Source organism: Helianthus annuus, chromosome 14, assembly GCF_002127325.2.
Source record: "Helianthus annuus cultivar XRQ/B chromosome 14, HanXRQr2.0-SUNRISE, whole genome shotgun sequence".
NCBI lineage: Eukaryota > Viridiplantae > Streptophyta > Magnoliopsida > Asterales > Asteraceae > Helianthus > Helianthus annuus.
The window spans coordinates 165,438,019-165,510,107 of record NC_035446.2 but is presented as its reverse complement, the minus strand read 5'-3'; the positions used below and the strand labels follow the sequence as shown (position 1 = coordinate 165,510,107).

Genomic DNA, 72,089 nt, shown 5'->3' with positions numbered 1-72,089 from the left:
CCTGATTACAACCCGGAGGAGATACCTAGGGTACCTGCACCAGATCCCCTAGACCCAAACAACTACGACCCCTGGTGGGACGATGTTAGGGACTATGTGCAACAAAACCCAATACAGGAAAATGTGCCAATACCCAACTTAGGAGCTTACCCAGGAAATCACATAACTTCTTGATTAGAAAACATAGTTTTAGACGTGATATATGTAAAAACGTATGGAAACCACTCGGATCCGGGTCGTTCTTCATGGGATGACATCACTCTTGAAGTTCATAAGAACTCCATGGTGACATCACCCTAAAATGCCCAAAATCCAGAGATTTCATGGTTAAAAGTAGAGATTCTAAAGGTAGAAAGGTGGAGGAGTGCATATAGATCAAAGAAGTACAAGATTTGAGTTGAAAACTTACAAGAATCGCGAGAAATCGAGAGATAAAGGGGTTGGAACGTCTGGTCGAGCAGCCAAAGTCACAGCAAGAGTGCTTGAGGTGACTGAGGGGTATTTATAGGCAAAGAGGAAGGAAAAGGAGGGCAAGTTGGCCTAGATCGGACGGCTCGTTCGATCGGCCGGCCTGTCCGGATCGGACGGCCTATCCGATCGGTCGACCCAGCCGTTCGGCCGGCCTGTCCGATCGGCTGGCCCAGCCGTTCGGCTGGCCCATCCGTCCGGAGGCTTCCCGATCCTCTTTTTTGGTGCGTTATGATAGTTTTGGTCCACATTTCCATATATTTAGATCATTATTCATTTATTTATTATAATTAATCATAAAAAGGGTCATATATACGTATCTATATATTCAATATTTGGTGCGATGATCGAGTTACGTGTGCCTTCGAGTGCGTTCTTCGATGTAATGTGCCACAAGGATTATCGGGGCACTACTTGCTCGTATTGCCATCATCGTCACGATGGCTGGAGGCATGGTACTCACCCGAAAGTCCTTGTTAGCGTTGATTGTTTACGTTTCGACACCTCACGGCTATCGAGGAGGGCCGAATAGGTCCTCACTCAACATCATCGTGAGTGTTATTATTTACGAAAAATAGCTTGTAATAGCGATAGAATATGCGTAATTATTCGATTATACTGCGATATAGCGATGTACCTGATATTGATACATTATGATCCGAATCTCTGGTGCTAGGCGTAACGAGTATAGTGAGTAGTAACAACGCACAAAAGTGCGGGTTGTTACAAAACGGATAGAAAGTTATGAAGGTTTTCGTACTAAAAACGGAAAGCAAACAAAATCTGCTGATCAGACCATAAGCTACGGTCCTGGACCGTAGCCTACGGTCCAGAAGTTCTGGTTGAAGTAATATAGTGAACCGTAAGCTAAGGTCTGTGAACCGTAGCCTACGGTCGACTTCCAAACAAAAATTTTATTTTGTTTATTGGATGATTTTGAGCTTTCGGGTCCGTTTAGACGGGTTCTAGGGTCTCATATACTAACGTTTGTGATAAATTTACAGTGTAGGTATGTTTAAACTTAGGATGGGTGATGATCAAGCGACGAACATGAACCGAATACCACTTTTTGAAGCTTCCACGTTTATCTGACTTTGTAGTAAACAATGTTCATGTTGTAAACACTTATTTTATCGTTTTCAGATATTGAAACTGGATGTTAGTTAACTAAGATACTATCGCCATGAAACCTTATCATGTTGTATAACTTTAGAAATTATGCATTTCTTATAAAATGCGTATTTTATGGAAAATTATTAAACAAATGAGACGGGTGTTACACTTTAGTATTCAAATCATTTCTAGGAAATGTTTGGATATGCTGAACATAAACTTCAATAGTTCTATTAGTTTCAGCATATTTAATCAGCTTCAACACATCAGAATCAGTACCCAAAGATCTTAATCCTGATTCTAGCATCTCTCCTGGTACCCTAAAGTTGTATATCACTACATCTTCCTCTGAATAACCTAACTCTTGCATCATATCATTGACTATAATAACAGAAAACAGATCGGGATTCACCTTGTCAATGTGGTTGACTTTGCCCCTTTTGTAATGAAACTCTGGTACATCATCAAATTCACCACCATGGTGAAATTCCAAGGTGAAGTAGCTTGGAAATTTGGCTGAAACAAAGAGAAAAAAAAATGATTGATTTATCAAAAACAGTAAAACCTTAAACCCTAGCTTAGAAGCAATTCTCAGATGATGATGAATAGAACATACCATATGTAATGTCGGGATTGAAATTTGCGTTTTCACCTCTGATACACCAATTATCTGGCTCCAAATCACTAGACGATTGGGCCATTGCTGATTCTTCACCTATTCGTTGAAAGTAGGGTTTTTTTCTTCTTTGTGTAAATAGGTTTTATGAAGAAGGTATGTTATAAAAGGCTTATATATTATATCTAGAAGATAATTTACAAGTTACCCCCTTATAATTGAGAAATTTTAAAAATACCCTATAATAAGGTATAAAGTAACTTGGTTAAGTATTTTGATGAAAATGGTAACAAGTTACAAACACAGGGGCAAAATGGTACAAAAACTTCATTTTGGACGAAAATGGCAAATGTGCCCAAACCTCATGGACGATTTTGGCAATTAACTCTTTGATTTATTATTTGGTTGTTGTATTTTACTACTTATATCTAATGTTTAAGGATAACAATGTTTTTATTTTTTATCTTCAAGTTAAATATACAGTCGTTTTTATTTGCTTGCATTCTTTTGTGTTCGAGACTAGTTTTCATGAACACCTGAATTTCATTAACGAACACAAACATAAACTTATGTTCGGTATGCATTCGCGAACATGCTAATTTTTTTAACAAAACGAACATAAACATGGCCTTGTTCATGTTCGTTCGGTTCGTTTACAACCCTATGGATGAACAAAATTTCAGAAATGCTTCTCAATCACAAAAGTTCAATGGAAAATTAGAGTTTATACCAAATTAAGAGATTTGAAATTCGCTATACTTTGTTCTTGTGATTTCATATTCTATTATTGGTCCGACAATAGAATGGCGAAAATTCCATGACACACAGATCGAAAATGACAAATTGAGCATGCCTTTGCATCTTGCCCTAACAACTAAATAATCCTTTTCATTGTCTTTCAACACCTCAATCTCTAATACTACGCGAAGATTTCGGTATCCATAAAGGTAGTCTCTCAAAATCAAGATTTGGATGATGATTCAATGGCAGTTTGTGTTTTAAACGGGACAGATATGCTTGCGGAAAACCAAAGACCCTTGAGATAGTTACATGTTAGGGTTCTTTCCAACGACGCCAGCCAATTTGCATGTTGCCAGAGAAACGTAATGACATTAAAGAGTCGCAAGGGGCTAACGGTGATTGTAGTTTTTAAACTTTACAAAAATAGCTGGGTTCTAGTCATGTAGTAGACAAAAATATAGAGTAGAATTACGATTTGTGAATATATGTTAGTTGTTGTAAAAGAACTAAATAAATAAAATTTAATTGCATAAATGTTGTAACAAAGATAATTGTAAAAGAACTAAATAAATAAAATTTAATTGCATAAATGTTGTAACAAAGATAATTGCAATGGTAAATAAGTAATTTGACATAAACTCCAATCTGTCTTTATCTTAAAGTCGTGACTATGGTTAAAATCGTAAAAGTTATTTTTGTAGATAACTCTTAAAACTAATTAATATTGGAAATTAGGTTAATTCGTATTATAGGGTGAAGATACAATAAAAAGTTTATTTAGCAAAGAAAGCTAGTAAGTTATCTTGACCATCCATCTAGTTAATCAAGGGCTAAGATTAAATGATGGAAATTAAAGGGAAGAAAAGAGACGCGTTGATGAAACAATGGTTAACCGGGCAGGGTTAACTCACTGGTCTCGTCAAGAAGGGTTAATCCCTTCCTCTCGAGGATCGCTGGCTGGATCACCGATGGGTTGATCTCCTGCAAAAGGAAACAAGCCGTGACTCGTAACAAGGAGGATGGGGTGGGGGGTGCTCCTTGTTACCACTCTCCGGCGTGAGAATCAGTAGTTTGCTTGGGAAGAAAAGTAAGATAGTAGTAGTAGTGAGAGAGTTGTGAAGAGATACCTCAAACCTGGTTTGGGGTTGGTATTTATAGCCGAGGAGTGAAGGAGGAGGTGGATGGATAGACTGACGGCATGCTGCACCTTTGCAGGTGTGTCAGACATGTCGGCCGTTGAGACGACGCCACGTCAGTCTGTCGCTTCCGTAGACCTGATAGGTGACTGCCATTGGTTCCACTTGCACTGTGGTGTCAGTCCCACTTGTTGAGCGTATAGGATGCGGTGCTAGCCGCATCGCTGTCTGTGGTAACATCTGATGTTATCGCGTCTCTTGCTAGTGATCAATAAATACGCGAGATGCGGTGCTGGCCGCATCGTCGCCTGTGGTGACTGTTGCTGTTATCCAGCTTCCTTGTATTGATAGAAGTGTTCACTGGACGCGGTGCGGGGCCGCATCGCTGTGAATACTTCCGTTTTCATACACCAGATGTGATGCTATGTCGCATCACTCTATCGTTCTCATGTTCCATGTAAGTCCTCCTTCGTTACTAGATAGATTGGATTCATCCCTTGTGTCGATGCGTTCTCGCATGGGCACAAGTAGGTTGTTAACTGGTGGGGGTTTTGATAAGGGTAATGGTCACTCGCGGTCGATGCTGACGCGGGATCTGGGACCATACCCCTTCAAGTCCCCCCAGTCTAGTGTTGCTGCCACATACAAGTTGTATGTGGGAGGAGTACTGGACTATGGTGTTTAGAAGGTAGTTTGGAGTCTGGAGAAGATCCTAGACCATGTGGATGGTCGTTTCTGTTTGTAAATCAAGCTGGAGGTTTGGAAGGGTCATTTGACGCCTCTTCCAAACCGGTGAAAATGTTTCGTCTGATGCGAAATTCTCAGCCTTTGGCTGGTTGCCACCTGTTGGTGTGCCGAACCAACTGGAGGAATTAGTTGGAGGAAGTGTACAAACTTCGAACCAATCTTTGAGATGTGGTTGAAGGTGTGCACAAACTTCGACCCAACCTTTGAAGTGGTGAATGAAGAAGAGAGCATGTTGTTCCCATGATTGGATATCTAATGATGATTCCGTTCGTGGGGTGTTCATGTTCTTCCCATTAGCTCTCAAGTAACCGCACGTCTTTTGCGGTTACCTCGTTGCTTGACATTGTTGGCCATGGTTGTGGGAGCAACGTTGGGTACTTGCGTCATTGTTGGCCATGTTTGGTCGAACAATGTGATTCTGGATAACTATCAAAATAAACATGATCATAGGCATGGTAATGCCCATCATTGTTTATTCTATCCAACGTACAAGTAGGGTAACAAAGTCATAAGCAGACTTGTTACCGCTTGTTCGACCGCTTGTTGTTCGACAAGGGCTCGTGTGATTATTGTGGATTTCGTCCGCATCTCTTCCTTAGGCACCTTCCTTCCCGCTCCAATACCGAGGGGTTTTCCTTGGAGTAGTTTCGTCCCTCGATGTGGAGTTAGTTGTGGCTCTACCGTAGCAACCATTTCCGGAAGCTATGGTTATGTCCGCAGTGACTCATGAGTGTCTGCGGTTTTGCATTCCCATATTCGCTCGAAATGGGTGTGTTGCTCGGATGTGGCTCTTGAAGGCTCAGGAGTCAGGGTTGCTGATGTGCGCGCGCGTACATTCCCTTCCTTCTTCAAGTTAAAGAAGGTGTTCATATACCCTCTGCGGTTGTGAACCGGACAGGAGGGATTTGAAGCTTGAAGAGAATGAAAGCAATGCGGTTTACCTGTTTCTGAGATGCGGTTCAGTCCAAAGAACAACGCTGGTTCTGAGTATCTGACACACCTGAACGGGCTCGTGTGTGTCATTTCCGCATATTCCACGTGTGCTCGCGGGTAGTGCGGAAAGGTATTATACCCCCTTATAGTGTGAAGACATATATTTTGCCTATTTTTAGGGGTATGTAAAAAAAACGATATGCGGTATGGGTTATGGTGCGGGAACCAGAGAAACCGCATACCGCTTGCAATTGGATAAGGTAGTCGCTTTTTGTTGCATACGTGGCTGATCTCACGTGTGAGTTGGTGGAAGTTGGTGAGATCTTCCTGGCATGTGCTGAAATGAAAGGACGTTTGCACTGCCCGAGGCATTAAATGCACTGTAGCAAAGAGTGTAAACGTCTCTTATGTCAGGCGCGTGGGCGGCCACGCGCGCGTGATAACCATCAGCGAAAACGGCGCTTGACACGTGGTGTCGCGCAATTCGTTCTTTTTGAACGTGATGATTCGTTTTCTCCCTCCGCATTAATTGCGATGGGTATATAAGGGGAAACCGTTCGTGGTTTCCCCTCACTTGTTTCGAAATTTCAAAAATTTGCCGGTGAGAGAACATTTCTTTGTCTTCTCCGACGATATTTGTTGAACTTCCAGTGAGGTTGAGTTTAGGTTTTCTACTCACTTTCTTTCGTTTCTTCAACATTTTCTGATGGCTGAACCATCAAGTCCACACAATGTGGAGGGTGAAAACCCTGAACAGCCGGTAGTAGCGGCTGATGAAGACGAAGATGATGACGTTGATGTTCCCGGTGGTGGGTTACCGGTTTTGAAGTGGTCAAAGGGTGGTTTTAAACTCCTGATGACCACTGTACAGATGGCCGACGAGTGGGATGCTACTTACCCACAAGAGGGGGATACCGGTGCCGATGCTCCGGCCGGTTATATAACTTTGTGGGCTGATTTTTTCAACGACGGCAACCTTAGGTTGCCGGTGACGGTGTTCGTTGCGGAGGTGTTGGAGTATTATCATCTCCATATCTCCCAACTTAGTCCCTTTGGAATGTTCCGAATCAGGAACTTTGAATATACATTCCGTGCCCATGGCTTGCCCATCACTGTTGAAAATTTACGGCGATTCTACCAGTTGACGGTGAACACTGGTTTTTTCTCGTTTACTCAACGGCATGGGAGCTTGAAGTTGATGACGCCTCCCAAGGGTGTGACAGGCTGGAAGAAGAAATTATTCTATGTTAAAGCCTGTGCGGTTTATGCCAGCATGTCTTTCAGGAACGTCAACGTTGGAGTTTCTGATGAAGATATTTCTGTTGCCACCGCAAAGACTGTGGATTGGTTCTCTAGGCTGCGGCCTATTGAACTCAAGAAGTTGGATAACAATCATTTGTGGGTGTTGCGGATGATGCTTACTAGACCGGATAGGAAGGCAAGGCCCGTTTTGCGGGAAAAGAGTGGTGGTAAGTTTGTTACTCTTTGTTGTTTTCCTTACTTCCTAATCCTTGTAGTAACCTGCATGCATGTGTTGTATCAGTGGATGCGGTTGGCTTGTGGAGAATGTTCGAGCCCGATTTTGAGGGCCGGGTTGAGCTTATTGCGGTTGAGCTGAAGAAAGGCTTCAACCTAGAAATTCTTAGCAACTTCCGCGTGTCGTCGCGTGCAGTGCTGGATGCCCCGGTGCCGGGAGACGCGAGAGGTAGTTCGTAAGTTGCATCTGTTTTTCCAGTTTATCTTTTTGACTGGTTTTCTTGATTGTTTCAATGCAGGTATCCTTGCGTATTTGGGGAAGTTTGAGAAGCGCATCCTCAAAAAGCATGCGGAGAAAAAACCGGTGAAGAAAACCGTGCGGGGTCGTGGCAAGGGGAGGGCTGAAGGCTCAGTTGCCCCTTCTTCAGTGTCTGAAGCCGCAGGTACCTATCGATCTTGTTATCGCGGATATACCGATTACGTGGTAGTATCTGACACCCTTGAGGGTTTGGGTGTTATAGGTAGTGGTGCGGCTGCGGGTGGAACTGTTGTGGGTCCCCCCGTTGTTGGTGAGAAAAGAGGACCAGAGCAGAAGGCTGCTGTGGTGGTGAACTAAAGCGTCGGAGACTGCAGACCAAAAGGGCTGCTCCGGCGCAAAAGAAACCTGCGGTTGTTACTGGTAAGTATGTCTTTTGTCATTGTTTTGCATGTACAATATGTTGGATTAACAATTGTTGCTCTTTGTGTTGCAGAATCCCAAGGTGCAGGTTATTCTTTCTTTGAATTCCCTACGTCTCCCCTGCGTACCGCTGCTGCGGGTGCGGGTGTACCGAAGGAGACTGTTGTGCCCAAGGAGCCTGCGGCCCATTTTGTTGGGCCGGTTCGCGATCCCACCGTGGAGAAGACGGTGGAAACGACTGCTGACCAGATATTCGACACTGTGGATTCCTCTGACAATCTAATCTCTCCTAATGAGAGTGATGGATTGGACTTGAGGTTTTCAGATGCTGGTAAGCAGAAGTCTGATGCTGAGGTGCGGCAGCAGGATGCTGAGCCGTAGAAGTCTCCTGCTGGTGAGAAGGGTACCGGTTCGTCTGCCGGTGGTGCGGGTTATGATGGGCCTCCAATTCAGCCTGGGGAGTCTGAATTGGAGTATTATTACCGCACCTATACCCAGGGTCGAAGTACTGTTTATCACCGACCCCCCTGGACTGTTATCCAAGGGGATGATATTTCCAACGACCCTTCTGCGTGTAGGGAGATTCTGGGTGGTTTGGGTACCCCCTTTGAAGTGGAACGTGCCCGTGCCGCCCCCCGTGAGTTGCGCATCAATCAACTCTCCACCTTGCTAGTAGGAAGTTCCATAGTGGCTAACGCCATTTTGGAAGACTACAAGGTGTTAGGCCGCAGAGAGGATGAAGCTGCTCGCTTGCGGGCCGAAGCGGAAGAGTTGGTCAAGGCTGCTCGTGCGGGTGCGGAGCAGCTTGAGAAGGATAGAGATGCTTTTGAGAAGCAGAAGCAGACCTCGGAGTGGGCTGCCACTGCTCAGCTGAAACAGGTTCGTACTCTTGCCAAACTTCTTTCTGATGAACGCAAGAATTGGAATGAAAAGTATTCCAATGAGCGCAAGAAGTGGAATGAATCTTGGGCGAAGCAGAATGACAATCTGTTTCGTGCTCGTCAGGAGTTGACGAATGCCAAGGCAGCGAACGTTGCCTTGGGCAAGGAGAAAGCTGCAGCTGAGGCAATTGCGGTTAAAGCGCAACAAGCAGAGGCCCTGGCTGTTAAAGCGCTGGAAGAGGCCAAGGAAACGGGGGCCCGTACTGCGAAGGACCTGGAGGAGGCCAAAGAGAGGGAGAGCCGTTCTTCCAAGGCTCTTGAAGAGGCGAATGCTGAGCGCATTCGTTTGGATAAAGTTGTTGCCAGCCTGCAGGTATGACTTGGTACCTTTGTTTTATATTTCCCTGCTTTTTGAGAATGTTTACTGAGTAAACTGTTTCCTGCTTTTTGACAGGCTGAGGTTCAGACCCGGGAGGTCGCGGTTACTGACCTCACAGCCCGCATGACTGCGGCGGAGGAGCGGGCCAGTGTTGCCGTTGAGGCCAGAGATGCTCTGACCTCTTCGTTTAACCAACTGGAGGCTGACCGTGAATGGATGCGGATGCATGGTATCGCGTGTGTAAGTATCCCTTGCCTTTATATTTGCTTGGATTAGTATCCGAGACTTATCCTTTGTTTACTGCAGATTGTTCAGGCTATCATGGACGCGCCTGAGACCGCAGCTGGTTTGGACTTGGTCAAGCAGCGTGCTCGTAACGCTGGTTTTAAATCTGGTTATAACCGCTGCATTTCCCATATGAACATCATGTCTGTAGGCGGTGTTATCGAAGAGCGATCCGGCTTTCGGGACGTGGATACCGAAGGTCGCCTGAACGCGGCCGTAGCCTCCTTTTATGATACGTCCCTCTCTTGTGTGGAGAAGTTGGACGACTGCTTAGAGGCTGCGGATTACGTTGACCAGCTGCGGATGCTGTATGCTGATGCCGAAGAGGAGGATCCCGCTGGTGGTGCTGGAGATGACGCGGGTACCAGCGGTACGAAATAGGGTTTAGGTTGGCAAGTGTGCCCCCTTTTTGTTTTCCTCTTGTATATACTAGGAACTTTATGTAAATCCATTAAGCATCGCGTGGGTGCTTGAATTTTTTGAATATAAAGTTTTTTGTTCAGTTTGTACAAGTGTTTTTAATTCTTGTATGTTTGAACGTATGTATGCGGAGCTTTACCCATTTGTGAATGGGGTCCAGTATACTCCATACTTTTGTCGTATGAGTACGCGTCAATTCTGTTATTTACCCCGTTAGGGTTTTAGAATTGTGTAAGCTTTGTAAAAGCTTATATATCCGGAACTCTACCCATTTGTGAATGGGGTCAAGTATGCTCCATACCTTTGTCGTATGAGTACGCGTCAATTCCATTGTTTACCCCGTTAGGGTTTTAGAATTGTGTAAGCTTTGTAAAAGCTTATATATCCGGAACTCTACCCATTTGTGAATGGGGTCAAGTATACTCCATACCTTTGTCGTATGAGTACGCGTCAATTCCATTGTTTGCCTTTTTGGGCTCAGGAATTGTGTTAAGTGTTAACAAACTTGTTTATCCGGCCGGATAAATATGCAAGTCTTTTTGCCTTTTGCTGGCCTATTACAATATTTGTGTGTGGTTACCACTTTGTATGGGTATCGCGAATGTAGATTTTGCCAATCTGTTTTTGGGATACCGCAAAGTGGAACACGCATTTGTAATAGTAGTAACAAACAATAATGTATAAAATTGCTTATTTATTTATTTGCCAATGGCCTGCGGCCCGATATATTACATAGAAAGTGTAGGAATATGGCTTACATATAACAGCGTCGAAGCTGTTGTGCGTTCCATGTTCGTGCGATAGGTTCGCCTTCTAACGTTTGTAATTTTTATGCGCCTTTCCCTAAGACCTCTTTGATGAGGTAGGGTCCTTCCCACTTGGGGGCAAGTTTGCCTGGGCGCTCAGCATTAGATGCTTCGTTGTCGCGTAGGACGTAGTCTCCTGGATTGAAAGTACAAACGCGTACGCGCGTGTTGTAGTATTTTTCAAGTTTGGATTTATATTTGGCCTCGTTGATGGCCGCGTTTTCGCGCCTTTCTTCCAAGAGGTCCAAATCGATCCTGCGTTCTGTGATGTTGTCTAGTTTTTCAATAGCCAACATTCTAGGAGAGGGGAGACCTACTTCCGCGGGGATCACCGCTTCTGAACCGTAGACTAGGCTGAAGGGTGTTTCCCCATTGCTTGTTTTTGGGCTAGTACGGTGAGCCCATAAGATACTTGGGAGTTCATCGACCCAGCCACGCCTGGCTGTTCCCAACCTTGCCTTGATGCCCTCGACTAGGCTTTTGTTGATACTCTCAACTTGGCCGTTTCCTTGCGGATGTGCCACGGATGAGAATATGTGTTCAACGTGTAGTTCTTTTAGCCATTTTTGAAATTCGTCAGCAGCAAAGTTGGTGCCATTATCGGTGACAATGCACATTGGTAAACCGAAACGGCAGATGATGTGTTCCCAAATGAATTTTCTTGTTATCATAGCAGTGGTTGAGGCGAGCGATTTTGCTTATACCCATTTTGTGAAGTAATCAACCGCTACTATGATAAATTTGACCGCACCCGGAGCGTCGGGGAAGGGTCCCACAACGTCAATTGCCCATTTCTGAAAGGGCCATGCGGTTGTGACGGGGACTAAGTTGTTCTTTGGCCGCAAAGTTTTTGGAGCATGACGTTGACAGTCGATACATTTGCGCAGCTCTTTGACGGCGTCCAGGTGCATACCGGGCCAGTAATACCCGGCATTCATGATTTTGGCCACTACCATGCGTGGTCCAGCGTGTATGCCACATATGCCCTCGTGTATCTCTCGGATGAGGTATGTGGCATCCTGGGGGTTGACGCATCGTAGTAGTGGTCCTAGGTATGATTTGCGGTATAGGATACCGTCTCCCATTTGATAATGGCACGCTTTGTATTGTAGCTTGCGTGCCTCTGACTTGCTTTTGGGAGTCACACCTGATTGCAGATATGCGATGATAGGTGTCATCCATGATGTTGTACCGTATTGAATGACGTTGACTTGGCGCAGGGGTACCGAAGGATTTTGCAGAATTTCGATGCGTATCTCCTTTGCCAAGTGCTGGAAGCTGGTGGATGCAAGTTTTGATAGTGCATCCGCAAACTTGTTTTCACTTCGATTAATATGTCGGATATTGAACGAAGCGAATTTGGATGTTAGTTGCAGGGCTTGCTCGAGGTAGAGGATCATGATATCCCCCTTTGCGGCATAGTCGCGGCGTATTTGTCCTGCAACCAACAAAGAGTCGACGTGTGCTTCCAGATGCTACACGCCGAGTTTGACTGCTAAACGTAGTCCGGCCAGTAGGGCTTCATATTCGGCCTCGTTATTTGTGCTTTTGAAATCGAGGCGGATGGCATATGTAAGCTCTTGGCCATCAGGGCTGACGAGTCACAGACCTGCGCCCGCACCTTCCTCGTTGGAGGCACCGTCGGTAAATAGTGCCCAAGTTTCTGAGGAAGATGGCGTTGGTGCATGGTTTTGTGTTTGTTCGCATTCTTGGATGCGATTCACCGATACTTCGGCAGCGAAATCAGGTAAGATTTGGCCTTTTATCGCGGGGCGCGGTTTGTAGATCAACGTGTGCGCGCCCAGCTCTATTGCCCATTTTGCTAATCTCCCAGAAATGTCAAGTTTGGATAGGATCGGGCCGATCCTGTAATTGGTTAGCACTGTGATAACGTGATTTGCGAAGTAGCGTCGCAACCGTCTTGAGGCGTGCACCAATGCTAGCACCAATTTTTCCATTATTGAGTACCTTGTTTCTGGGTCGTTGAGCATCTTGCTGATATAATAGATGGGTGTTTGAACCCCCTCCCGCTCCACTATCAATACCGCACCTACCGCGTTGTCCGCGGCAGATAGGTATAATATGAGTGGCTCCTCTTTGCGTGGTGCGGTTAAGGTTGGGAGTTGTATCAAACACTCCTTCATTTCCCGGAAGGCGTTTTCGGCCTCTGCGGTCCACTAGAATTGTTCTTTCTTTAAACAGTTCCGCAGGGTTTTGATGAAAGGATAAGACTTAGCTGCATGGTTGGCTAAGAATCTGTTGAGTGCCGCTAGCCTGCCGGCTAGTCGTTGCATATCATTCATCGATGAAGGCGATGGCATGCGCTCGATCGCCTAAACTTTCTCCGGGTTTACCTTGAATCCATCTTTTGTCACGATGAACCCAAGGAATTTGCCTTCTTCCATTCCAAACGAGCATTTCCCTAGATTGAGCTTTATATTAACGCTTCGCAGAGTCTGGAATGTTCTTTCAATGTCTGTGAGCATGGTATCTTCCTCCATGCTCATGACGACTAGGTCGTCCATGTAGATTTCGACACTTTTGCTTATTTGGCCGCGGAAAGTGTCGTTCATCAGCTTTTGATAGGTTGCGCCCGCGTTGCGCAACCCAAACGGCATTTTTGTATAACAGTAATTCCCGGTGGGAGTGCGGAATGCCGTTTTGTCTTCATCCTCGATCGCCATTTGGACCTGATGGTACCTTTTGTAGCAATCGAGGAAACACTTCCATCTGAATGGTGCGAGATTATCGACCTTTTCGTCGATTTCCGGAAGTGTGTAACAATCCTTGGGGCAGGCTTTGTTAAGGTCTTTGTAATCGACGCACATGCGCCAGCCCCCGGATGGTTTTTCTACCATAACTGGGTTGGATAACCAAGTCTGGTATTTGACTACCCGCAGGATGCCTGCGGAGAGCAGTTCTTCGACTTGCTCTTGCATCGCCTGATTTTTAGCGGACCTAAGGTGGCGTTGGCCTTGGATCACCGGCTTGATACCTGGTGAGGTATTCAAGTGGTGTTGCGCAATATCACGCGGGACCCCTGTCATGTCTGCGGGTGTCCATGCGAAAATGTCCTGGTTCCCGAAGAGAAGCTGCTTCAGGTGCGCTCTTGTGGTCGGGGACAAGGCGTGACCCAATGTAACCTTTTGTTCTGGTTATCTCGCGTTGAGAACCCATTTCTCTGGTTGGTCGTTGGGGGTAGGCCTTGCGACCTTGGTCGGACGTAGTTCGTCCGTCCTCATGACGTCTTTTCGTGCGTAGATTATCGCGACCCCCGATTCGGTTGAAAACCGACCGCAGAGTGGGGGACGGATGTAATCATATTGAAATCGCCTTGAGATTCTCTCCCAAGGAGTACGTCATATATGGAGGTGTGAGGTAAAAGCATGAAGTTTACCTCTTCTATTCTTGTGTGTCTGCCGCTGGTAAGATGCACAGGAAAAGTGATCTGACTTAGGGGAAAGACAGTTTCCCCTACGAACCCGGCCAATGGGTAATCTACTGCTTGCAACCGATCTTTGTCCTCCTGGTCGAACTGGTTGAAGCATTGATCGTAGATTATGTCAGAAGTACTGCCCGGGTCGATGAATAGACGCTCGGTGCAGTAATGTGCCAATTGGCCTGTAATAACGACGGCGCGCCTGTCGCGCGGTCCGCCTCGGACTTTTGGAAAGACGACTTGCTCATCTTTCCAGTCATTGTCCGGCCTTCTGGCCGCTTTGCGCGGCCTACCTTTGCCTCCGTTAATCATGTGCGTGGAAGCCACGTACATGGTTCTCTTTCCGGAGGAGGTACCTTCGCCATGAGGGGTGATGCGCTTGGTGGGTTTTTGCCCACCTGGCAAAAGGTGTTGCAGTTTCCCCTCTTTTAAGGCCCGCTCAATCTCCAGCCGGAGACTGATGCAGTTATTGGTGGTGTGGCCCGAGTCCTTGTGATACTCACAATAGAGTGTGAGGTCCTGATTTTTCTTGGACTTCATTGGTTGGGCCGGTCGCAAGAATTGCGGGTCCGCAAGAAGGACCTCGCTTGGCGACATGTTGATCTCGGTCCAGTTACGGTCCCGAGAATCTTTTTTTGGTGCCCGGTTGTCCCGTTGAGGGCTGCGTTTCCTCGGGTCAAACGGGTTGGTCCGCGGGACGTATGGTTTGGAAATATCGCTACTCCCTACGTCCCGGTTGCGTTTATTGTTACGCTTGGACCCGTGGTTGGAAGTTTCGGCCTGGGGTTCTGCCTTTGTCACATGCGGTTCGAGGGACCGCTGTGTCTGGGCATATGTCTTGACTGCGGTCATGACATCTTCCCATTTTTTAGGCAGGACTTCTTTGCCGGAGATGGTCATAACCATCTGCCTATCTTTCACGGCCCTGATGAAATGGTTCCGTGCCATTTGATCTGCCACGTCGCCTATTTCCAGGCACTCCTTATTGTATCGGACAACGAATGCTTCTAGGGATCCTCCCGGTCTGCTGCAGGTGTCATGTGAATCCCCACAATATGTACGGTCGTCCGGGTCGGTACGACCATACCCTTCGGTGTATGGTTGTGGGCCCAACCGGCTCTGAATTCCAGAGCCATGTCGGGATGCAGACCGTCGTCTGTCCTCAACATAAGGACCTAGGCGGGTATGCACTGGTCCCCTGGTGTGGGACTCGTATGCGGAATCATCCTCGTTGATTGTGTGGACCGAACAGTAAGATCATCCGCGGTCCTCACGTCTGCTTTTCGAAGCTGGACGTGAACGCGCCCTGCCTTCGTATTGTAAAATACGATCGGCAGGGGTGTGCGGTGCTGGGGTTGGCCCAGCTTGTATGTGCGCTTCCGCACAAGCGCGGTTATATGTTGCGGCCAGCAGGGTGGCCTGTTGGTCATACCAGATGTGGGGGTCCATGTTCGGGGGGATCACAGATGCGTACTGTGATAAGTCATGCCCGAACGTTAGGGATGGACCCCTTTGCGTTGATGTGCCGATATGGCCCGGATTCGGTTCCGGTGGGGTACTCCCCACATTTCCTGTGTTGGTGGGGAGTGGATTATCCCCTGTAGTATTGTTTTGGTGATCAGTCATGATTTTGAGAGAGGACAAAGGATGATCGAAAAAGTGCTAAGAGTAGCGGTGGGCGCCAATGATGAAACAATGGTTAACCGGGCAGGGTTAACTCACTGGTCTCGTCAAGAAGGGTTAATCCCTTCCTCTCGAGGATCGCTGGCTGGATCACCGGTGGGTTGATCTCCTGCACAAGGAAACAAGCCGTGACTCGTAACAAGGAGGATGGGGTGGGGGTGCTCCTTGTTACCACTCTCCGGCGTGAGAATCAGTAGTTTGCTTGTGAAGCAAAGTAAGATAGTAGTAGTAGTGAGAGAGTTGTGAAGAGATACCTCAAACCTGGTTTGGGGTTGTTATTTATAGCCGAGGAGTGAAGGAGGAGGTGGATGGATAGACTGACGGCATGCTGCACCTTTGCAGGTGTGTCAGACATGTCGGCCGTTGAGACGACGCCACGTCAGTCTGTCGCTTCCGTAGACCTGACAGGTGACTGCCATTGGTTCCACTTGCACTGTGGTGTCAGTCCCACTTGTTGAGCGTATAGGATGCGGTGCTAGCCGCATCACTGTCTGCGGTAACATCTGATGTTATCGCGTCTCTTGCTAGTTATCAATAAATACGCGAGATGCGGTGCTGGCCGCATCGTCGCCTGTGGTGACTGTTGCTGTTATCCAGCTTCCTTGTATTGATAGAAGTGTTCACTGGACGCGGTGCGGGGCCACATCGCTGTGAATACTTCCGTTTTCATACACCAGATGTGATGCTATGTCGCATCACTCTACCGTTCTCATGTTCCATGTAAGTCCTCCTTCGTTACTAGATAGATTGGATTCATCCCTTGTGTCGATGCGTTCTCGCATGGGCACAAGTAGGTTGTTAACTGGTGGGGGTTTTGATAAGGGTAATGGTCACTCGCGGTCGATGCTGACGCGGGATCTGGGACCATACCCCTTCACGCGTGAGTTTGTTTAGGGGCATTCTAATAAATCCAAGGCAATAGTTTCTCTCTACTCCAATTCTCCCACCCCCCCATTTTTTAAACGTTAATAACTCTTTCATACGACATTATTTTTTTATAAAAATTGCACCAAAAAAACGAGCGTTTTTTTATCTTTAAAACGAGTATACTATTGCTATATTTTCGAAAAAAAATTTGAAAACAGTTGCGTAAAACGCAATGGAAAAAACCCAGTTGCGTAAAACGCAATGGAAAAAAACCTAAAAAATAATATTTTTCTAAAACGCAATGCATCAAAAATACAAAGAAATGTCTTATTTGTAAAAGGCAATGGCCAGAAAACACACAGGAATGTATTATTTCTAAAACGCAATAGCATAAAAACTCAAAAGAAAGTGTAGTTTCTAAAACGCAATGGACTGAAAACACATAAAAATGTGTTTTACCTAAAAACGCAATGCACCAAAAACACAAACACATGTCTTATTTCTAAAACGCAATGGCCAGAAAACACTTAAAATGTCTGTTTTCTAAAACGCAATGGACTGAAAACACATAAAAATGTGTTTTACCTAAAACGCAATGCACCAAAAACACAAAAAAAATGTCTTATTTATAAAACGCAATGGCCAGAAAACACTTAAAAATGTCTCATTTCTAAAACGCAATGGCCTAAAAAAAACAAAAGAAAGTGTTCTCTGTAAAATGCAATTGACTGAAAACACCTAAAAATGTGTTTTACCTAAAACGCAATGACTAAAAACACTTCAAAAATGTGTTTTTCTAAAACGCAATGACCAGAAAACGCATAAAAACGTCTTAGTTTTAAAACGCAATGGCATAAAAACACTAAAGAAAATGTTCTCTCTAAAACGTATTGAACCAGGACAATAGTTGTCTGTGAATTGTCTGAACCAGGAATGCAGTTCTAAAACGCAATGGCATTAATTTTTCTCATGCATTTTTATTAAAGCATATTTAATCAACCCCAGCTAGGGGCTCTGCCCCTTGGACCCCGCCAGGGTTGCCGCCCCCGAACCCCCGCCAAGATCGTAAAACGCAATGACTAAATCAAACACCCAGATCGTGAAAATGAAATTAAAGAATTTCTTACATGGATCGAAGCCGATTTCTTCATCGATTGACGAAATTTGAATGATAGAAACACTTATCAGCGATTGAATCGAACGGATCGAGTGATTATCTTCAAAATCACAGGAAAAACGAGATTTTGAATGAAATTAAACTGGGTTTTCTTCAAAAAAAGTCTGAAGAACACGTTGATCGGGTGTTTGAATCATTGATTGATGACGAAAATCGCACTATAATGTAGTGATTATTGATATAGTAAATGAAGAAATGGTTGGAGATGGTGGGTTTTGAAGTAACTGAGGAGAAGAAAAAAGAAGAAAGGATGGGATTGACTAAAACAACATTTCTTTTTATTTTAAAATTTGCCACATGTCATAATCCTATTACTTCTATCCATCTGGCCAAAATAAACTTCCTATTTGATCCTCACTCTCGTATTATATTAATCAACTATAGCATACTCACAATTGTAGCTTTAACCATAGCGTTTATGTCCGATATTTCAAGAATTGTTTGCTCAAATGAATAATACATGATATAACATTAAAACCAACTGTTTTTTATTTTAATATTTATTCATAAGGATGACTTTTGTTAACACTATTTTATAAATTTGCCACATACTGACAAATAATATAAGAAGTTAAGAGCCCATCCATAATTCTCTGTAAATTACTATGTCTTGTCTTATTTTTTAAGATGAAACTTATAAAAATGAAAATAAGGAAAACAAAACAGAATAAATATAAGGGCTGGCAGAGCGCTACGTGATGGTCCGTGGTGGTTGGTGACCACACATGGAACACCGCCGCCACTGAAGGTGACCACGCGTGGTGGTCATAATTCGTGAAGAAGATGCATGTTGCCGTTGGAAGGAGGGGTTGGAGAGGAACCAAGTTCGATGATGAGTGATGGGCACCCCCACTAAAATTCATCACTAGTGATGGAACCAAGTTTGATGACGTGACAGAACATGATTGGGTGTGGTAAGTGATGAAAAATGGAGCACCCCCACCACCCCATAAGAACTCATCCATATTAACCAAGAATATTACTAACATCAAATCATGAATTATATGATGCTAAAGCTTTTAATTAGTATCCACCGTAACTTTAGGAATTTTAGATGATGGTTATCCATCACATGCGAGGCATGATGGGTTTTAAAGTGTATAGCCAAGTCGCGAGACTAAATTCGTGATGAAATAATGAAAGCATAACCTCCATAAATACTCATACCAAATTCCAAAAGGACACATTTTTTTGTTTACAACATAAAAGAAAAACAAATAAACCACAATCAAGTAATCCAAAAGGACAGACTTTTTTGTTTACAACATTAACAAAAACAAAAAATAAATAAACCACAATCAAGTAATTATGGGTTTTCATGTTTAGTTTCAGACAATTAGATTTTAAATTTAATATTTCGTGGGTGATAACAACAAAAGTCTTATTACAGGATTATACAATTAATTAACTAATAAAAATATATTCGTTGAGAAAAAAAAGACAATTAAGAAGCATGAAGAAAGACAAGTCACTGACAAAATCAGAAATGATTCAAAACCAAACTTTGGCTCTCTTTTATTAATTTGAATAAAAGAGACAACTTTTCCAAACATTCCACATCCCGAAATACAATTCTAACCCTTTTTCACCAAAAAACAACAAACAAACGCTTCCTTCCAGTTCCATTCAAACAAAAACATTATTTATTCTTTTACTAACTCCCCCTTACACTTTTCCTTTCACACAAAACCACCCCCCAACAAAAGTTCATTTCAAATACCCACCTCGGATCCCCTTTATTTAATTTTTTAACCCTATAATATAATAGTAATAATAGCACTACTCTTCCTACATCTACCACTGTTGAAATTGAAATCGAAATCCCTACTTATCTGTTGTACCTTCTATCTACCTTTCACTTTTTGGGGAAACAAACGACATCGTTTAACCTTGATTCGAGAAAATGGACTCAATATGTCCATTCCTGAGGCAGGACCACTTCAGGTACACTCTCATGGCTGCTGCTTCGACGTTGTTGGGCTAACATCACGGCCCTTTGTCTCTGGGCCATTATCATTTCTGCTAGCTCATCACATTTTACGTTGGTGTGGTGTTGAGCCACTGCTGGAGCTTCATTTTGTCGGAGAAACACGCCGTTCATGTTTGCTTGAGCTTTTTTGACTATTGGGTCATGATTTTTGTTCATAGACTGAGCCAACACTCTACCTGCCGGATTAGCAGCCGAACAAACTGTTGAAAAAACAATAAAATAATATTATTAATTAATATTAATATTGATGTTGAACAGGGAAAAAGTCAATCTAAAATAATGGATGTAAACTGTTGAAATGGATTTTTAAATTAATAATGACAAGAATTTAAAATTCGAAAGGCAAAACGCCAAAACTTTGATATTTTGGTTCTAGATTCAAATTTTGAAATATTTTCTTTACTGAAACTGAAAAAATTTTTAAGTTAAAAAAGGGGGAAACGAAATAAAGTAAAAATACCTTGGTTTTTCTTCGTTTCAGGAGGGGCATTACTGTAATTGCGAGGCAGAAACACGCCGGTACCGGCACAACCCTTTTTAACAGCGGGGATACTACGGCCGTTAGATCCGACGGGTACGGGTTTCAACCCGAATTCGTTACCGGGTTGTTGACGCCTTTCAACTGGATACGGAGGCCATGCAGGCTGACCAACACCTACCGGTCTGCCGGAAACAAACCGAGGGGCGGCGGGGTAGTTAGGGCCGCCGGAAAATCTGTCGCGAAGCTGTTGTTGCCGGAAGAACATTTGTTGTTTTTCATTGAACATCGTACAGTTTCGGTTAAGATGAGAGAGAGGAGGTCCGACAGGACGTGGGGCTCCGAGTAGACTTCTGGAACCATAAACGGCGTGATTGACGGCGTTCATTTTCATCCTGGCGACTTGACCCGCAGCAGCGTAGATGAGTTCCAAAGCGTCGTTATCCGGTTGACCAAACGGCGTCGTTGGAGACGAACGAACGTGCGTAGGCCCACAAGCATTCCAGTTCAGAGTAGATTCCGGCGAAACAGAGAAAACCCTCTTCTTCTAACAAAATAATATAAAGACACACCACAGTCAGAAACTTCTTCTAACAAAATAATATAATATACAGACACACCACCACAGTCAGAAAACATAAAGTTTGAAAAAATACCTGAATAGTATAAGGTACTTTGAGGCGCTCTTGGAGAGAAACAGAGCGAGTGAAGCGGTGAGTTAACCCGGGGATGACGTCATCGTCGTCGCTCTCAGACTCGGTGGAAGAAGAGGAGGCGAAGTCGTAAGGGGGGTGGTGGGTGATGTCGCCGGAGAGAAAGTCCGACGGGAGCCAAGAGGCGAGGTCGGCGAGAGTGTCAGACATATGGGAAATGGGGGAACCTGAGTGAGTGAGTGATGGGTGGAGAGGATGGAAGGATATTATAATAAAGAAGGGGGAAATGTGATTAAGAGAGTGGAGGGAATGTTCATGAGACAGCTTTGCTTTTATTCAAGGTTTCCAGGGTTTCTTTCTTTTCTTCTATATAAAAACAAATTTTATTATATTAAAGTTTAATAATAAATAAATATTATTAGTTATTAATATTTTAATATTTTTTTTTGAAAGGTTATTAATATTTTAATATGATAATGAAATCATGGATTTGAATCTAAAATCATTATGTTGTGGAAAAGATTCCGAAACAAAGCCTCTATATCAACTTTAACCGTCTTTTGTTGCTAATTTGTTGCTTGCTAATTTGTTTCATATCCCGTGATTAATTAAATATTTAACAGTAACGAAACCTATTTGAACCGGATTTATAATATAATTATATTATAATATAATATAATTATAATATAATTTACTATGTTACATTTAGAATGAGGTGGAATAGTTTTCGTCATAGTTATTAAAGGCGTTAGGCGCACTCAAGGCGCATAGGTCTTGCCTGCGGCCTAGGCTTAAAGCGCAAAAAAAGTGAGGGCCTGAGAAAAATAAAGCACATAATGAAAAATAAATTAAAATATATTATATATTAGAAAAATAATACTATTCTTTAAATAAAATAACCAAAATCTCTTATATAACACTTTATATCACCTATTTAGTACAAAGAGTTTTTAATTATTAGTGTATTAGTTTAGAAAAGTAGTTTTCCTTAGATAAAAGAAGAAATCTGGCTAGAATCTTATCGGAATTTAGAGAATTTGGCCGGAAACTCTCCGGAATCTAGGAATCTCGCCGGAATGTGCGCCCTGGAGAATTAAAGCGCAATTTCTTTGACTTAAAGCGCGACTGACTCGCCTCGCCTGAAATATGGGCCTAGGCGCAAGAGGCGATTACTTTTAACAACTATGGTTTTCGTTTCTTATTGGTTAAGACAGGGCCTGCTAATGGCATCACTAATGTGGGGGAATAGTGTTAGGCTGATGTCTAACACTCTTCTATTGGTTTGGGTATTTAGTATTTAATACAGTTTAAAATTACGAATTTGCCTATGTTCAATGGTACTATATGCCGCTAGTTAAAAATTAGGGTATTGTCATCGTTTTAAATTTTTTTATGGGAAAATAGTGCAAGATTGCTGCATGACACTCCTCCATTAGCCTGGGTATTTTACGATTTTATCACAGTTCAAAATTACGAATTTGCCTCTCTTCAAAATTATGATGTTGCCCTTGGTTCAAAATTACAGTATATCATCACTTTAACTTTTGGCAAATTGCTACTTTACCCAAATCAAAAAATACAATTTTGCCTTCAGTTCAAAATTACAATATAGCTATAGAATTGTTTTGCTTTAATTTATTGACTCGATTTACTTTTTTTCGTCTCAAAGAGCTGTCTAACACGCGCTCATTATGTCACACCCCAACCGATGGAGGAAATATCGGAATGAGACGAATACGAGATTGCAAGAGACTTCATAACGATTAATTGTGACAATATTTAAATAATTCAATTTCATTGATGCTAAAAAGGACAAGTACATTGTTTCGGAAATAAACGTACACCAAGTCTCAAATAATAAAACGAAAAGAAATGGAATACATGTTTAAATGTATGTGTGTTTCTAATCCACCCTAAATAGTGTTCTTTATCAACATCAACTAGTTTCCTACAGCATGTATTAAAATAATGATCAACAAAAGTTGACGAGTATATAAATTTAATTACATAGCATAATAGTGAATAAAGTTGTCTCATACATTGTTACCAGCATACTAGCATGTGTTAACTATAAGTGAAACCAAAGTGTACCACAATCGTGCATACTATTGTCGCCGAAATGACAATTTGTAAAATAGTTTACTTAACAATATTACAAGAATATGGGCGGTGCGTCAATCCTATATCACTATAATTATTAAGGTATGCTTGCAAAGTTAATGATTATATAGAACACAAGTATAACATAGCATGTGATTAAAAAGGACAATACAAGTATCATGTTATTAATTGATAGAGCATGCGTGTAAACAAGTTTAATCGTGATTCGTGATTTTTTGTATATGTGTACATGTTGCATTCAAAGTACATAAAACGGAAAGTGGGATCGAGTATACTCACGGTTTTAGGTATAAATCTCGTGTGCGTGAGTGATGCATTGAGAGTATGTAAGTTATAAAAACATAAGTGAAAGCAGAATTTTATCTTTACTTTGGACCTCAAATATGGTTAGGTTTAACTGTAGCTTGCCATAGTAAATTTGTAAAAACCATCCTAAAGGTTATCCAAGTGGAATGAAAGAATAAAACATGAAGAAATAGGAAGAGATGAGCTAAAACTCACTTAGAAGGCTTGAAACTTTCTGCCAAGTCTTGTAGATTAGAGAGAAAAATATGAAGATTTGAGAGTCATTTAAGCGTTGCAGAGTAGGTTGGGCATCGACAATCAATGTAACAAGTGCGATTTCTTTCTCTTCGGTCCAATGCATCATGTTTCTTTCTCTTCGGTCCAATGCATCATGTTTACCTTCGGTTTTTTCTTCTTTTTTTGTGTGGGTGTGGGTGAAGAAGATTGGGAGAATATGGCTTGGGGTTGGGTATTTATAGGTATAAAACATAATTTTTATTTTTAAAAAGTTTGGTTTGGCATAGTGGCTACCCCAAACCGTTCAAAAAAAAACTGATTGTTTGGCCTGACCACCCAATGGTCCAATTTCTTTAGCCATCCAGAACCTGCCACGTCAAACCCAACCCCCCCCCCGGGCCCCACGACAAGCAGAATAGCCACACCAAGCGGACAACGCCAAATCCAATGCCGAGTCGGGGTGATGTAGCCGACGTTAAACTCCCTTTCAAGTCTCATCCAACACCCCATACCCAATAATTTTACGGAATCAAAAATTATGGTAAACTGTTTGGAGTAAGAAAAAACAAACACTAAATACAGGCATTAAACTGTTTGGGGTAAGAAAAAAACAAAAACAAACACTAAATACAGGCATTAAATTACAATGATTTGATACTTGGTCGTACGTTTCCCGATTATCAAAAATTTTAGTTGGGGTCAATAGTATAAAGCTGAATCATTATACAATCTTATTGTGATAGAAATTAGAAAATGTAAATTTAAAATGCTTTTTCTATGACCAATTTTAAACCCATGGACAAATGGAAATTATGTAATTCTGAAAATAAATATGTTTTTGTTTAATCATGTTAAATTGCTAATCAGATGGTGATATAGTGATAAGAGAGAGGCCTAATGTTTCAAGCGACCCATATTGAATTCTTGTCCACACCATTTAGTTTCAGCATCACAGGATAATGAAGGAAAACTAGGCGAATAGACGACGATTATTAACAAATTAAAGGATAATAATTACAAATCTGACTCAGTTTTATAGAAAAAAATTGTTAGGACACAAATCTTTTCAACCGCCACAAATAACATGAAATCTCGTAAACCTAAATTTATGAGTTTAATGACACAACTGTAATCATGTTGAAAAGGTTTGAATTATACTCATGGTTTTATAGGGCTATTAAGGGTATACGGTGTTGAGTTGGTAAAGATGGTCGTCACCGATCGGTGACCACCCCCACATTTGTTTACCGTTCAATATTACCGATTTTCGGGGAGAAATCGGTGAAGGTTCACCGACTCGGTTAAGGGAGGAAAGGTGAGAGAGAGGTGTGTGGCGGGGTCCATGTCATCTCAATCAATCACACATTTTTCATTTTTTAAGACCATTGGTATGGTGGGGCTTGGGTTGGGCATTGGTTAACAGGTGGACTTTCAAAACTCAAGGCTTCAACTCACTTTTGAATGGGGTATGGTGGGAGTGGCTTGGCTGGCGTGGCCAAGCCACATCACCTTTTATATATATATACATATATATATATATATATATATATAATTGCGCTAAAATAAGAACCATCTCGAGTTGTAAGAACCGCGAGAACCACACCATCCGGGTCGCCGTTTACCATGATTTTTTTTTCCAAGACCTGTATGTAGACCTGGGCCTCCCCCGCTTTCAGTTAAGGCCAGAAAGAATTATCTTACCTTTCTCTTCTGTCAGTTCCTTTCTTTGAAAACCAAGGATGAAGCTAGAATGTGGAGTACGGACTTATCATGCTTCCCAATTCCACTAGCATAAAAGAGTTTATTCAACTCCTGAGAGATTCTATAGTTCCTGAGCTACCCCAATTTGATGAGAATGAGGGAAGAAGTCCTTAAACACAGCCGTAAAAAAAAAAAAAAATTTAAACGCCGCGGCCGAGTGGGTAGTTTTTTACACCACAAGTTTGGTGTAAAAAGAAAGAAAAAAGAAAAAAATAATAAAAACACCAAACTTGTGGTGTAAAAAACTACCCCCTCGGCCGCGGCGTTTAAATTTTTTTTTTTACGGCTGTGTTTATAATACACACATCTAGTTGTAAAAAAAATCATGGTAAACGGCGACCCAGATGGTGTGGTTCTCGCGGTTCTTACAACTCGGGGTGGTTCTTATTTCAGCAGCCCCCTATATATATACATATATATATATATATATATATATATATATATATATATATATATATATATATATATATATATATATAACCAAAAACTACTAAACATACAACATTATTATTAAAATAAACATACAAATTAATTATCAAAATAAAAACCTATCATTCTTCGTCGTCTTCGTTGGTTTCGAACCCAGGAATTGTTGAAACATGTTCCACCAAATCAGCTTGAAGGTTCTGATGTATATCCCTTGACTTTATTAAAAATTCATTTGCCGTTTTATCTTCGTCTGTTACGTTACCTGGTTGGGGGTCATCATCATAGTAGGTTACGACCGCTCTACCTTCATCCTCCAAAATCATGTTGTGAATAATGATACATGTGTACATCACATTTCCAATTTGATCCTTTTCCATAGTCGACAAGGCATTGCCAATATTTGCCACCTTTTCTTCAAAACACCGAATGCTCGCTCGACGTCTTTACGTGCAGCCATCTGGACCCTGTTAAACTTTAATCTCTTTGGATCTGAGGTACCGTGTCTTGTGAAGGATTTTACGAAAACCCCCCACTCTGGGTAAATCCCATCAACTAGGTAGTACCCGTACACGTACTCAACCCCGTTTATAAAGAAAGTTCATTTGGGTCCTATACCATTTACCCGATCCTTGAAAAGAGGTGAGTGGTTTATGATGGTAATATCATTATGTGAACCTGGCATACCGAAGAAAGCATGTCATATCCAAAGATATTGGGACGCAACCGCTTCAAGCATGATGGTTGGCACCCCGTGAAATCCACTAGTGTGAGCGCCTTGCCATTGGGTAGGACAAAGTTCCCAAGGCCATTTCATACAATCTAAACTACCTAGCATCCCGGATAGCCCATGATAATCTGCGTGATGTTCCAATATTTGTTGCATGTCATTGAAGGATGGCTTTCTCAAATATCTTTTCCTATAAAGTTCTAGAATACACGAACAAAAGTTGTGAAGAGTTTCTTTAGCTACACGTGCAGACATTTTTAAATAGTCATCCATAATGTCCGAACTATAGCCGTACGCTAACTGCCTAAGTACGGTCGTGACCTTTTGCCACGTACTAAATCCTAATTGCCCGGTTACATCAGGTTTTTGTTGGAAATAAACATATTTCTCCTCAAGATCTCTAGATATCCTTAAAAATAAGTTTCTACTCATACAAAAACGACGCCTAAACATTTTTTCATCATACTTAGGTTCCGCTGAGAAGTGATCGCTTACCAACAAATCGTTAGCGGTGTGTCGTTCACGAGCGATGTACCTTCTCCTCCGTTTAGGTTGTTGAGTCTCTTCCTCATCGTCTTCGTCTTCCACGATAGCTTTCACCACCGCCGCGATCGTTTGTAGAAATATTTCCGCACCATCGTCAGATGATGATGACGATTCACTATAACTTGAAGAACTCATGACAATATTGTGTTTTATGTGTTTGATATTGTGTGAGAAAGATGTTAAATGTGGTAACTGGTAAGTAATTATAAAGGAATTTTTTTTTAATATAGACCCCAACGGCTACTTTGAAAGGGCCATTCACAACCCGCCATGTCAGCTTGTTCCCCCGCCCCACGCCCGGCTTGAAAGCCAAGCCCCAAGGGCCACGCCCCAACCCAAGCCCACCTGGGATGGTGGCTTGGGCGTTTTCCCCCAACCCACGCCCCAACCCAAGCCCCATACCCCATGGCCTAAACAGTTTACCTAAACCCCATTAGGTAAACCACCGCCAACATTTTTTAGCATTAGGTAAATAATTGACATGGCGCTATGTGATTGAGTGATTTGGGAGTTTACCTATTCAAAGTGTGTAACCACTCCCTACACCCTAATGGATTGGATATTGATCCATATCCAATCCGATCCATTTAAATCATTTGTTAGATCACAAAAATATCCATTAGTTAATCCAATAGGTCGATCCATTTATCCCATTAATTATATGGATCGATCCACTATCCATCCGAGTCGATCCATTACTAATTAGAAAAAAATTAGGAATAACACCCGCGCGCGGTGCGGCGCAGGTACATTGTAAACATCGAATCAATTAGTACAAACGTTATGCGATACGTTAACCATATGAAAACACGTGTTTCAACGTATCCAAGTGAACTCTATGTAACTTATATAAGCATTGCGATTGGATCAAAGCGTAAAGTAAATCGAGTTTATAATGTACAATCATAACGTATTATATGTGACCCGACTCGTATATAAAACATGTAACGGATATAAAAGAAAAAACTAACACGTGTATGTGACCCAAATCGTACATAGGAAACGTAACGGGTATAAACAAAAAAAATTGACACGTAAAATCAAAAGGGATTAATTAGAGCTTTTGAAAAAAGAAAAAGATGAAACCATAATTTAACTCCACTCGGTTCGAAACAAAATTCCGAAACATCCATAATATAAGCACGAAAACATATTATATTTAATCTGACTCGTTTCCCAAAAAAAGTTTACGTTGAATCGCAGACCAACTCTAATTTATAGCAAAAGGTACATTAAAATATGCACGTAAAATGGTTTTTTTAAAGAAAATATATGATATTTGAGCTAACTCGTTTTCGAAAAAAAATTTACGTTAAAACGTAGAGCAAATCAAATTTATACCGACGCGTACATAAAAATATGCACGTAAATAATTTGTTTTTAAGTAAAGAAAGTATAGGGTAAACTCGAAACAAATTATTAGTAAAAAACTTAATATATTAAAGACCTCCGTAAAACCGTTCCAAGTAGCACCAATGCCACACCACTGCCAACGACCACCAACATTAGAAAAGGTCGCAAAAATGTTGAACCACACACGCTCGTTGTGGCTTGTTAATGCGAAGAAATTAGACTAAAACGTAGAAACGTAGAAAAAAAATAACTAAATCGATTTACGACCCGCATGTTGCTACGAATCTATCAAACAGGAAAAATTGACGCGTTGTTACGGGCCTGTCAAACGAGAAAGCACAGATGAAAAAAATGTTGAACCCCACATGCACGTTGCGGCGTGTTAACACACAAAATTTAAAACGAAACGTAAAACGAAAAACTTGCGAAAGATGAAAATTATGGGGTTAGGAAGCTGAAAATAATGTTGGGGTTAAATTGTAAAAGATGAAAAGTTTTGGGTTAAAGTTAAAAAATTCAAAGGGGTTAAAATGTAAAACATAAAACCTTGAAGTTCAAAATGAAAAATGCCAAATTTTTATTTGAAAAACTCACAAAGCATAAATTACGACAAGAGAAAGCAATAACTATTCCATATATAAAGAAGCAACTTTTTAATACATCATGAGTTGTACATTTTGCTTTGGACATTTTTCAAAAAAAAATCATTGATTTTTTAGTTTTAACCCAAAGGTTTTTACCTTTTGCAATTTTAACCCCTACATAATTTGTTTTTTTAACTTTAACCAAAAACTTTTCATTATTTGCAATTTAACTTCACAATTTTTGCCACTTATACTTTTCATCTTTCGTAAATTTTCGTTTTACGTATAGTTCTAAATTTTTCGAGTTAATATGACGCAACGTGCATGTGTGGTTCAACGTTGTTACCTCTATTTTCCCATGTTTGACAGGTTCGTCGCAACAGCATACCCTAGGTCGAGTCAGTGTTGGTGGTCGATGACGGTTGTGTGACATTAGTACTATTTAACACTGTTTTACGCCCCGTCGCAACGCGGGGTGTGCTTTTGGGGGTTTTCATAGAAAAAATGGTTATGCATATGGTTGTCGTAAGTTGGCTTTCGGGGTTTTCCAAAAATTAAATTGATTTTTTTTTACTTTTCAGTCAAAGGTATTATAAATTACTTTTAACCCAAAACTATTTGTTTTATTACTTCTAACTCAAAACTTTTTATCTTTTACAATCTATCCTCCTAACTTTTTTACTTTCAACTTTGGTCCTTTTTAGTTTTCATTTTCCGCAAATTTTTCGCTTTATGCTTGTTCTAAATTTTTTTACTTAACACATCGCAACGTGCGTCTTTAGTTTAACGTTTTTAAGTTTCGTTCCAAATTTTGCGAGTTAACACGATGCAACGTGCGTGTGTGGGTCAGCGTTTTTACATCGTCTATTTTTTCCTCGTTTGACAGGTTTAACATAATGTGCAGGTCCTAGAGTGACTTAGTTATAACTAAAGATTCCCCGCGGCAATGCGGCGGGTCGCAATCCTAGTTGGTTGCTAATTTATAGGTTGGAAATAGTAGAATAAGGAAAATAATTTTAAATGAATGGATCGCTATCCGAATCGATCCATATTAAAAAAATATTAAAAAACTCAAAAAAATCTATAAATAACAAAAATGAAAATAATAAAATTCTAAAATTAAAAAATTTTAAAAATTCTATAAAATAAATTCAAATAACAAAAAAATAAAAAAGAATCTAAAACATCGAAAAAAATTAAAATTAAAAAATTAAAAAAAATATAAAAATTAAAAACTCGAAAGAAATATAAAATAAATTCTAAAAAATCAAAAAAATAAAAAAAATTATAAAATTGAAAAAAATTATAAAAAGAATAAAAATAAAAACTTCTAAAATCTAAAAATATCTAAAAAATCTAAACTTTCAAAAAAAAATCTAAAAATCATAAAACATTTAAAGATTCTAAAAATTAAAAAAACAAAAAAAAAATATAAAAAATCCAACAATTCTATAAAGTTCAAAAAATAACTATTTTTAATTTTAAATATATTTTTTGATTGTTTAGTATATTTTAGTTTTTCAGAATTTCTTTTGATTTTTTTTATTTTTTTAATATATTGATTTTTAACAATTTTTTTGATATTTTTGATATTTTGATTTTTTATAGTTTTTTAGTTTTTATAAAATTTTTATAATTTATTTTTTTATTTTGTATAATTTTTATTATCTTAGAATTTTTTGATTTGTTAGAAAGTTTATGAATTTTTTACAATTTCTTTACGTTTAATTTGTTTTGGATTTTTTATATAACTTTTTATTTTATTTTTTTGCAATCTTTTGATTTTTTTAGAATTTCTTGATTTCTTTGAATTCTTTTGATTTCTAGAATTTTTTATTTTTAAGAAGTTCTCTGAATTTTTTTGGTTTTTTAATATTTTGAATTTTTACAGTTTTATATTTTTTTGTGATTTTTTATATTTTTATTAATTTTTATTAATTTTTTTAAATATGGATCAATCTGGGTAGTGATCAATCCATTTAAAATTATTTGGATATGGATCGGATCACGATCCAATATGTTGGAGCATTGATCAGATCATGATCCATTTAAGTTGGATCACTAATGGAGCGGATCATGATACAATTTATATCCATCCATTGACATGTCTATGGTATTGATTTGATTTGTTTTTTCCAATCGTCTATATCAACTTAGCAGGTTTACTTGATTAAATGGTGTTGTGGTGAGTTCTGTAAAATCAGTAAGTATAGAATTGAAAAAAAATGGAATTGGGTAATTCACTAGTCTAACGGCTAGTTTCTTTAATTTGTACAACATCGAGCTTTCTGACCTCAACAACGTGCACCAGCTAAAAATTAAAAACTGAAAGAAAACAAAGAGGGACGGTGTGTTACTCGTGGTGGCTTCGTGGACTATATCCTAGCACGGTCCACCATGGAAAGTCTAAGCTTCAAAAGATTTTTCTTTGTGAAACACCTTGCAAGTTATTACTTGGTCTTAATGAGTTATTACTTGGTTTTGGTTTATTTAAATTAACGAACATGAATAAATGTTGTGTTCGTTCATTTATGGTCGTAAATTTTCAGTAACGTATTTGTTTATGTTTGATAGTTCATTATTATTTTTAGTTTTTTTTATTTTATTTAAATACTTAAAAATTTTGGCAAATAAAATATTTAATAAGTATCATTGTATTATATATTCTTTTTGTTAGGGTTGTTTGTGATTGTTTGTTTTTTTATTTGTGTTCATGAACGTCATTTGCTCTCGTACATGAACATAAAATTTAACAAACGAACACGAACATCGTTAATTTATTAACGAACACAAACATAAAATATCGTTTGTTAAGTGTTCATGATCGGAGCTGTTATAGTTGTCACACCCCAACCGATGGCGGTAGCCCGGTCGGTTAGTACGCGTGTTTGTGGGTGTAGATGTCCGAATTCGATCCCGGGCATAGCCCTTTTGAGGTTTTAATTCTTTTTAAGGTTTTCATTATTTACAAGTTGGCCCCTAAAGTTTCATTAACTGAACTAACTGGGCATTTAACTCAACTAACTGATTATCCTAACTAGGATAACTAATATAGATTTAAACTAAAAAAAATATTAATTTAAATCTAACCAGTTTATATTAAAAGTTTTAAAATGTTACAACTTAGCCCCTCAACTTATGTTAACGGGACTAACTAGGTTTAACTAACTAGGTTACTTACATAACCTCAATCTAAGTTGAAATTTAACGAGACTTATTATCTTTATAAAAAGAATAATATTAACTAAATTTGTTAAATAAAAAGAACGATTATTTATTTCGCGAAAATTTCCGAGGTTTAAAGTTTAGGATCCGTCTTTTTTTAAACAGGTCGGATTTTGAAACGGGTCGATTTTGATGGGGGTTACAGTCTCCCCTAATTTAGGAGATTTCGTCCTCGAAATCTAAGGGTAAGACTTCTAAAGATTCAAATGAAATCGTAGAGTAAATGAGACTTGATCATATTGTTTTGAGAGAAGTTGTTTTCATGAATGCGTCACATAGCAAGTAGTTTCACATAGCATATAAAATGTTCAAATAGCATAATCATGATTTCACGTAGTGTAACATAGATAGGGAAAGCATCGTAAGTTTAGTTTGTTCACGAGAGATTATCATTATTTGTTTTAGATTGCGAAGATAGTGCGATTCGTGTCAACAATCTTGAAATGAAAGTAACGTTCAAATATAAAGTTCCTGATGAGAACGAATAAAAGTTGGTAACTACCTTTTAGGTAAGGAAATCACCCCTAGCTCATTGGTGGAGTTAAAAATTGAGCGAAGCTCATCGCCAAGGTAAGGGAATCACTCCTATCTTGATGATAAGCTTGGGAATATGAGTATTAGCCTAAATTTTAGAACAATTCACATGACATACTTAGTTAACCAGATTAACATATCACTGGCATGTGAATAAACATGTCAACCCATCGTGTAGCGCAATTGAAAGACTTAACATGACCTCTCGTTCACGGGTGGTGCGCTACTCCTATAGCACTACGCATTGTGCTATACATGTTAAGGTGTGGGTTCAAGAACAAGTTCATCACATAAGAATAACCCAACGACACGAATCCAATATAACGTATTAGCATGCATGTATTAAATTGAAATGATATAACATACAAATGTAAAACACATGAAAATTGAGATAGCATAAAAGAGATTTAACAACATGGATTGTCACGAAACGTAACATAAGACTACTCCAAAGTAAATCGAAGTCTTTTTCGAATTAAGGAAACGTGCTTTGGCCTAATAGACAAATACTCTCATCGAGAAGCGACTAACGATATTTGTCCTTCCAGTTACTACACGTCGTTAATCGATTGGGAAAATCGAAACTTTGGCGAGATCGAAAATCAAAGAGTGGGACTAGTTAACAAGATGCGAATTTCACCTCTAACTTGATAACATCGAACCCTGGTGTGGTTGGTACTTATCCAAATATAAGGGTCCATTAGAATATGAAATGGAAATTTCCTTCAAGATTTGGATATCTCTCCTAACTTGAAGGTAGATTTCGTGCAAAATTCAAAGTATAGCTGAGTGAAACTCTTCACCAAATGTGGGAATCACCCCTATTTTGATAAATCGTTTCGATTGTGTTATAAGAGTGTCTTCAAAGCCTCCAAGTGTGTATTGTGTTAGCCTTAGGAAAGACATGTATGTTAAAAGACCAAAGAGAATAGAGAGAAACAAATAAGATAGAAGGGAAGTAACTGGGCATTCGGACATTAACTGAACTAACTGAACTCACTCATTCGGACCACCTGCAACTGTCGAAGAATTTGGACATTCGCCGGAGTTCGAAGTGTTCACCGGAGACCGCGGTTCTTTCCTCCTGTTTCGATATAATCTTTTAATTTAATCGATATGTCTTTTTTTATATATATACAAAATGGGATTATAACAGATGAATAACAATATTTTAATTTTTGAAATGCTTATGATTTGATTACTGTTCTACTTGAATTGTCTAAAAGAAATTATCAAATTTGTATTTACTTTTATAACAATAAAAGTTGCATTGAGTTAAAACATAATGTACCAATTACTAACTTGTAAACCATAATATATTATTATTATTATTATTATTATTATTATTATTATTATTATTATTATTATTAAACAATAAGTATTAACGAGTTCCAAAAGTAGTTCTTAACACAATCAGTTATTATTAGTTGACCATTCTTTTCAATTTTTTTTTCATAACCTATTAAAGTTAACCTAAAATAATCACAGACTATCAAGAAACTTAGCATATATAAATAATTAATTTATAAGCAAAATACTAAAAACTTTAACCTAAATGTTAACAAGTTCGTTACGTGTTATTTTAATTATCTAGGATAATCGTCTTTGACGTCCTCTTGGGTTCCCAATCTTTACTCGTACGCTCTTACAAGAAATCGCAACGCAACCACTGTGAGTATACATGACCCTTTTGTCCATTTTAAATCACTTTGGGTGCAATATGTATTTCTATGCAAAACACACTATCACGTTGAACGTTATTTTATGCACCCTCTATCCAAACTGCACGTGGAACATTTGATTCTTGTTAGACATGTTATGCTAATGTAAACATTCATGACTATATGCTCATTAACTTAGTACAAGCCTACCCTAATAATTATAGTACTATAGGTTGTAACGCCCCGCCCGATATCCTTGGGTATTGTTAGGTAAAACATGTTAACCTCCCGCTATCCTTGGGAAAGGCACTTTAATTGCGTAAACATTGGTTTGAGCATTTAGAGTAATATCGTTTCGAGCATATATTGTTAACTAGTAATCATCTTATTCATGTTGGATATGAGCATGTTAAACATTTTAATCATATTATGCTATGTATCAAACTTGTATACTCGACAACTTTTTGTTGATTGTATTTTAATGCATATTACAGGTTGATAGTCAAGATGTTGAAGAATCAAGTTAGGATGGACTTAGAAACACATTTAGAATAAACTATGTTTGATGTCTCTTTTTGATTTATTTGAACAATGTATTTACATTTTTAGAATTTAATGAAATTTAATCTTAATTATATTGTCACAATTAGTGTTATGATGCTTTTGAACGATTTGTTCGTCTCATCTCGATGTTTCCGCCATCGGTTGGGGTGTGACAATAGTTCGCCGGAGCTTCGCCGTTCACCTGAGGTTTTTTTTTTGGGAGAGAGGTACTGAATTGGTGCTTCTCTCGAAAGCTAAAGGATTAAAAGGTGTGCTAAGGGTCAAGTTTTGGTGAAATGACCAAACTGGCATTCACAGCGTTAAACAACTTAGGGATCAACTGACGGAACTTAATAGGGGGGACTTGATTGCGAGCAATTGACAACTACAGGGATTGGATTGTTGAATTTTTTCGAATGAGAGTTGAACCTGATATTGGGTGTATACCCAGGGACTGAAACTGTACTTTACTCTTATTTGTATATACATGTCGATATAAATTCAAGTTGATTTACGTTTTGACATAAGTTTTTCCCAAAAATGAGTTAGGTCAAATATAATATGATCCTATGCTTATTGCTATGTACGTTTTCGACTAGCCTACATTTTGACATTTTTTTACGGAAATGATTCGGTTCAGATATAATACGTTTTCGTTCTTATATTTATGTACGTTTTCAGTTGGACTACATGTAAACGTAAAGAAATTTCAGAAAGCCGTGACAACGCGCGGGGCAATTTACTAGTTTAATCACAGTTGAAAGAACATTCGGCTTCATGTGAGTAAACGGACAAGACGGTGATATAAATTAAAAAATGGTTTAATTTGTATAAAATATTAAAACATTTTTTAGCTTTCTCAAAACATTAGGGTGGAGGGAGTGGTCAATCACTAGTTGAGTGTTTTAGTTATTTTCTAGCCAATAATATCATGCCATGTCAAGTCACTATTTCACTCCCTATTTTGCACTCAATCACTGGCAATGGTCAAACACATGGTTGATCTATTTCTTTTTTTTATATATATATTTTTTTCTAGAAATTATGCATTAATGAATAAAACATATTTTAAACTAAATAAAAGTACTTTTAATTAAAAAACACATTACATAAAATTAAAATAAATAAAGTGACATTAAAATATAAAAAAAAACATTTAAAAAACTAATTTAAATATTTGTCGTCGGAATCCACATCTCTTATTGCTGCCTAGTGTGTTGCCTCTTGAACTTCTTTTCTTTCACAATATGAGGATACGAAAATGATTTCACAAACGCAGACCAAGTAGGGTAGATTCAATCGGTAAGATAGTATCCACGCTTGTACAAGTGGTTGTTCACGTAAAATGGACATTTTGGTGCAGTTCTATTTCGTTGAGTAAGAAATAACGAAGATTGTTAGAGCACGTTTATGTCGTTTTGTGAACCTGGTGGACCACAAAAATCATGCCAAATCCACAAATCTTGAGAGGCCACCGCTTCGATCATAACTGTGATCCACCCTCATATATTGTCCCCGCAACTCTGTTGGACACATTCTCTAAACAAAATATGTACAATCAAGACTACCCAACATACTAGGAAGGTGATGTTTCTCCCATGAGCTTGGTACAAGAGCGCAATGTCGTGGCTAGTAGGTCTACGTAAAAACTCGGAAGCTTATAAATTATATACCGTTTCGCAAAAAAAATTATAGACAATCACGGGAAATCCTTTCGGCCATATTTAAATACTCGCCGTACTCGTCTGGAGGGTTACCAGTTGCAAGTTGCTTAATCACCGACGTAACTTTTTGCATCGGTGTAAAACTCTTCTTCATAGTCGCATCCAGGGTCTCTTGAAACCACGAGTTATTCGCTTGCACGTCACTCACAATTTTTAAAAACATCCTTTTCGACATATGAAACCTATGACGAAAAACCTCTTCGTTGAATTTAGGCTCCTCGACAAAATAATCTTCTCATAAGGTTTTCGTGACATTTCTCTCGATCTCGGCGGACATATTTTCTTTTTCTATAAGTACCCGTGTCTTCTAGTTCGTTGGCTTCGTTAATAAGATTTTATACAAAAATTAAACTACTATCGCTTGAGGAAGAATCTTCGTCTTCACTAATATCAATTGGAATGAATAGCGGTGGTATATCATCTACTATTTAGAAAATAGAAGTGAAAATGGAAGAAGTGAAAATTTGAGTTGGATGGAGAAGAGAATGGTGAAAAATGGTGTTGAATGGTGTTGTTTTTATAAAGAAAAGTTGATTTTTTTAATAAACGGCTAGTTCTCAACGGATAGGTAACGGTTATATTCCTCAAACAATCAAACTCCATCAATCGTTGACTCATCACCGCCCTCCACACTCACCGCTCACCGAATTGGGCCTAGCAACCGTTTACCGAATGATTCACCGAAACCACACCGAACACCCTTATGAATTTTGAAACAAATTCTAGATCTGATTGGATATTTTAGGTAATCATCACTGCAAATTCATTATTCATTATTAACAATAAATACAAATGATGAAGTGTTACATCAACTAATGTGTTTTTTAATTGTTTAGTTAACCTAAATCAGACACTTGTTTACACTAATTTACAAACGGGAAAAACCTAACATGCTCCAAATTTCGCTAGATTATTCTGAAAATATATTCAAAATACTCAAAAAAATTCATGTAGTTTTTTCACGTTTAAGCATCATGAATTTATATAGTTAGGAAAAATGTATTTACTTAAAAATTTTGCTGTTCCGTAAATAAAAAAATCCTGAAACGTCACTAAAAGTGACGTGTGGTGTGTTTTTAACACGCAATTAACGACGGCGCATCCGGTCTCCACAAAGGATTAGACGGTTGGTGTCTATCCAAAAATAAAATATAATCGTACAACTATTAATTAATGCCCCAGATGGCCGGACTTGAAACATCTTGCTTCAATTGGATTTATTATTCTTCCCGCCAAAAGTAAACAATATTCAGAAAGGAAAAGCATTATATTATACTAGTGCTAATACCCGCGAATTTCGCGATGTTGAGAATGATGTCTTTTTTTTTAAATTAGGTTTATACCACTTAGTATACAAAATTTAAAATGTATTTGTAAACTTGTTAATCACTATCTAATTGAAAGTAATGTGTGCTGCTAAACACACCAACGTTTAAAACTTAAAAACTCAAAATTTAATATACAATCTTTTAACTTGTAAAAAGAAAAGATAACATAGGTAAAAACATTTCTAAAACAAAACGTGAACTTTAGCTGACGTTTGAAATTTAACCACTCTCTTTTATATTACCAAATAGTGCTAATACCCGCAAACTTCGTGGATTGGAAAAAATAATATGTTATGTTTATGATGATCATAACGAAATTTCCGAAGGAAATAAACATAGTGAATTATAAAATTGTCATGACTCATACCTAAACCTTACGTTCCAACCACCAGACCAACACATCATGTGTTATTCATATAAATGGAAAAGTTACTTATAAATGTAAAAAAAGTATATCCCAACTAAGATTATGAACCAATTAGTGAATTATTTTATGATGAGAGTACAATTCCAAAGGCATTTGCCCAATTTGCAGATGCACCTTCAATGTAGTTGCACTTTCAACAACCGTTTTTAGCTAGCTGTATGGCCACCAGCTAATATAGTCTCTTCTGCCGCTCCCTATTCTGACTCTAGTGTTGCGCATCTTGTCTTACTACATATGAATTGCACTTTAGAGATGATTAGCTTTCCCCTTTTACTTTATCAGCCTGAAAATAATAACCAAATCAATAATATATGAACGCTTATTTCGTCAAAAACTCGTATAAAGATTCAGTAGATGTGGCATATAGGTCGATTGGATAACGGGTCAAGACTTTTCAAGTTCAAATGGGCACTTTTTAAGTTTTTACTATGGTAAAGATAAAGGTTGAACAGTCAAAAGAAAATTAAACGTGTCAACCGGCCCCAATAAAGACATATTTTGGCATGAACCTGTTTTGACCCATATACCAAACTGACATAAACCAACCCATTTCATCACCTCTAAGTTTAGCATTTAATTGATGACAAAGATGAAATGAGCAACAAATGAAAAAACAACTCTTCTCTGAATTCTTTTGCAATACGTCTTATCGGCATTTCCTAGCAGATATGAAAAGCGGTGTTACGCTTATTGACACGCTCGTTTAGTATCAAATGATCTGCAACCAATAAATCATCCACGACATTAATACTATGCCCTTTAATAATCAACATTTGCAGACGAAACTAACTCTTCATCCTGAATTTGAGTTGAAGAGAAAATCATTCACATCAACCGGCCAATAGATTAATTAAACAACTTATCATCAAAATCAGCTAGTTAGAAGGTCAATACCAGCTTAAGAATGCATTCTTCCCCGGTTTGAGTATTAACACCTACATGTGATCAAAGAAAATAACATTAACTACCAAAAACATATATATAATACTCAAATGTAACTTTAATTATCTAGGTAAATATATATAATACAATGATTGATAAGCTTGGTAAGCTGGTAAATTATATTGGTTGATGATAAAGTGAAGTGTGTTAACATTGCAATAAAAACGAAACTGGCCACAATAAAGAAATAGGCTAAACAGGTTATATAGGTCAAAATATAGCGAGTAAATACGTAAGGGGTCAAAATATAGAAAATTAAACAAAACAGGTAAAGGTAAATTGAATTAAAATGAAATACAACAAATGGGTCACAATTAATATGGTTGTGATCGATAAGTATCTAATAATTTTTGTTGACAATTTTTTGACAACAGCCATATGAAGCACTTTAGCAGGATCCATCATGTGTAGCAATGTGTGTGTATAACGCCAAACACCCGATAAATGTATAAAACAATTGAAAGATTATTAGGCGAACTAATACATACCTCTTATAGACTTTGCCAAATATCCTAGAAGCCTCTTTCGAAATAAACGCTCAGTACATTCATGGCATACCCACTTAACGCCGAGAAGATATGGGTATTGCTAGTGGTGGCCCTTGTAGCAACCAAAAGAAGCAAATCGACACACGCGACACCCTCTGTAAATACTGGAAAAATGTATAAAAAGGGATTACCTTTAGAATAAGTAACCAAGTGGTAATCTCAAATGTGTTTTTATCTCAAACGGGTCAACGGTAAGATTTAAAATGTATAAAGCTACCATTTTTCATTATTTGATTGATTTTGATGCCAAAGACTATTACCAACCCAAACAAAACCTCAATCCACCAAAAATAAGATAGGAAAATTCCTTATTCGTTATCATCAAAGGCAGAAACTTGGGTATCATCTATTAAAAAATTGTGAAAGTGGCAAATGTTATAATTTCAGACCATCTAACAGCTCCCCCTTTGATAAAATTCCCATTAAACGTAACTTTTAAATTGATAGCTCTCTTGTATCAATGTGGTAGAATGATCTTAAAATATCAAGTATTTTTTTCTCAAGTTCCAACAAACCACTAACATTATTAGAAAAAAAAAAAATCAAACTATGACTTCCCCATAGATGTAGATTTTAATCATTTTGGCATGTTCTTTCCCCCTTTTTCTCCTTAATTACTATGCAATTTAAACAAAAGCAAGAAATAAAAAGGAGAATACCAGCCATTTCCAGCCACCAAACTATCGTTTCCCTTTTTTTTCTTATTTCCTGTCACGATGATAAAGTAAATACAAATTAAATTTGTTTTACTGTCGTTTCCCCTTTTTCTAATACCAGCCAAAACCCTAGTTTATGATGAAGTAACATAATAGTAATACAAATCTGAATCCCTAAATATAACCGTTAGCGATGATTATACGAACGGACACAACAATAAAAACATTTTGTGGCATTAAAATACAACAAAAATGCACAAAAATGGTCTTTTTTACAACAAAATTTTGTAATAAACAATACCGTATTTTATGGTAATAAAGTACAGCAAAAGTGGTCTTTTGAGGGCAAAATGTCGCAATAAAACTGTAGAAAACTGGCATAGAACATATTTAAATGGTAACTAAGGGGTGAGAATCGAACTCGCGAACACTCCATTGTAGAGATATGCGCTAACTAATAGACCAACACCAGTTGTGTTTGTTTTAGAAACAAATAATACTTGTTCAATTAATATGCCGGAAAAATGACCGAAAAGTTACATTAGTGACCAGCCAATTAGCATACCTCACATCTTCTCATTGAGGTCAAATTGTTGTGTCATACAATTCGGTAAGACCAAGCTAAATTCTGCAAATTTAATTTAGATCCTAATCACGGGTCCGGTTAGAATAAACGACACTAAAAAATAGAAAACAATCATAAAAAACTATCTAAATTATATTATTAGACATACCTTAGCATTTAGTCAAAAGACCGAACAATGTAATTGGTTTAAAACTGAGGATGATGTAAGCACTGGTCTGATGCCTGAACCAATCGGTGGACCATGGGGAGCAGTTGGTGCTGATGCGTCAGGCATCACCGGTTTGGACTCACTTGGGTCTTGCTTAGGCAAGTTGTCATGGCTCTTTTAGATGATGTTGGTGCTGCTACCACACTACCTGAGAATATTTGGGGTTTCAAAACCATTGTATAAATTAATGGTTCTTCCCGCCAGAGCAGGGTGGAAGTTCTAGAGAATCAGTATGTAGTCAAAAAGTCAAAGCCATATGGATCACAGTAAACCAAACAATAGGTAGGCAACTGCAGTTGTTCGATTAGTAACCGCAAGAACCTGTTTAGGCAATCAACAAAAGTACAAACAACATTAAGATTGAATATGCTTCATAAATTAAAGCAAAAGGTTAAAAAATGAATGTTTACCGCCTTGTTGGAATATCTGAATAACCTCTGGCCTAGCTGAATTTTATACCAAAAAAATTGTAACGGAATGCACGTAACACATATGCTCCAATCAAGAACCACTGTAAAAGAACTTACATTTACTTGATTTTTCTAAATATATAGTTAAAATAAAATGCTTTTAGTTAAACATTAGCAAACTCATAATGTACTTTAATCGAAAAAATTGATAATCTAACCTTGAATTCGAGCGTTGATATGAAGATCTATGAAGATCCGTAAAGAGCAGAGCGTTGATTACTTGGATCTTGGATTGTTTGATTGGAAAAGAATGATGAAAACCCTAATCGCTGGATTGAAGGATGAAGAAACCCTAGAGCTGCTGAAGAAGAACGATGTTCGAAGAGTATGAGAGAATAATGATTAGGGTTTAATATGGACCGAAAATGAGGACACGAATAGAGTAAGTGGATCCCATGTCGGGTTAATCAAGGGAAATGAGGAGAATGAAGTTTTTGGCGGGAAAATGAGATTTAGAGGCCCTAGGAGGTGGACATGTGTCCCCTAATTAAGGCTTTTATTAGGTTGTATAGATTATGGTCACTACTCACTAGTAAACATGTTTGCCTGTATATTTAACTAAACATACATGACCTCCTACAGTTGCATAAATCAGTCCAAGTAAAATGATGCCCATATCAGAATGGGGGTTAGGATCAAATACAAAGGATCCTAATTGTAAGAAGTGTAAGAATGATTTATAGAGTGATAAGTGTCCAATAACCTAAAAAACCCCACTACAAAAAAAACCTTAAAACATCCACCACCACCAAAAACCTAAACCCCCCCCCCCACCCCCACAAAAAAAAAAAAAAAATTAAACCCCCCCCCACATCACCCACCCCAATTTTTTTTTTTTTTTTTTTTTTTTTTTTTTTTGCCGAGGGGGTGGGGGGTGAGGGTGGGGGGTTAGGTTTTTTTAGGTTTTTGGGGGTGGGGGGTTTAGGTTTTTTGGGTTTTTTTTGGTGAGGTATAGTTTTTTTTTTTTGTTTTTTTTTGCCGGGGTGGGGGGTGGGGGGGGGGGTTGGGTGGTGGGAGGGGTTAGGTTTTTGGGTGGTGGTGGGGTGGGGTGAGGGTGGGTGTTTAAGTTTTTGATGGTGATGTAGTGGGTTTAGTTTTAGGTTATTAGACACTTGTCATTCTATAAATCCTTCTTACACTTCTTACAATTAGAAGCCTTTGTAGAATAACTTGACCCATGAGAATGGTACAGATAGTTATTATAATTGCATGTTGTACTGTATAAAAGCTTGGAACGACAAAGTGTTTGTGAATAAAGCGGTATTGATCACGGGCCTCATGTTGGCGATATTGGGGAAATTGGTGTAATTAAAATTTGTGATTTTGTGATGTTTTTTTAAGCTACGGGATGTCTTTTTTTTTATTGTATCTAGCTCCGGGCTAGTCTTTGTAATCTTTTGATATTTTATATAATACACCGACATTTAGAAAACAAGTGATGTAATTATTATTCCATATATAAATAAGTAACTTTTTCATGTATAAACACTTGTAACTTGTGCTTTGGGAATTTTTCAAAAAAAAAAAAACTTGATTTTTTAGTTTTAACCCAAAGGTTTTTACCTTTTGCAATTTTAACCCTACAAAATTTGTGTTTTTAACTTTAACTCAAAACTTTTCATTATTTGCAATTTAACATCACAACTTTTGTCAATTATACTTTTCGTCTTTGGTTTAACGTTTTTACGTTTCGTTACGTATAGTTCTAAATTTTTCGAGTTAATACGACGCAACGTACGAGTGTGGTTCAACTTTTTTATGTTTTGTTTCAATTTTTGCAACTTAACACGGCGCAACGTGCATGTGTGGTTCAACGTTTTTACCTTTATTTTTTCATGTTTGACAGGTTCGTCGCAACACGCAGATCCTAGGTCGAGTCAGTGTTGGTGGTTGATCACGATTGTGTGACATTAGTATTTTTTGACACCGTTTTACGCCTCGCCGCAACGCGGGGTGTGCTTTGGGGGTTTTCCAAAGAAAAAATGGTTATGCATATGGTTGTCGTAACCTTGGCTTTATGGGTTTTCCAAACAAAAAAAATGATTTTTTTTTACTTTTTACCCAAAAGTATTTCATAAATTACTTTTAACCCAAAACTATTTGTTTATTTACTTTTAACCCAAAGTTTTTTATCTTTTACGATCTATCCTCACAACTTTTTTTACTTTCAACTTTGATCTTTTATAGTTTTCATTTTCCACAAATTTTCTGCTTTATGTTTGGTTCTAAATTTTGTGACTTAACACATCGCAACATGCGTCTTTGGTTTAACGTTCTTACGTTTCGTTCTAAATTTTGCGAGTTAACACGACGGAACGTGCGTGTATGGGTGAACGTTTTTACATCGTCTATTTTTTCCCATTTGACAGGTTTAACATAACGTGCGGGTCCTATGTCAACTTAGTTATAACTAAAGAATCCCCGCCGCATTGCGGCGGGTCTCAATTCTAGTTTCTTTTTAATTATTAAGAATTACACATTAAATAAGACTATGTGTAGTGGTCATCCATTGGTTTAATATTTTTTTGCCATTTGTTATCCATGTTATCAAGACCTAAAAATTGGGTAAAATAGTATAAATATAAGGCATGCGAAATTAGTGAGTTTTGAGTTGAAAAAAATGGATTGGTTAACTAAATAACCAACCAATCATCCTCTCTCTCACTCGTGATCTAAACCACAAAGAGGAGTCAAAATTACATTTCACATGGGGAGGGGGAGGGTGTAGTGTAGTGCATGTGGTTTGGACAATCACGAAACCGCTACACGTAATCTAAAATTTTTAATCATGTTTAATAAATAAACTGGTTATTATTTCGAAATCGTTTGTGAAATCAGTATGTTGCTTAGCATGTGATTACTTATACCTATAATTAATTTGATACATTCGGAAAAAAAATGATTATTTTCCCTATTTCAAATGAGGCAATTTCCATTAGCTATATGTTTCGTGATAACAATCAACAAAAGCCAAGGATAATCGCTATCTAGGGTTGGTTTGTATTTGAAACAACTCATTTTCACTCATGGTCATTGTATGTCGCTTTATCAAGAGTAAAAACAGAGATGGAGTTGTTTCTTTCAATTTAGTGTAATTTAATATTTACATTAGTAATTAAACATTTATTTCATTAAAAAAATAATGCCAACAATGTTAAATAATATATTTTATTTTGAGGCCACCTGTGTAACACACGAGAACTAAAACTAGTTAAAATATGTAGTGCAACACTCCTATTTCTACAACAATAAAATGTATTCTCTTGAAAACTAAACTTAATTAACACTTTATCTTATCTCTTATAATTACTAACTTAAGCGTGAGAGCAATACAACATTGAGTTCCTCCTCATAACTATAGCCACGTTTTGTTTGAAAGTTCATACCCACTAAAGGTGTACAGATTGGTTTTTTAAGAACCGGTTCAATTTCCAGGCAACCATAGTCAAAACATGTTCCTATAAGAATCGGTTCAAGTTACGAATTGGTTACGACTTGGAACCACGTACAGTTGATTCCAAACCGGCTAGGGTTTTAAACAGGTTCTACAACCGCTTTTTCTTTTCTATTTTATATTATTTATCTATATATATATAAATGAGATGTGATTTGGGCTAGGTGGCATTGGATTTGGGACATTTTTGCTGATGTGGCAACTTATATTTTTGAGTTTAGGAGGGAATTCTCAAATGCCTTCATCATTCACGATTTTAACAAAAAAGTGGCGGGATCCGGCTGTGATTCGGGTCACCCAATATTAAAAAACGGATCCTATATATCATCTTTACCAGACCACCATATCTCATAACCTCACTTTTCACAAACCCTACATACCATTTCCTAAATCTGCTTCTTCGTTTTTCAAAGATTCATCGTCCTTAGGTATGTTATTATGCCATTCCTTCTTTGTTTTCGTATTGTTAATCTAATACATCTTTGATTTTTTTCGATTTCATCAACTATCTTACATATTCAGATGAGATTCATAAGGACGACAATGTTTTGATGCTTTCTTCATCTTCATGTAAATGCTATTTGTTTCATGTTTCCAGATTTGAAGAGATCGATTTGTTTGTTGTTTAATAATGATTTACGATGTGTTTTGTCATATCTAGGGTTTGCTTGTGGTCTTTCGTATCCGTCAAAACCCTAATCGACCGGAGAAATCGTCAAAAGTTCTTCACAATATGGTTAGTTTCTTCTCTCAATTTTGTTATTCAATCATCTTTCATCCACATTCAATTTTACAAACCCTAAAGCTCATCTACGGTTTCATCTGAAATTAGATCTTATACTGTTTATTTATGTTATTAGATCTTATAGGAACTTTTTTTTTGTTCAAACCCATTCGGCAGATCTTAATCATTTTCGTTGTTATTTGTTTGTAGATCGTTCCACATAATTTGCAGGTATGTAATTTATATTAGATTGTTATTTATTGTAAATGTTTAATGTGAATTTTTGATGATTTTTATGTTTTTTTTGTTGATCGAACCTGTTATATGTAAGTTTAATCAACAATCTATAAAAAATTTGTTCTTCATCTCCTTCTCCGCAGATGCTTATTGTTTGATTTTTTTTTCCGTTGTTTGTTGATGATGATTTTGCATTATCCGATTCCAATCATATGAAATGATATTTTGTTGATGTTTTGATTTTGTTCTCATGTTACTCATATTTTTATTTACAATGTTTTAGTTTGTTGTTGATGATGATATGTTTTGATTGTGTCCGATGTTTTTTGATTGTGTTGATGAAGATTTATAGTGGTCTGATATTTTTTCATCCGGTATAATGTTTTTGTCTTCGGAATATTGATTTTGTTTCTAAAAAATAAATATTTTTTATTTTTTTTAAACCGTTTCTTTTTATTTTTGGATTTGGAAGTTTCCCAATTGATTAAATTATCTTTTAAAGCTTATTGATTGTTGATTTAGGAATATTGATTGTTTTTCTATAAATACTTTACCGTTTTATTTTTTTAAAAACCTTCATATATATTTTTCAGATATGCATCCCTTGCACAACAGTACTTCATTTTTAAAGCTTATTGATGAAGATGACCCGATATTTTTGGTACGTTTATGTGTATTCTAATTACTAATCATATTTTAAGTAAACTGATATTTATCTTTTTTTTATTTTCTTTTAAACTTATAGCAAATAAATGGTGATTTATATTTAGTATGATAATTTATGGCATTGGATGTTAGTGATATAATTTTCAGAATTCAAATTTTAAATTTTAAATTTTGAGGTTTCTATTTTAAATTTTAAATTTAAAATTTTGAGCAATTTTAAATTTCGTTAGTGATTTATTTTTAGTATGATAATTTTGCGGAATTAAGGTTTCTGTTTCTATAAATAAATGGTGTTACGTTTTTTGAAACCTCAAATTTAAAATTTTAAGGTTTCTATTTATATTTCCGGAATTTAAATTTTAAATTTAAAATTTTGAGCAATTTTAAATTTCGTTAGTGATTTATTTTTAGTATGATTATTTTCCGGAATTAGGGTTTCTATTTCTATTTCCGGAATTCAAATTTTAAATTTAAAATTTTGAGCAATTTTAAATTTCGTTAATGATTTTTTTTGAAACCTCAAATTTAAATTTTAGTGATTTATTTTTAGTATGATGATTTTTCCGGAATTAAGGTTTCTATTTAAATTTTAAATTTAAAAGTTTTCCATTAATGTGTTCCATTTTAAATTTCGAATCTGTAAATTGAATTTAAATTTGAAAGGTTAGACTTACTAATAAGTTTACTTGATTTACGGGATTGGATATTAGTGATTTGCTTTTCAGATTTTAAATTTTAAATTTTGAAGTCAATCATTATTTTAAATTTAAATTTTGAAGTAAACCATTATTGTGTTTGATTTTAAATTTTGTATGCTTTGAAATCTTGATGTTTTTTTATGAGATGCTTTGACTATATTATTTGTAATTTTAGGGATGCTTCGAGTCTTTGACTATTGTTTTTGTACTCGAGTTGCATATCTCACAAACTTTTTGTGTTTTGTAATTTTAGGTGAAGAGCTTCTTTCAGACTCCTTCCCCAACAAGGAACTATTGAATGGGTTTCTATGAGAAGTTGAAGAAAAGGTATATCTTGCACTGTTTTGTGAGTTATAATTTTTTGTATTTTAGTTATAATTTTTTGTATTTTAGTTATAATTTTTGTATTTAATTAGTTTTTAATTCTTTAAAGATGTCTTTAATTTCTTTTTAAATCTGTTTTTGTTTCTATAAATAGATTAGTGTTGTTAAAGATGATTTTTGTATTCGAAATTATGATTCAGTTTCTGTAAATAGACTTTGTTTCTATAAATAGATTACCGTTATATTTTTTTTAAACAATGGTTACTTCCTTTGCAGTTATGGATAATGAAAACAACGCTCCTTCGTTATTAAAGTCGATTGAGGACTATGATCCTATATTTTTCGAATTGTTCGTCGACCAAAAACAGGTTAGTTCAGTTTTATTGGTGTTGTTTGTTTTTTGATATGTATAGTCTTTCTTTTTTATTTTTGTCTTTAGGTGTTAATTTGAAATTTTATGTGATTATCTTTTGAAGTTCTTATGGTTTGTTTTGTGAGTTATAATTTTTTGTATTTAGTTATGATTTTTGTACTTAGTTAATTGTTAATTCTTTAAAGATGTCTTTAATTTCTTTTTAAAGTTGTTTTTGTTTCTATAAATAGATTAGTGTTGTTAAAGATGATTTTTGTATTCGAAATTATGATTCGGTTTATGTAAATAGACTTTGTTTCTATAAATAGATTACCGTTATATTTTTTTTTAAAATAGTGGTTACTTCCATTGCAGTTATGGATCATGAAAACAACGCTCCTTCGTTGTTAAAGTTGATTGGGGACTATGATCCTATATTTTTGGTATGTTTCTTAAGTTTTCAGTTTTGTGCACACAATAAGTTATTGAAACTTATATGTTTTTTGTTTCGATTGATAGGAAATACCATATGATTTTGCAACCTTATTGTGGGGAGAACAACTTTCATATGTCAATGTCTTAAAATTATTGATGATGATTTATCGTGAGTCATTGAGTTATAATTTTTGTATTTAGTTAGTTGTTAATTCTTTAAAGATGCCTTTGATTTCAATTTTAAAGTTGTTTTTGTTTCTATAAACAGATTGCTGTTGTTAAAGATTATTTTTGTATTCGAAATTATGATTCGGTTTCTGTAAATAGACTTTGTTTCTATAAATATATTACCATTATATATTTTTTAAAACAATGGTTACTTCCTTTGCAGTTATGGATCCTAAAAACAACTCTCATTCGTTGTTAAAGTTGATTGAGGAATATGATCCTATATTTTTGGTATGTTTCCTTAGTGATTTGATTTTTAAATTTTAAATTTTGAAATCAATCATTATTTTAAATTTAAATTTGAAAGTTTTCCATTAATGTGTTTGATTTTAAATTTCGAATCTGTAAATTGAATTTAAATTTGAAAGGTTAGACTTTCCTAATAAGTTTGCTTGATTTACGGGATTGGATATTAGTGATTTAATTTTCAGATTTTAAATTTTAAATTTTGAAGTCAATCATTATTTTAAATTTAAATTTTGAAGTAAACCATTATTGTGTTTGATTTTAAATTTTGAATGCTTTGAAATCCTGATGTTTTTTTATGAGATGCTTTGACTATATTATTTGTAATTTTAGGGATGTGCTTTTATTTTGATTCATTAGGTGTTTATTTTGGATGGTCCGGAGTTTTTGGCTGCAACTATGTTGGACAGAGATATGCTTGCTATTGCTGTAAATTGGTACCATGTCGGTTGGTTTTGCTTGGTAAGGTTAGACTTTCTTAATAAGTTTGCTTGATTTACGGGATTAGATATTAGTGATTTGGTTTTCAGATTTTAAATTTTAAATTTTGAAGTTAATCATTATTCTAAATTTAAATTTTGAAATAAACCATTATTGTGTTTGATTTTAAATTTTCAATTTCGAAGTCAATTATTATGTTAAGTTTAAATTTGAAAGTTTGCCATTAATGTGTTTGATTTTAAATTTCGAATCTGTAAATTGAATTTAAATTTGAAAAGTTAGTCTTTCCTAATAAGTTTGCTTGATTTACGGGATTGGATATTAGTATACTTTGTTTATTGGGTTTTAACTAATAATTTGATTGACTCGGTTGTTAGATTTGTGATGATGCGTCGGACAAACAACATTGGGAAAATATACAGCCTTGAGCCTTGGTAAGTTAACACATTAGTTAAGGTTATGATGTTTTTTCATGGCACCGACACATTATTGAGTAGTAGCGCATTAGGTTAGTGATATTAAAATTGGTGCCTTGAGAAATTTTGTATATTGATTGATGTTTGAAATTGATTGTGAGGTCTTTGATTGTGCATTGTATTGCTGATTGATGTATGAGATTTTGTTGATTGGCATAAGGTATTAGATAAGATGTGTTTGAAGTTATAAAGATGAATAAGTGAGACATGTGTAGCAGATATTAGTGAGTGCACAACACATTAGTTAGGGTTTTGAATTATTGCTACAAGTTAGTGATGTTAGAGATTGTGTTATGAGAAATGTGTAGACTGAACTATGTCTGTGTTTGATTGTGACACCTTTGATTGTGCATGAAATTGCTGGTTATATGAGATTTTGTTGATTGTAGACAAATAAGTTTGAACAGAACTTATTAGATTTGAAAGTTTGCCATTAGTGTGTTTGATTTTAAATTTCGAAACTGTAAATTGAATTTAAATTTGAAAGGTTAGACTTTCCTAATAAGTTTGCTTGATTTACGGGATTGGATATTAGTGATTTGATTTTCAGATTTTAAATTTTAAATTTTGAAGTCAATCATTATTTTAAATTTAAATTTTGAAGTAATGGCAATCTGAGTCTAATTTTTTTCGTGATTAATATCCGCTTGAGTAACCCAATCTGAGTCTGATTTTTTTCGTTAACGATTCTGGTAAACTTTCCCGATTTGGGTTTTCTGCAAGGCTAATCATCTAAATTAATTTGTTATTTTTATGGTTTACCATTGCATAAGTTAGTATAATTTGTTGACAAAGTTTTGTTTTGTGGGATAGTAGTCATAAATTGAGTAATATTCAAGGTTTATGTGTTTCTATTTTGATTCATTAAATAAGATGTGTTTGAGTAATATTCAAGGTTTATGTATATATGAGATTTTGTTGATTGGCATAAGGTGTTAGATAAGATGTGTTTGAAGTTGTGAAGGTGAATAAGTGAGACATGTGTAGCAGATATTAGTGAGTGCACAACGCATTAGTTAGGGTTTTGAATTATTGCTACAGGTTAGTGATGTTAGAGATTGTGTTTGAGAAATGTGTAGATTGAATTATGTTTGTGTTTGATTGTGACACCTTTGATTGTGCATGAAATTGCTGGTTATATGAGATTTTGTTGATTGTAGACAAATAAGTTTGAACAATTAGATTCACATTTAAGTATAAAAAATGAGAGGTTGTTATAATCTGAATTATATTCTGAACGAAAAACTGAAAGGAAAAGGAAAAAAAGAATAATTTAACATAGAGAAAAGAGGATAGAGAGAGAGAGAGTTACCACATTTTTAAAACCAAAAATATAAGGTAACCATGCTTCTAAAATCTACTATACTTTTTAATAATATTTTGTGGAAAATGGACTATATTGGGTAGGTAGTCAAACATGGTTTTTAGGGTCAAAACGGCTGTGTTGGGTTGACTCGGGACACTTTTATGAAAAACTTGATGTTTCTGACCTTAATAAACCATTTTTGTAGATGACCAATGTATATCTCTATTTGAGGAATCTCCAAAGATCAAGAGCCGATTGTTTCATAGAGCTGTGAAGTTGCGTTAAATATACTGGATTTTGAACGATCCGACAAACCATTCGAGGTACTTGGAAGATTAAGTCTCTTATCTGGGTGGTTGTTACAGGTTTAGGATGTTAAATGATTTTGGATGTACTCTGCGATGTCGATGATGCAGAGATGTTGGTGAAGCTTAGGTTAACAACTTCATGTGTATATTTTAATGAATAAAGTTTTTGTTGTTTATATTTTCTAATTTAAACTTTTAATTAACTTCTAAATTTAATTAAATGAGTCTGTTTTGCAGGTTCGAACAACTTCATGTGTATATTTTATTATAAAAAATAAAAGTTTTTTTTTTTGTTTCATGGGTCGTTCAGAGAGGCAAGTTTCTGCCTCCGGTTCTTGCCCGAAGTTTCTGACCTTACTCGCAACCCATTGACTACAACTTTCAATTCAAAACAATTATAAAAAAATTACGTTTGAAAACATGTATTTTTATTTTATTTAATGACATAACTCGATTAATATAAAGTAAATTTTTCTACCCGCGAAGTTCGCGGGTGATAACCTAGTAAAATATAAAGTAAAAGAAAAGGTTTTTTTTTTAGAAATTACAAAAAGGTAACAGAAATTGCAAACACAATTTATTTTGTATTTAATTAGTGATTCATCACCGTGTTTGGTGTTTAAAACTCGTCGTTGAAACCCGAACTGTTGTGTGGTTCTTCATTGGCAATAGGGTTGACAGTTCTCATTGGTGGTATCATTGCGGAAAAATATTTTGGCTTTATATTCATGCTTGGCAATTTTGATCATGTTAAAAGATTTGGTTGAGTACTAAAAGACTCGTGAGATAATAGCTTCTCGACAAATTAGTGTTGCATTTTTTTAAAACTATGACCACATTGGTTATCTGTTCAATAATCATTCATCTCGATGTCAAAAATCTCGAAACTAAATTATGGTTAGCAAAGAGATTATGAAACGTTTGTAAACTTATTTTTACCGTAAAGCCTTTTCAAATATATTAGAAGTCCAATTCCACCTTTTAGGTATGTCCCAATTTATACATAAGCATATGGATTTGACTCGCGAAAAAGTTTTATACATCTAGTGATTTTTTATTTTGAAATTTACTAATAATTCCAAGTAACATTATTTCAATTTTTTATGTGTCATTAGTTTATCTAAGTCCATCTTGCACAACTATGTAGGTCCCTCTCGGAGGATGACGAACCTAAACCTTGTTATACAAACCCACTAGCGAGTGCGGAATCCAAGCTAGCAAGCAAACCGAGATGAAACAAGTATAAACACAAACACACAAAGGTTCACCGATTAACACCACTTGTATTAATACGAATGAAGGTTCCGGTTACAAGCACAATGTTCACAAATGTGTTTTGCAAACTCTCAAAGTGTGTGTGTGTGTTTCGGACAGAATGCTCTCAAAGTGTCTCTCTATCCTTCTGTGTGCATCTACCTATCTTGAACACACTGCATGGGTATTTATACCCATACACAGCAGGTCTGACCGAAGGATCCGATAGATGTCACGAAGGATCATCTATCGATGTTGAACCTTTCGAAGGATCAGGAATGTTGATCGAAAGTTCATCTTTCGATCAGATTTCCATCGAAGGGTTCACAGTGACCTCGAAGGACTATCTATCGAGGTCCATCCATCGAAGGTTCAACTTTCGAGTTCATCGAAGGATCTAACTATCCTTCGATGAGATATCCTTCGAACCAGACATGTTACATTCATAAACTAACTGTTTGGCCAAGTCAAACTAGGAGGATAGTTGACTTGGTCAAACTTACAAGGCTAACTTAGACATCGTTTTACATCGAGACTGAATACAGACAAAGTACAGACACAAGTGCACCAATAAACTCCCCCTTGGCTGTAGCTTTGTCTCAATCTTCGATTTGTGCAGATTTGTCTCGGATGTCCTTACGAGTCTTCAAAGTCGGAGGATCTTCAAAGTCTTCACGTCATGAAAGTAGAGAGTGTATCAACAAACTACCCGTATCATGTAGGAAGTGTGTTGACAAACTCCCCCTTAACATAAGCTCCCCCTTGAGTTATGCTCGTGAACGACTTGATCTTTATGAAGTGAGATCCTTGTGGTGTTGATGATGGTCCGCGGCAACTCGATCATCTTCATCTTTTGAGTGCCTTCGCGTCGTGTCTTCATTCCAAAGCTTGTCATCGACCATGTTCTCCTAGCCTTTAGAATCTGCACATGCAAGAAATCTAAACGCGTAATGAGAACAACTGCTTGGAATTTTAGCATAAACAAATGACACACGTATGACCATGTCACAATCAAACACCGTCCGACAGTTTGAAAGTTCAATAAATTTCTCAATTTTAGATTTAACTTTCAAAACTTGCAAATTTCGACCGTTTATGAAGATTTAGTCAATTCGGTTTTCGTTCAGGTTTCAGGTAACGAAGACTCGAGCTCCAACATCGTACGATCGAAAATAAAATAGAAATAAAATCTTTTTGGCTTTTACAAAGTTTATATTAAAACTCACCTAAAATCTTTTTGGTATTTTTGAAATTGAAAGACAACAATTTTAAAATCCTTTGAGTGTTATCAAACGACATCACCGCTAATGTCGTGCTGATATGCACCAAACGACGAAACTGTTTAAAAATAAGACAATAAAAGTTAAGTAGTAAATATATACAAACATTCTTTTTGCGAGTTTCGAGGGTAAGAGAATCATATCAGTGTACGGTCATGTCAGAACACTCTTGTTGTTCAGTTAGTTAACATTAAGATAAGCATCCTATAACAATTATCGGTATTGTTGTCCACTTAAGCTCAACTTATCAGATGTAATCATGGCGAGGGGATACATTAAGGTATGATTTATACTTACCGACCGGTGTTCATCCACATCACGACACATTCCCGTATCAAGGTATGCACGAGAGTTCATCTTACCGGTGAGTATACTGATTATCATCTGTTTGACCGTATAAGCTGTGAGATACTCACTTATTTTGATTTGAAAACAAGCCCTGTGTGATATAATCACTTATTGATGAGGAACTTGATTTTCATATGCATGAAGGCACAGGAGCAAGTTCGTGAACAGGTCAGTACTTCCGTACAGCAGAGAGACGAACTTGACTCCCGGATAAATGTGATATTTTATCACTTATTTGTTTGGACATGTGATTGTTTATCACTTATTGAGGTCGAATGCAGTATGTATATGTACACGTATGTATAGTATCATGGAAGATCTAGACTTGCGTCCCCGTTATTTTTCGGTAAAAGATACAACCATGATACCCAGATGATAAGCAGCATAAAGACCGAATATCTCAGAACCTCGGCAATCTATCAAACGAAATTTCGGTACTAAGACCATATGCCAATGAATGGTTCCCACCTGGTCTTCAGTCGATTTAAGTTTATATCACCCTGCACACTTTAAAATGATTGTGAGCCTACCGATACATCTTATATAGAGCTGCTTATCGTTTTTCATTTAAGGTTTAAAGAGGTTTGGATAGACCACTGATGTACTATCATTTTCTCTTTTGCTCGCCAGGAAACTCATTTTTGTTTTTCTATTGTTTTTGTGTTTTTGAAATTTTTCGATGTTTTTGGATTTTCCGATTTTTGGATTTACTCCCCCTAAAATCAATAAACTAAGATAAATTTAAAAACACAAAGGTATTTACAAAAATGATTTTCCGATGTTGGTTTACTCTTGCTTGACCTTAATGCCGTTTACCAATAATAAAAAGTCAAATCTAGATTTGTCAAAAGCTTTGGTAAAAAGGTCGGCACGTTGGTCATCGGTGTGGACCTTAACAACATCGATTAGTCTTTTCTCAAAGCAATCACGTATGAAGTGATATTTGATTTCGATGTGTTTGGTCTTTGAGTGCTGCACAGGATTTCTAGTGATCTGTAATGCAGCAGAATTATCAACGTAAATAGGAGTAGTTAGAAATTCAAAACCGTAGTCCCGCAATTGTTGTTGAATCCAAAGAACTTGGGAGCAACAACTTGAGGCAGCAATGTATTCAGCTTCGCATGTTGAAGTAGCGACGCACGTCTGCTTCTTGCACTGCCATGTGACTAGGCGATTTCCTAAAAACTGACATCCAGCCGTTGTGGATTTGCCGTCGATTTTGCATCCGCCATGATCAGAATCACTGAATGCGACTAAGTCAAAGTTATTATCCCTAGGGTACCATAGACCGGTGTCAGGGTAACCCTTCAAATAACGAAAAATCCTTTTTACAGCTGCAAGATGTGAGGCCTTCGGGTTGACTTGATATCTGGCAAGCAGGCACGTTGGGTACATTATGTCTGGCCTTGATGCTGTGAGATACATAAGAGATCCGATCATTGCGCGGTAGTATGAAGGACTAACAGCTTCACCCTTCAAGTCAGGAGTAATTCCGTGATTAGTTGGCAGTGGGGTACCAATGGGCGTTGCATCGGACATCTGGAACCGGCTCAAGATGTCACCAACATATTTAGTCTGGTGGATGAATATCCCAGACTCAGTTTGTTGCACTTGTAGGCCCAAGAAGAAGGTCATTTCCCCCATAGCACTCATCTCGAATTTATCCTGCATAATGCGCTCGAAATTCCTACACAAAGCATCATTAGTAGAACCAAAAATAATATCATCAACATATACCTGTACCAGAAGAAGATCTCCATCTTGTTCTTTGATGAAGAGAGTACAATCGATAAGACCTCTTCGAAAACCGTTCTCCAGCAGATATGTAGATAAGGTTGCATACCAAGCTCGTGGCGCTTGATGAAGACCATAGAGAGCTTTGTTGAGCAACCAAACCCGATCGGGATGGACAGGATCTTCAAAACCTGGAGGCTGTTCGACATATACCTCTTCTTCACCCACACCATGTAAGAATGCACTTTTGACGTCCATCTGGTAAACCTTGAATCCTTTGAATGAGGCATAAGCCAGAAAGATCCGAATAGCTTCCAGACGTGCAACAGGTGCATAGACTTCGTTGTAGTCGATTCCCTCTATCTGACGAAAACCTTGAACGACTAAACGAGCTTTGTTTCGAATAACAACTCCACGGTCGTCTTTCTTGCATTTGAAGACCCATCGAGTGCCAATCTTCTTGTAATTCTCAGGTTTTTCAACAAGCTTCCAAACACCAAGCTTTTGAAATTGCTGCAATTCTTCCTGCATGGCTTCAACCCAGGCATTGTCTTTCAACGCTTCTTTCCACGATTTTGGTTCTTCTTGTGACACGTAACACGCGAAGGACCAGTCATTTTGTTGACCAGATTCTCTTATAGCTGAATACAAACCAGCATTCCGGTTGTTTCTCAGCTGATTACGCGTCTGCACACCGCGATGGACATCTCCTATAATATTCTGCTGGGGGTGGGTATCATGAATCCTCATTTCAGGATTTTCTGGCACACGTGCATTGATACCCAAATTGGTAAGATTAAGATCAACAACCAACTCCACACCAGGAATGTGGGTAGAGGTGGATGCATTCCCTTCAGCAGTGTCTACATTCTGCATATGAGGTGTATCACCAGAGGCACCTTGAACAGGAGCAGCTGGAGTCGAAGATCCTTCAGCTGCATCATGATATTCATCATCTTCAGAAGAATCATTATAATCAGCAGCATCTTCATAAACTTCATTTTGAACCATATTGTTGACAGACGAAGAAGCTTGTGGGTCAACAACAATAGGTCTAACCAAAGGCGAGACAGCAGCGTTGTCACTTTCCAATAACATCCTGGCCGCTGCTGATTCTTCGTCAAAGGTTGGCAGATTGAAGGAGTCAAATAGCCCATCATAATCGAACATCCACGGATCACCCGGAGCCCTAACAGGACTCGTGTACCTTTGAACCCTCACTTCACTCCAAAGCTCAATCTTTTTGGTAGCCAGATTCCAAACACGAAAATTCGGAGTAGCATATCCAAGGAAGAAACCTTCGATAGCTCTTGCTCCAAACTTTCCATCCGGCTCAATCATAGTACATGGAGCACCAAACGGTTCTAGGTAAGAAAGATCCGGTTTCCTTTTCTGAAGGAGTTCGAAGCAAGTCTTGCCATGTCTCTTTACTGTAAGAACTCTGTTTAACGTGTAGCATGCAGCCGATACAGCCTCCCCCCAGAATTGAATAGGGAGTTCCGACTCTACTAACATTGTTCTTGCAGTTTCGATAATCGTCCGATTCTTCCTCTCCGCGACACCATTTTGTTGTGGAGTATAACAAGAACTGTACTCATGAAGAATGCCTTTAGAAGTACAAAACTCATCCATAACTTGATTCTTGAATTCGGTTCCATTGTCGCTTCGGATCCTCTTCACTTTCAACGAATAGAGATTCTCCAACATTGTAAGAAGATCCTTGAGGATGCCAGGAGTTTGACTCTTGTGTGCCAAGAAGGATACCCAAGAAAATCTAGAATAATCATCAGTAACAACTAGACAATAAGCATCTCCGAATGTTGTCTTGTGCTTCATAGGTCCAAAAAGGTCCATATGAAGACGTTCGAGAGGCATGCTGACAGTGTTGATTTTCTTCAAAGGGTGAGACTTCTTTGTTTGCTTCCCTTTTTGGCACGAGACACAGATATCTTGTAAATGAAAACTTCTCACAGGCACACCATTCACAAGATTATTTTTCACCAAATGGTTCATCTTTCTCATGTGAATGTGTCCCATTCTTCTGTGCCAAGATATAGACTCCTTTTCCGTGGCTTTTGAGACAAAGCAAGTGACTTGTGCAGATGTTGTAATCGCTTGGCTCATGTCGAGAATATAAAGATCATTAACTCTCGGAGCCGATAAGAGAATCCATTCTTGTGGAATTTTGAATCCAGGTTTCAGCACATAGCAGCCGGCATCATCAAAATGCACGGTGAATTTCTTATCGCAGATTTGCGACACACTGAGAAGATTATGATCAATTTGCTTAACATAATTGATCTTATCGAAGCACACCATACCATTTGAAATACTTCCTTCTCCAGTGATAAATCCGCCTTTGTCACCCGCAAAAGCAACATACCCTCCTCTAATGTTTCTCACGTCGTATAGGAGCCGTAAGTCGCCAGTCATGTGCCTGGATGCCCCACTATCAACAATCCAATGACTATTAATAGTTCCTCCTAGAACATCCTGCACATGTCAATTAAAAACATCAGTTGAGAATGGGGACCCAAGCCTTAGTGGTCTTGGGTCGTCCCTTAGCATCACGAAACGTGATATCAATCTCTTGATGATTTTCAAGAACAACTGCTCCCCCTGAATTGTCACCCGCCTTAGGTAACCAAGTTCGTTTTTGCCTACCAGTTTTTGAAGATTCTGGTTTTACAGGTTGTGACACACTTGGTTCCTTTTGAACTGTTTTAACTTCAGATTTTAAAGCCTTTTCAACAGCTTTGATGTTATGACGTCGTTGTTTCGTTTCTTGTTCCTTAACAGTTCTTTTATCATGTTTTGGAGAAACAGGACGACGTTGTGAGTGACCTTGTTCAGAAGGGGTTCTTTCAACAAAATTTGGTTTGGGCGAGTTTGTGCAGTCTTTAATGATGTGCCCAAACTTCCCACATTTGAAACAAGTTCTCCTTTCAACAAACTTAGAAGAACTTGATCGACTAGCAGATGTCGAACCTGTAGAACCTGAGGTACTTGCTCTTTCATCACACCCGTTTGTGTGTTGGGTGTAATTGTTATCGCTGTTACATTTCAAAATCTTGACATGTTGTACAAAATCAGTGTTTGATTTGTTTTCAAAAGTCTCAATTTTATCCGTACCTTTTGATGCTACAAATTTAACATCTTTTGCTTTCTTCTTGTAACGAGCTCCTGTTGATTCAACCTTAGCCTTTGGCTTTGGAGCTCGTTGTTGTTGTTTACCCTTAAAAGCAATTGGTTGTTGCTTTGTCGGTGACTTTTGGTTTCCAAATTGTTTTCTAATTTCTGATTTTGGAACAGGATCACATTGTGTTACCACAACTCCTGGAATGGTCTTTCCCAAAAATTTATTCGTAGTATCTTCAAACACTTTGTCAATCAAGGATTGATTGACATTTTTGATTGGAAAATCTTTGTTTGAATAGATTTTACTATCACCGACCAAAGTATACAACACATTATCACCTTTAACAGCAGACATACTTTCCTTGTCATTCCTGACATCTTTGACAGCTTTGACAGGATCTATCACTTGCTTGGCAACAGGTTGCACGACAGGAGTAGGAGGATCACAAAGAATATGATTCTCAATTGGAATTTCTACTCCTTTCGTTTCATCAAGTGATTCATCCTTGTCACTCACATCTGATTCATCATCTGAAGAATCATAGTCCTCAATGGTTGGAGGACTTTGCTTCATGGATGATGACGTTTCTTGTTGCTCAGAGGATGTGTTCGAAGAATTGTCCGGTTTGAACCCAAGGCCAGTAGCAAATTCCTCAACATCAAGAGGCACACTGGCTTCATACCGAGGCATTTCCTCCTCATCAGGCATCTTGGTATAGTTGTTCATCAAAGGGGGCGGACATTTCTTATACCCTATGCCTTTTTGATTTCCTTTCGGTTGTTGAACATCGATGATGTGATCAAGCACAAATTGGGAGTTAGAATAACTTTCCAATTTTTGTTTGATCGCATCATGCTCGCATTGGGCAATGGCTAATTGCTTCTTAGTTTCTTCCACAATGTTAATGTATTCATTTATACTTACTTGCTTGTGGTAAACTACTTTGTTAACCTCGGACACATTCTTCTTTAATGTTTCTATTACAGATTTAAATTCTTTTTCATTCCGAGTTAAAGCCATGTTCGCCTCTTTGCATTTCGACAGTTCAATAACCAAATTCTGATTATGACTATGAAGCTTTTCTGATTCAAGCTTCATATCAGCACATGATTTACAAACACTAGGAGCAGGAGGTTCAGAATTTACCTGACTGGAAGAGGCTGAACCGTTTGCCATAAAGGCAGTTTGAAAAGAAAAAGCTCCATCTTCAGAAAATAACTTCTCCATTTCCTTTGATGCAGTAGCCGCCTTCCTAATCAGAATTGATTTCTGACATTTAAGCTCATCAGCTTCATTCAGTAGATCCTGAATATCAGCACCTCCTTCCTCCTTCACATCAGACTCTGAGTGATTATCCCCAGAAACAGAGCCTTCTTCATCAGAACTTCCAGAATAACCAGAACTGTCATCACTTCCAGAAGACTCTTCTTTATGAACATGCTCGATGATCTTTGCATAACAAGCTGTTCCACTTCTCTGATCATCATCACCAAACTGCACTGACCAGTCACATCCCTCATCTGCTTGAACAGCCAAAGCCCGATTGGGATTTGAAGTTCCAGACTGGCCTTGATTGTTATTAACTGTCACCATCCTCCTCTCACGGTTTTCTTGTTGGGCATTCACATTTGTCGTACTCGTCTGGTTTCTGAAAGGGTTGTGATTGCCATGTTTTGTTGGTAGAGTGCACTCACGTTTGAAGTGCCCTTTATTACCACAGTTGAAGCATGTAACGGCGTTGATATCAAACCCATACTTCGTATCTTTCTTTCCTTCCAACGAAGTTCTACCAGTACGAGCCATGAAGTCTTTGGCCCTTCTAACTGCACTTGCAAAAGCCCACTTAATATCCATTAACTCCATTTCTTCCTTGTCGATCTGTTGATAATCTTCATTGGTCATGTTGATGTTTCCAAGCTGACCTGCTACCAAACCACAGTAAGCACTGACCATTGTATTAATAATTTCCATGTGCTCCTTAGCAACTTCAATGCTGAGGTGTGAGAGGTTTGAATTATCGACTCGGATTGTGTTAGGGTTTTTAGGTTGAGGATCCTGCTGTTGTTGTTGTGGAGGTTGGACTTGTGGCTGTGTTGGGATGGGAATGTAAGACCTTGGATCAAAAGCCGGAGCAGCCGTTGATTGAGGAAACGGAACAGAACTTGTGTTGGACACAAATGCAGTATGCAGTTTAGGTTGTTGTTGCTGAGCTGCAGCGGATCTTGCTAAAGCATCGAAGCCTGGAAGGTACATTTCTGTATTCTGAGGAGCGGGAGCACGCTTTGCTTTCCTGATTTCTTCATCATTTTTATGTTCCAGCTTCTGAATGAACTCGTAGATGTTAACCGTGTCTAGAGTTCCAGTGTGCTTCAACAGCTCAATAAAAGAACTCCACTTTGGAGGTAAGGCGTCAGCAAACCTATTTACCATGTCTTGTTGAGTAGAGACAACCCCATAAGCACACATTTCACTAATCAGATGGTAGAAACGTGTTGTCATATCATTTAGAGTTTCGTTTTCCAAAAATTGAAACGATTCAAACTCTTTCTTCAACAAATCATGACGAGACTTTCGAGTAGCTGCATTGCCTTCTCCTCTAGCAACTAAGGCATCCCACAATGTTTTTGTGGTCTTGCAGTAGGAGAACTGATGATAAATATCTTTGTTGAGTGCTTGTGTAAGTGTAGCAAAGGCCTTTTTCTCCAATTCATAAGCCTTCTTGTCATTTTCCAGCATGTTTGCATAACCTTCTGATGTGGACGCAGCAACCTCCAGATTGGCATTGAATGCATTGATGAAACACGTCTAAAGATCTGTGCTTTGCCCTTGAACATACGTGTGAAAGCGGTTTTTCCATGATGGAAAGTCGTTCATATGATTCAACTTTGGTGGACGATTGTTGCTGCCCGTTTCGCTTTCACTAATCAAAAGGTTTTGAATGCTTTGACTTTGATTGGATACCAAAGCCCATTGACTTGGACTGATTGATGGCGGAGGAAACATACTTTTCGCCCAAGCTGCAGCAGAAGTTAGTTCTTGACTAGATTGTGAGTCCAAACTCCAATCCCAAGGACTTGTACAACTCATTTTGATGAATACCAATTGAAAACCTTCACAAACACAAACTGTTAAATTCAAACAGACAAGAATAAAAAGATCAAGACTTGTTCGAAGGATCAAGACTTGTTCGAATGATCAACAGTGTTCGAACGATCACTGTTGAGTTTCGAGCAAAGACTTCGAAAGACTTCGAAAGATTCACAGTTGACAGATCCTTATCTTTCGAGCAGTTATCTCGAAAGATTCACGGTTTGAAAGATCCTTATCTTTCGAGCACTTATTTCGAAAGATTCACAATGAAAGATTCTTATCTTTCGAACACTGGTCTCGAAAGATTCACTAATCTCGAAAGATTCACGGTGAAAGATCCTTATCTTTCGAGATAAATCCTTATCTTTCGAAGAGTAACAGTAGCTCGAACGATTGTATCCTTCGAAAAGATTCCAAGAACGAAAGATAATGCTTAGACTTCGAAAGACTACTCGAAAGATGCTTATCTATCGAGCTGTCTTTGATCGAAAGATGGTCTTTCGATGTCGAAGGATATCTTTCGAGTGCTCTGATACCACTTGTAGGTCCCTCTCGGAGGATGACGAACCTAAACCTTGTTATACAAACCCACTAGCGAGTGCGGAATCCAAGCTAGCAAGCAAACCGAGATGAAACAAGTATAAACACAAACACACAAAGGTTCACCGATTAACACCACTTGTATTAATACGAATGAAGGTTCCGGTTACAAGCACAAGGTTCACAAATGTGTTTTGCAAACTCTCAAAGTGTGTGTGTGTGTTTCGGACAGAATGCTCTCAAAGTGTCTCTCTATCCTTCTGTGTGCATCTACCTATCTTGAACACACTGCATGGGTATTTATACCCATACACAGCAGGTCTGACCGAAGGATCCGATAGATGTCACGAAGGATCATCTATCGATGTTGAACCTTTCGAAGGATCAGGAATGTTGATCGAAAGTTCATCTTTCGATCAGACTTCCATCGAAGGGTTCAGAGTGACCTCGAAGGACTATCTATCGAGGTCCATCCATCGAAGGTTCAACTTTCGAGTTCATCGAAGGATCTAACTATCCTTCGATGAGATATCCTTCGAACCAGACATGTTACATTCATAAACTAACTGTTTGGCCAAGTCAAACTAGGAGGATAGTTGACTTGGTCAAACTTACAAGGCTAACTTAGACATCGTTTTACATCGAGACTGAATACAGACAAAGTACAGACACAAGTGCACCAACAAACTAAGTTAATGATGTGTATAACACATCGACTGTGGAATAGAAAACGTCATCACTAAATAATTCGCTTTAATTTTAGTTGAGAAACGGCAACAAGGTTATTCAAGGTGTTATCAAAAAATATAGATGTTTTTTTTTTAATTATAAGTTGCTACTGTGCCTCTTAAATCTTGTAATAGATTTTCTCTGCTATGCATATACTCAAACAATTCAGACGTAATGGTACGTTTTAACATTTGTCACATTTCGGGATTCATACAATCAGAGGTAACACAATGCTACGAGTCCAGTGAACCGTGTGGAGGTGTCCAAACATTAGAATTTAAGTTCACATTGATTTATAAACTTAAAATCCTAATATTAGTTCAATTTTACCATCTTTCCACATTTCAGCCCAATCACGTCTAAAGCTAGCGTGACTTATGTGATTATAATGTGACTCTAGTTTTTTTGGATGAACTTCCACATGCGCGTGTTGTCGAATTCGTCGATCGAAAAACTCTCTCGAGTCATGGACACGATTGTAAAGTCATCAAACCAAAAAAAAAACCTTTTGAATCACGAACTTTTCCATGCTATACTGAACCCTGGTTTTGTTGAGATTCCAAATTTTTACATTATTCGATATTGTTGATGGACCTCAGTTGGAGCGTTCTTACCACCTTGCATTAGTGCTCCAAATGTTTTTTTTTTTTTAACTCGAGTTTGATTGCGAATTAAAAAAGCTACCACAATTCCAACATCCAGCTTTGTTTGTACTGTTTAGCAGTTCATATAAATAAAAATAGGCCTGAATGCTTTGTTGCCTCGTTGTAGCCTTGTAGGAATAACTTTCACAACGGTGCTACTTGATGAAGAACCAATAGCGTGTTCTTGGGTGTTTTTTAGATTTAAGAAGTGTTTTTTAGAGCCGTAATTAAACCAATACACCCAACAACTAACACATGAGGCTAGAAGGGTAAACAAATATGAAAAAAAAAAATTATGAAGTCATTGATTAACAGCTAGATCTCGAAAATCCAACTTCAATGAATATAATTGGTTACAATATCGGTTCCTGAATAAATGGGTTCAGTTGTTGATGCAACAAATAATAGACCAAAGGTAGTAGCTGGGCTACTTAATTAAAAAGGTTGAATGGTTCAAGTTTGCCTAACGTAGGTCATGGGGTCCCCCTACGTTTGCAAGACGTGGAGAGAGGTTCACTAGTTTATTTTTGTTGTTTGCTAAAGATCCTTCTTTGAAGTGTGTTCATATTCGGATCAATGAGCAAAAGGAATGTGTGCGTTGGATGTGAAAGAGAGTAACTCGCATGAAGCAAGTACTCGAAGTGAATGACCAGGGATCTCAGGAATCAAGGCTGGCCAGGAATGTCCTGCCTAGTAAATGAAGTGTCTAATATATAGGAGAAGACATCACTCAAAGAAGAATGCATTTGACTAGTGACCATGCTTGCAGTGGGGGACTTACCCTTTCGGGGGTTGAAGCCTTTTGACCCGCGGATAAAAGAGTGTGCTCTGTGGACCTGTATTGCTTTTACGGCTGGTGAGTTGGTGAAGCAATCCAGAGACATGACTTTTTACTGTTTCGTGTTACTTTATCTCAATTCCTCAAGTTTTGAAGCTTTGAACCCAGGGGCGGATGTAAAGAGGAACAAGGGGTAGCCTCCGCTATTTGGTCGGAAAATTTTTAACGTTTTTAGTGTAAATTTTGGAAAAAGACGTTTTTTCGATTTCGATACCGCCTATTTATAAAACGTTACCGCTTGGTCGGAATCCTAGATCCGCTACTGTTTGAACCTTTTTACCTTTTAAGCATTCATTTATTAATGTCATTTTATTTGGTATTGGGCTACCCCGTCATCAGGTTCGAAGCTTGAAAATGCAAAACCAATGGATTTGGTCGGTTTCAAACCTAACCGATTATGCTCTCGGGTTGGTTCCTTGTTAAGAATCGCTTCTGACCTAGGAACTTTTTTTGTTGCATGCATCCATGTGTGACTTGAATGAACTAAATAGGATTTTACATCATTGAATACATTTTCCTCGATGACTATGGGCTTAGTGTAGTAATAAATTAAATGGAACCAATAATTAAAGCAATTTTATCTATACGACTAGAAAGGTTGAAAAATACACGTAGTGTGTTATTTATTTAAAATACATACATGCAAAATATATTCATACAATATAAGTTGATAACATTTAAAAAAAAAGACAATGCGTTAAAAAATAAATATTTATGGCAGCTATGCATAATCTCGAATATACAATCAGGGGTCGATCCAACGTTTTTGGAGGCGCTAAGTAAACTACAAATGTGAGGCCTCTTTGAATTGGTATAAAGAAAATATCAGTTTTGCTTCAAAGTATACATTTGGGATATATGGCAAACAATGATTGAGTTGGAATTAAAGGTGCGATGTTACAGTTAGCGAGAATGATGATGTCAGCCTAAATTAAATATGAATTGCATATTGTTTTTGTTTTGTTCATTTGGGCCTAATATAGTAATACACATATGCTATATAAAGATTTTTAAATAAATTGAGGCCCTAGGCTATTACCTAGATTTGAAAGCCTCTAGGTCTAGTCCTGTATCCGATCTCATATTCTCGTACGTGTCACTACAATTGAAAGAAAACGTTGTCTTCTCTCTACACTATGATATTCCATGATATTTCAACTCATAAATTCAAAATATATCTTATTATTGACGTGTTACATGAATAACTTTTAAATACCACACAACCACCTTTTCTGTCTTGTTTGTATGATTAAATACAAAAGAAGATTTGAGTCATAAATTTGAATACAACAGAAGATTTGAGTCATAAATTTGAACTTAAAAGGTGAAAGGACATAAATTTAAATGTAGTCAAAATAGCGGTAAATTGTTCGCATTTTTTCATTTGAACTTGCTCAACTTTTATATTATTATTGAATATTAAAAGTTAACACTTTAAAAAATGGATACGATTGTATGACTTGTTATCCATACATATTTCAACTTTTCATGGTTGTCGATATGCCCTAGTGTAGGCCTCGCACGGCTTATATACTTTTAAAAAGTATTGAATAATATTATAGATAATACAATATTTACATATTTTAATCTGTCTGATAAAATTTAAATGATACTTGAATATTTTCAAAGCTAATTGAATATTTTCAAAGCTAATAATATATAATAACTTTAAATTACTAAGTTATATTCTCTTGGGTATGACAAACTTTAAAAACTTGGCCAATTAGATTAGATTGTAGTATATTTTGCCTCCAAAACGAAATAGTTTCCCGCCAGAGTGAACAGTCGTTATCAAATAACATATATTGGTGCGGCTCTTTTTTCCAAATGTGAACAAGTGGGGTCTGGGTTTGAGCCTTTTGTTTTCAGTTTTCACCTGTTTCTGTCATACAAACAAAAAAAGAAAAAGTATATATGTATGTTATATTAATCAATATGCTTTTTTGAACATTCCCATCCCATGTGTTTTCAAAAGGTCAAACGTGATGTTTTCAAAATTCGAACTAAACCGTATGGTTACATTTGGATTTTTTTTGGTTATAATGATTTTCTTACAACCAATTATAAACAAGTAGCAAGCAAACGGACAACAACCTGCGTCGATGTCCCTTTTAAATAGCAAAATCGATCCTACTATAGACAAACCTATAGGTCTTAAGAGTTGAGAAATTACTAAGCATGACCAGCTGCACCTATTCACAAGGGCTACCCACCCTAAGCCAAGGGTGGGTGGGCGCACCCCATGAAAAAATATTTTTTAGTGTTATTTTTCGCCGGAAATCCCGACCGCACTCCTTGGAATTTTTCACCCGCACCCCTTGAAAATTTTCAACTGCCCCACTTAGAAAAAAAATAATTATTAACCACTTATTCACTTAATTATTTAATCCAATCAAAGCCCAATCTGCAATCAGTTTTTATTAACACAAGCCCAAACCCAACCTAAAGAAATTTGAACTAAATAAAATAACCCAAACCCATCCACCCATTCCATTTCCAAATCCAGCCCCCAAAAAAACTCCCAGCGACTTGACGCCATGCTCACGACCTGGTGTCTTTTTTTACCGAAAAAACCAAAATTCCAGTTGGACCGACCCATATTACGTCAGAATTCCAATATAGAACTAGTATGGTTTATTTATTTATTTATTTTGTTTTATGTGATTATCAGGAGAAAATATAGATGTGTAAGGGTTTAATCTTTTTATTTTTTATTTTTTGATTTTTTTGTTGTTCTAGACTTGTAGTTAAATGATTTTGTTGTTTTATTTATAGCTTTGTTTGTTTAAATGATTAGTTACAAGTAATCAACATTTAATATTAGGGCTTGAATGTTTAAAAATATAATTGAAAGTTACAGGCTATGGTTGAATATGATTGTTTGTTTTGTTTAAGTGTTTAGTGTTGTTTTATGAACTTATGGAGCAAATTATATGTGTTAGGAACAATGAGTAAGAATGTAATGAACTTATGGCGTGTTTAGTATCTTTAGATGATATTTTGGATATATTTCAAAAAAAAAGAAAACCTGTAGGGCACAATTTTAAATACGTTTGTAATTTGTAATAACGTTTAACGTGTTTTTAACGATTTATAAATTTTAGTTTGATGTTCTTTTGTCTTACATGATCCGACTCGACCCGCTATGAACCTATATTTTTATACAGCTAGGGGCCTAAAATATTTGAAAATTTCCACGTATCAAAAGTAAAGGGGAATTGTAACACCCCGTGTTTTCCAAAAGTCAAAGTCAAAGTCAAGTGTTGACTGTTATTGGAATTAAAGATTAATAAAGATTAATTTCATTTTAGTTTCATTTTGATTTTCGTATTATTTGGAGTAAGTGTTGTATAATCAAACTAATCGACCGATAATCGAACTGTGAATCAACGACCGACTGTGAATGATAGGAAGTAACAATGCAATAAAGCTAGTCAATCAATAATCAAGCTAATCAAATCAATCATCGAACTCAAGTGTGGGGATTTTTAATGCTTTTATACGTGTGTGTGTGCCTTATGTGTTACTTGTGCATGTTTACTTTTATGTTAAAGAGTGTGTGGTGAATCAATCAAATCAATCAAGACTCAAAGGGGAATCAAACCCAATCGAAATCGAATCTAAATCGTGGTGTAAGGATGCTTGTATGTTAGATATAGTAGTTGGGACTAAAAGTAATTTGATTAGGAATTCTATCATCCTCAAATCATCGTTCATCGAAGTCGAAATATCACAAATCGTCGCAAAACACTCAAAACCAGGCAAGCCGATCGAACAGGGCAACCTGATCGAACGGGCTAGCCGATCGAACAGGCTGTTCGATCGGACAGCTGCTCGATCAGGGATGCTGTTCGATCAGCTGACCCTTTCCTCTTTTGGAAGCCTATAAATAGGGCTGTCCTTGTCAAACTTTCCACTTTTGGAAAAGCTCTGACCGACCAGCCTCTTTTTCTCACTAAATCTCAAATTTCTCTCAAACCGGTAAGTATTTCGTTCTAATCTTTGTACGTTTTTGTTCATTAATCGATTCTCCATCTTTCTATCTTTCAAAACTTGGATTTCATCCATGAAATCACCAAGATCTAGGTGTTCTTGAGTGATGTCATCATGGTGTTCTTGGTGTTCATCAAGAACTTCATGTTCTTGACTTCATTCAACCATGAACGAGCTAGATCTAACCGATTTCCACAACAATAACTTAAAATCTTCCAGAGATCTTAACATATCACGGTGGAAAAGGATTGGAAGATGGGTTTTCATCTATCTTTCAACTCTTTTACACTCAAAAAGGTGAAAACGAGACTTGAACCGATTTACAAATCAATCTAAACAAACACATGGTTCAAGATTCGGGTTCCACCTAGAGATATACCGATTCCGGGTTAAACGTTAAACTTGGGTTCCAAACCGTCTCTGACCGAGTTTGGGTGATTCCTGCTCGAGTCAGTAGACTAAGTAGGGACTTCAGCTTGGTGGTTCAACTCGTAGTCAAAATATCTCTAAAACATCAACAATTCACGGGAGAAACAAGTGTTAAGTGATAGGTTAACCAAATCGAGAAGCTGGCCGAACGGCTAGGCTGTTCGATCGAACAGCCCAACCGAACGACTATGCCAGCCGATCGGTTAGGCTAACCGATCGACTAGCACTTAGACCCACCAACTCACCAAAAGTGTAGTATTGACGAGGTACTGTTCGATCGACTACGCCACTCGATTGTAATCATTACTGCTCGGATCATGAGATACTATACTTTAAAACACTTAACCTTTTCGAAACATTGGAATGTCACCCGATCGAGCATGCCAGCCGATCGAGTGACATATTTGAAAACGTTACAATGCTAACCGATCGGTTGGGCTAACCGATCGAACCGCTGTTCGATCGACCAACTTGAAAGGTAGTACAAACCATCATACACAAACACATCCCTCACATCAAAGGAAGAAACAATCCACTTGAAGGAACCAGCCGATCGAGCCAGCCGGCCGATCGAACGGATGTTCGAACGGACTTTCAAACCAATCGAACAGCCCACTCGATCGAACTGCTGTCCGATCGAATGGCCTACTCGATCCAAGTACATTGTTTACTTTTTCCGCGTTACTCATCGTTGTGTTATCAAATTATTCAGGCTAACCTATTCTCAGTGCTCCCTTCAATCCACAACCAACCACTGTGAGTATACTCGATCCCTTTTTGCTCTCAGCACTTTTGGGTGTTACATACGTAATCTATCAAAATCACAATCAACACCAACTATTTGAACGCTAACCTACTTGCATGTATTACTTGTCTAAATGATTGCTGTTTATTATGTTTACGCGTGGAGTGCTATCTGCCTGCTTTAGCAACATAGTACTATAGTTTGGACTCAGCACCCGTTCACACGGGGGTTGCTAAGGACAATTACTTGCATGGATTACGGTGGTAATCATGTATTGCGAACTGTCTCGGACAGTCAACTCGAAGTCATTGGTATCGATGGTCCCATGTTGATAATTTACATGCATCGTTTGCCCTTGTGTACGTGCTTGGTTATGCGTAAACTATTCGAACCTTATATGCTATATCAAACTTGTGTACTCACCTTTACATTATATGTATTGACTTTTATTTTAACGTATGTGACAGGTGTTTAAGCTACTAGCGTGCTAGGGAAGCGAGGCAATAATAAGCTTCTAGGAGTCTGTGACCTTAGGACAGTGTCCACGTACCTGCTCCAGGGCCATAATTATCTGTAGATCTTGCACTGGCACCTGTAGTCAGTAAGATTTACGGATAGCCGTCTAGAGGTCTTAAAACAATATTTACTTTCGGTCTGTAATAATTAAGAATTTGAGTTGTCGGAACAGTTCCCATATTGTTTAGCTGATTTCTATGATAACTTGTTATTATTTGGGACACGGTATGGGACGTGTTATATAACTGAATTGTATGATAGTTGTTGTGGGAACTTCTGAACAATCTGTTTCGCTCAGTGCCGCGCCCCGATGATTCCGCCATCGGTTGGGGTGTGACAGATTGGTATCAGAGCCATAACTATAGGGAATTAGGTTAGACACGATCTAGTCCGGATCGCTGTCTTAGAGACCTAGACTATAGTTAGGAACCAAGAGACCAAGTTTATGTGCTTATTTTATGTTGTTTCCTTCTATTCTATCATTGCATCCGAACTCCGAGCCAAATTTTGCAATTTGGATGGGATTAGGAGTGAAACCCGCAAATTCCTGCCTAAATTACGAATTTTTGTCGGTTATTTTGTGCGACTTCTATCAACAAACGGGAGAGAATTATACCAAATCAGGGCTGAAACCCTTAATTTGATGGAAACTTTCCTCTAAATTTTCTTAAAACAAGGAAGAAATTGCTAAGCTAGGGGTGAAACCCTAACCTTGGCAGTTTTTCCGGCATTATTTCATCTCGCCAAGGCAATTGACGGACTCCAACGACCTGAACTCACGAGTATGGCCTAGAATGCGCATGCATGATGCCCAAGAATCGAGGCAGAAACATGTCCCCTAGAATCGAAAGTGACGACAAGTCAACTGTGAATAGTTAAATTGCCATGGTTAGTCAAAGTCTAGTAGCCGCAGACAATCCATTTTCCGATTACGATTGTTGCCTTGTTGATTTTATATGATTTACCTGTTTACGTGTTTTTAAGATTTGTTGGTTACTCCATTTGTTATCAATCTGCGTGACTTTTGTTGTTATCCTATCTCGATTCAAATCC

At 37.6% G+C, this 72,089-nt stretch overlaps 1 protein-coding gene and 3 long non-coding RNA genes across 8 annotated transcripts; 2 read left to right on the top strand and 2 right to left on the bottom strand.

Moving 5' to 3' along the window:
* Positions 1-19,374: 19,374 nt before the first annotated feature.
* Positions 19,375-21,285, bottom strand: LOC110904778. Of its 2 annotated transcripts, none has more exons than XM_022150637.2 (3): positions 20,971-21,285; positions 20,297-20,858; positions 19,375-20,036 (listed from the first exon to the last, which is right to left on the bottom strand). In XM_022150637.2, the coding sequence occupies exons 1-3, from the start codon at positions 21,175-21,177 to the stop codon at positions 19,756-19,758; spliced, it is 1,050 nt and encodes a 349-aa protein (XP_022006329.1). In that variant the 5' UTR covers positions 21,178-21,285; the 3' UTR covers positions 19,375-19,755. The 2 variants fall into 2 exon arrangements, with proteins under 2 accessions (XP_022006329.1, XP_022006328.1); XM_022150636.2 differs by having other exon boundaries at positions 20,297-20,861; positions 20,971-21,283.
* A 19,877-nt stretch (positions 21,286-41,162) lies between these two features.
* On the bottom strand, positions 41,163-41,481 carry LOC110906235. The gene is made up of 2 exons (XR_002573769.2): positions 41,333-41,481; positions 41,163-41,226 (listed from the first exon to the last, which is right to left on the bottom strand). It is a non-coding gene; the product is annotated as an uncharacterized LOC110906235 (long non-coding RNA).
* A 3,962-nt stretch (positions 41,482-45,443) lies between these two features.
* LOC110906234 lies at positions 45,444-46,893 on the top strand. Its single transcript, XR_002573767.2, has 4 exons — positions 45,444-45,886; positions 45,978-46,052; positions 46,251-46,271; positions 46,871-46,893. It is a non-coding gene; the product is annotated as an uncharacterized LOC110906234 (long non-coding RNA).
* A 1,811-nt stretch (positions 46,894-48,704) lies between these two features.
* LOC110906233 lies at positions 48,705-51,684 on the top strand. 4 transcript variants are annotated; one of them, XR_002573766.2, is made up of 3 exons: positions 48,705-48,760; positions 49,587-49,688; positions 51,655-51,684. It is a non-coding gene; the product is annotated as an uncharacterized LOC110906233 (long non-coding RNA). The 4 variants fall into 4 exon arrangements; XR_002573764.2 differs by having other exon boundaries at positions 49,587-49,693; XR_004879801.1 differs by lacking the exon at positions 51,655-51,684 and adding an exon at positions 50,045-50,181 and having other exon boundaries at positions 49,587-49,693.
* The last annotated feature ends 20,405 nt before the right edge of the window (positions 51,685-72,089 follow it).

Coding starts and splice junctions, on each gene's coding strand:
- LOC110904778 (XM_022150636.2), bottom strand. CDS start 21,177: ATGTCTGACACTCTCGCCGACCTCGCCTCTTGGCTCCCGTCGGACTTT. Junction 20,862..20,970: donor AAGTACCTTATACTATTCAG/GTATTTTTTCAA, acceptor TTATTTTGTTAG/AAGAAGAGGGTTTTCTCTGT. Junction 20,037..20,296: donor TGAAACGAAGAAAAACCAAG/GTATTTTTACTT, acceptor TTTTTTCAACAG/TTTGTTCGGCTGCTAATCCG.